The sequence below is a fragment of the Panicum virgatum genome, chromosome 7K (assembly GCF_016808335.1).
Source record: "Panicum virgatum strain AP13 chromosome 7K, P.virgatum_v5, whole genome shotgun sequence".
Taxonomy (NCBI): Eukaryota; Viridiplantae; Streptophyta; class Magnoliopsida; order Poales; family Poaceae; genus Panicum; species Panicum virgatum.
The window spans coordinates 9,929,794-10,001,389 of NC_053142.1; the positions used below are offsets into that span (position 1 = coordinate 9,929,794).

General features: G+C 45.8%; 3 protein-coding genes and 2 long non-coding RNA genes across 5 annotated transcripts; 4 read left to right on the top strand and 1 right to left on the bottom strand.

Annotated features, from left to right (window-relative positions):
- The first annotated feature begins 17,440 nt into the window (after nt 1-17,440).
- On the top strand, nt 17,441-19,499 carry LOC120639755. The gene is made up of 3 exons (XR_005661650.1): nt 17,441-17,897; nt 17,999-18,034; nt 19,155-19,499. It is a non-coding gene; the product is annotated as an uncharacterized LOC120639755 (long non-coding RNA).
- Nucleotides 19,500-20,385: 886 nt separating this feature from the next.
- Nucleotides 20,386-21,088, top strand: LOC120642875. The gene is made up of 3 exons (XR_005662764.1): nt 20,386-20,525; nt 20,610-20,860; nt 20,953-21,088. It is a non-coding gene; the product is annotated as an uncharacterized LOC120642875 (long non-coding RNA).
- Nucleotides 21,089-21,116: 28 nt separating this feature from the next.
- LOC120639907 lies at nt 21,117-22,847 on the top strand. Its single transcript, XM_039915827.1, has 6 exons — nt 21,117-21,134; nt 21,260-21,352; nt 21,429-21,530; nt 21,643-22,068; nt 22,377-22,563; nt 22,761-22,847. The coding sequence occupies exons 1-6, from the start codon at nt 21,117-21,119 to the stop codon at nt 22,766-22,768; spliced, it is 834 nt and encodes a 277-aa protein (XP_039771761.1). The 3' UTR covers nt 22,769-22,847.
- A 7,284-nt stretch (nt 22,848-30,131) lies between these two features.
- LOC120639756 (protein YIF1B-B-like) lies at nt 30,132-32,853 on the top strand. Its single transcript, XM_039915641.1, has 5 exons — nt 30,132-30,340; nt 31,582-31,754; nt 31,836-31,934; nt 32,032-32,183; nt 32,266-32,853. Exons 2-5 carry the CDS (start codon nt 31,584-31,586, stop codon nt 32,645-32,647), a joined length of 804 nt encoding a protein of 267 aa, XP_039771575.1. The 5' UTR covers nt 30,132-30,340; nt 31,582-31,583; the 3' UTR covers nt 32,648-32,853.
- Nucleotides 32,854-33,437: 584 nt separating this feature from the next.
- LOC120639757 (ATG8-interacting protein 1-like) lies at nt 33,438-38,785 on the bottom strand. Its single transcript, XM_039915642.1, has 3 exons — nt 38,576-38,785; nt 36,597-37,301; nt 33,438-33,821 (listed from the first exon to the last, which is right to left on the bottom strand). Exons 2-3 carry the CDS (start codon nt 37,289-37,291, stop codon nt 33,815-33,817), a joined length of 702 nt encoding a protein of 233 aa, XP_039771576.1. The 5' UTR covers nt 37,292-37,301; nt 38,576-38,785; the 3' UTR covers nt 33,438-33,814.
- Between the last annotated feature and the right edge of the window lie 32,811 nt (nt 38,786-71,596).

The following is a 71,596-nucleotide window of genomic DNA, read 5'->3' on the forward strand; positions in this document are numbered from 1 at the left end:
TGATGTTTGTATCACATTTAAGTTATCTCTTATGAGGGGACCCTTCAGGTGGTATCAGAGCCGTAGGTTGGCCGTAGGACGTGACCCTAGGAGCGAAACCCTATTTTAGGCCCTTTCACACTAGGATTATTCCTTCCTTAACCCTTTCTTCACACAAGCACTCACCACTGGTTCTTGCCCTGTTCCAGATGGATGACAATGGATGGATCGGCGGAATCTGTCACGCAGAGCCCAGCCTTCCTAAGTTGTTGATACTCAGCCTGGAACGCATCGGAGTTGTGGACCCACCAGAGTTTCTCTACCGGGAGTATGACTCCAAGGGCACTCTTCGGTGCGACCTGATGATCTTCGTGGCAACGAGCACCCGCTACCTAGATGTGGACCCTTGGTTCATCTCCACCACTGGTTTTTGCTTCCCGGACACCTATCTAAAAGCCGCCCGTAAAGCCCTGCGACGTCTACGTGCGATCTACAGGCATCACCTCCAGCGGACTCCTATGGGATTTTTTCCGCCGACTGAAGGAAGAGGACGCACATGGATTGCTCGGATGAGAGGACTTGGAAGAGAAGAAGAAGACCTAGAAGATACGGTCTCTCACCTATCCATCTATCTCACCGGCCTGGATGAGCTCTACCGCGAACAAGCGGCACAACTAAAGCAACAAGTCCACAGAGCAGAGAAGGCAACCCAAGAGCTGGATGAACAACGGACGAGAGCCGTACACGCCGAATATTCCCCAGCCGCTCTCCAAGTCCAAATGCAAGAAAGAGAGGCAGAACTGGAAGAACAACAGGCAAGAGCCACACGCGCCAAGAATTCCCTAGCCGCTCTCCAAGCCCGAATGCAAGAGTACGAGGCTCGCAGAGGAATAGGTGGATGTATAGAGGAAGAAGAAGAACCCATGGAAACCCATTGGGATGTAGGTACTCAGACAGAAGAAGAACCCGAAGAAACCCACTGGGATAAAGGTACTCAGACCGAAGATGACGCGATGGATCAGTATCTTCCACTGAAGAAACGCCCTCTTAGGATCGAGGAAGAGTCCCCATGATAGGAGTAGCCCCTCAACTAGAACCTCTGCTCTAATAATTGTGTACCCATAAAGTCTGTATTCCACCATGTTGCAATAATAAATATCATCTACCCCCTTTGTGTACCTCAAATATTTGTGCAAGTTCTTCACCCTATCTTTGTTTTCAGATGGCTGAGGAAGGATGGACCCAGGGCGACTGCCAAGCTGCACCTGGCTTCCCCAGCCTGTTGATCAACACCCTGGAAAACCTTGGCGCCGCGGAACGCCCAAGGTACTACAGCAGAGAGTACGAGCATCATGACACTCTCCGCTGTAGGGTAATCCTAGTCATCGCTAGAAGTGACCGCTACCCCGACATCCAGCCATGGCGAGTGACCGCTACAGGGTTTAGGCACCAGGACACCTATCCCTTAGCCGTCAGGAAAGCACTCCGTTACCTGTGCCGGATTTTCAAAAGACACCTTGCCCCCACACCAATGAGGTTCTTTCCGCCGGCCATTAAAACCCCAGTTTGGGAAGCTCGAATGAGAAGCCTGGAACGGCGCCGCCATGAAGAAGGCCTCCTGTACCAAGTGGCTACCTACCTAGCCTCCTTTGATCAGCTCTTTGACGAGCAAGCTAACTTGCTGAGGGAATAGACCCATCGAGCCGAGCAAGCAGAGCTCGTGGTAAGACAGCAACAGATCCGAGCAGTCCAAGCCGAGGCAAGAGCCGCAGCCGCGGTTAGCAGTGAAGCAGTTGCTCAGGAGAGCCTCAGGCAAGCCCGGGACCGGTGTATGCAGGAATGGGCTAGAAGTGGAACCCCAGTCCCGGCAATAGGAGAAGACCATGTTCTGCTTGGAACGCCCGTCATAGGATGGGGACCACTCTTTAGAAACCCACAAGCCCCACCCGAGAACCCTGGAAGGTCTACGGCCGCCGCCACAAGAGAAGCCACTACGTAACCCCGGGAAAACGGAGATCTAGAGGACGGCGAGCAAGGACCGCTCATTCCCCTGGAAGATGTGAGTTCTCTTCCAAGGGAAGAACCCACTCAAGCCAATGAGTTTGCCTAAAGTGCTAGCGACCATCAAGGGATGAAGCCGTGTGGTCCGAAGAAGATTTGTGCCCCCTTTCTTTTGAAGTTGTGTACCCGGACGTGTAGTACGTGTTTGGCCTTGCCCCGTGTTGTACCCTCCCATGCAGTAATAAAGTTGTTTGTGCTTGTTGTTTGATATGTTGTGTGCTTGTTAGTTGTGTGCTTATCGGCAGAAGGTAGATACCGCCTTTTCAAAAATACGATTTAAATAACTTAAACATCACTTAATCCTAAATCTCACAAAAACTCTACCCAATTTACAGATGGCTTCCCGAAGCGTTACGAGGACCTCCCGCATTCGGAACCCTCCAGTCGCTGATGTGGGAGTGCAGCCGAATGGACAGAACCCTCCTCAGGATGAACAAGAAGTGAGCCAGAACCGAGGAGAAAATCAAGAAGTGCCACTGCCACCACCACCACCCCTCGGGGACCTGGCACAAATAATCCACAATCAGACCCTCATCCTAGAAACATTGGCCAATGCCCTTGTCAATAGGCAGCCACGAGGACAAACCATGAATGACAAGCTGACAGCTTTCCTGAGGACCAAGCCGCCCACCTTTGCTGGATCCAGCAACCTTTGGATGTAGATGACTGGCTGCGTGTGATCCAGAGGAAGCTTGAGCCGTTCGAGTGCCAGGATCGAGATAAAGTTCTGTTGGCAGCACATCAACTCACCGGGTCTGCCTTAGCCTGGTGGGAGAATTACTGCGCTGCTGCCAAGGATGCCTCCACCATTACTTGGAATGAATTCGTGAAGGAGTTCCGCCGCTACCATATTCCCTCGGCCACCATGAAGCGCAAGGCGGATGAATTCCGCACACTTCAGCAAGGGAGTATGTCAGTGGAAGAGTATACTCACCAATTTATGGAGCTGGCTCGCTATGCACCAGAAGAAGTGAGCGACAACGAGAAGAAGCAGGATATGTTCAAGAAGGGACTAAACCCAGAACTCAGGACCCTGCTCACCCCTCAGATCTATCCTGATTTCAACACTTTGATGAACAAGGCAATCCTCACAGAGAAGGCCAAAATTGATGAAAGGAAATATAACAAGCGCAAGTTCCTGGAGAGCAAGTCTCGCCAGCAAGATCATTTCCAGAAGCCCAGAAGTTTCAGCTACAACGCACCAAGGTTCCAAGCCCCAATGTAGTACAGAACTCAGTCTCAAGTGACAGGACCACGGGCCCCTAACACCCAGCCCAGAAGCCAGAACACCATGAGGGCCCTGCAGAGTAATGCAAGCCAGGTCACCACCAACAACAGCAATGTGAGGGCCTGCTTCAACTGCCGAGAAACGGGACACTTCATCGCCGACTGCCCCTATGCCAAAAACAAGCCGGCTACGTCAGCCTTTTCCAACACAGTGAACGGACCAAAGCCAGTTCTGACGGGTGCCAACCGAGTACCCATCCGCGGCAACAACAACACCAACAACAATAGTCAGCAGATGAGGCAGCCTCAGAAGTCGTTTGGACGAGCCCGCGTCAACCACATCGACGCACAGGAAGCTCAAGGAGCTCAAGGCGTAGTACTCGGTGAGTACCTAGTCAGCTCAACCCTCGCAACAGTACTGTTTGATTCTAGAGCATCACACTCATTCATATCCTCAAGTTTTGTGGAGAAACATAAAATACCTACAGTACTACTAAAAACACCCCTATTAACCCGGACACCCGGAGGTGACATTAGGTGTCAACTGGGTTGTCTACGGGTAAGGATCAATTTAAGTGGGGTAGAATTTCTAGCGGACCTAGTAGTACTTAAGTCAGAAGGGATAGACGTGATCCTTGGAATGGATTGGTTAAGCCGACACAATGGTCTCATAGGCTGTACTGACAAAGTGGTACACCTAACAAACCCAGAAGGAGTACGAGTGACCTGTCATACCCGGGAAAGTGGATCAAACCCAATGGTATTTAGCATGGAAGCCAAGTCCTTGGAAGAAGTCCTAGTAGTGAATGAGTACCCAGATGTTTTCCCCGAAGAACTTCCCGATATGCCACCAGATAGGGATGTAGAGTTTGTTATTGACCTTGTCCCTGGAACTGTCCCTATAGCCAAGAGACCCTATAGAATGGCAGCCTCTGAATTGGCAGAACTGAAGAAACAACTAGAAGAACTACAACGAATTGGCTTTATCAGTCCAAGTTCGTCGCCTTGGAGAGCCCCGGTTCTATTTGTCAAGAAGAAGGACGGAAGTATGAGGTTGTGTGTAGATTACCGGGCACTAAACGAGGTCACTATCAAGAACAAGTACCCGCTTCCCAGGATCGATGACCTTTGTGATCAGTTAAAAGGAGCCAAGTACTTCTCCAAGATCGATCTGAGGTCAGGATATTTTCAGCTCAAGATTAGGGAGAGCAACATCCCAAAGACAGCTTTCGTCACCCGGTACGGGCAGTTTGAGTTGACTGTGATGTCCTTTGGACTCACTAATGCACCTGCATATTTCATGAACCTCATGAACAAGGTGTTTATGGACGAGTTAGATAAGTTTGTCATAGTCTTCATCGACGACATACTTATTTACTTGAAGAGTATTCAAGAGCACGAGCAGCACCTCAGGGTAGTTTTGGAGAAGCTGAGAATGCATAGGCTATACGCCAAATTCAGCAAGTGTGAGTTCTGGCTGGAGAAAGTAGCCTTCCTTGGTCATATTCTGACCGCGGAAGGAGTAGCAGTGGACCCCGAGAAGGTCGAAGCAGTGTCCAACTGGCAGCAACCAACCAACGTCAGTGAGATCAGAAGTTTTCTTAGATTAGCTGGGTATTATCGGAGATTCATTGAAGGATTTTCCAAGATAGCCCGACCCATGACAGAGCTGCTCAAGAAGGAGAAGAAATTCACCTGGACAGAGTCATGCGAAAGGAGTTTCCAGGAACTGAAGTGAAGATTGACGACCGCTCCAGTACTGACCCTACCAGATATTCATCAGGATTTTGTCATCTATTGTGTTGCATCCTGACAAGGATTGGGTTGTGTACTGATGCAAGAAGGGAAAGTCGTTGCATATGCTTCCCGCCAGGTCAGGTCTCATGAGCAGAACAATCCAACCCATGATCTGGAACTTGCTGTTGTAGTGCATGCCCTTAAAATTTGGAGGCATTATCTGATTGGAAATAAGTGCGAGATCTATACCGACCATAAGAGCCTGAAGTACATCTTCACCCAGCCAGATTTGAATTTAAGGCAAAGAAGATGGTTGGAGTTGGTTAAGGACTATAATTTGGAAATCCATTACCACCACGGAAAAGCAAACGTAGTAGCCGTTGCCCTAAGCCGGAAATCCTATGGACCCAAGGATGACCATATGCGCGAAGAGATGGCACGATTAAATGTGCACATTGTCCCTCGAGGCTCCAGCCATGTGCTGAATGTCCAATCCACACTAGAGGACAGAATCAGAAAGGCACAAAGATCGGACAAGAGGCTGATGGAGATACAGAGGCAGACCGGAGAAAATAAGGCACCAGACTTTAGAGTGGATAATAAGGGGACGTTATGGTATAAAGATAGGATTTGTGTGCCCCAGAAGGGAGACTTCAGGCAGATAATCATGGACGAAGCCCATAACTCGGCCTACTCCATCCACCCAGGATCCACCAAAATGTATATGGACCTAAGACAAAAATATTGGTGGGATGGAATGAATACGGATATTGCACGATTTGTCGCCCGCTGTGATACTTGCCAAAGGGTCAAAGCTGAACACCAGAAGCCGGCAGGACTGTTGCAACCCCTACCTATCCCGGTCTGGAAATGGGATGAAATAGGGATGGACTTTGTAGTAGGTTTGCCCAGAACTCAGAAAGGACATGACTCCATATGGGTAATAGTGGACCGACTCACTAAAGCGGCTCACTTCATACCCGTACGAACCAATTACGGCGGAGAAAAGCTGGCCAAGCTCTATGTAGAGAACATAGTGAAGTTGCATGGTGTGCCCAGCCGAATTGTTTCAGATAGAGGGACCCAATTCACCTCTAGGTTTTGGAAGAGTTTGCATAAAGCCATGGGCACCAAGTTGGATTTTAGGCTCTGCTTATCACCCACAGACTGGATGGCCAGACAGAAAGAGTGAATCAGATCATGGAAGATATGTTGAGAGCATGTGTTCTCACTTATGGCAAAGATTGGGAGCAGAGTTTACCCTATGCCGAGTTCTCATACAACAACGGGTACCAAGCAAGTTTAGGGATGTCACTGTTCGAAGCCCTCTATGGAAGGAAGTGCAAAACACCGCTGATGTGGTCAGAAGTTGGAGAACGTGCCCTAGTCGGGCCTGCACTCATAAAAGAAGCAGAAGAAAGAGTTGCTGAGATTAGAGAAAAGCTAAAAGCAGCCCAGTCCCGACAGAAGAGCTACGCCGACAAGAAAAGACGGGAAATAAGTTTCAACCCAGGAGATTTTGTGTACCTCAAGGTGTCACCCATTCGAAGAACCAGAAGATTTTAGGTACAAGGGAAGTTGGCCCCTCGATACATTGGACCATACCGAGTTCTGAAGAAAGTTGGAGCAGTAGCGTACCGTCTAGAACTACCGGAAGAAATGTCGGATATACACCCAGTGTTCCACGTGTCGCAATTAAGAAGGTGTTTGAGGGTACCCGAGGCAGAACATGTGCCAGTGGAAACAATACATCTACAGCCAGACCTGCGGTACCAGGAAATACCGGTCAAGATTCTAGACACTGTCACTAGGAGGACCAGAAACTCCGAAGTACGGATCTGCAGAGTTCAGTGGAGCAGACACGGAGTGGAAGAAGCTACGTGGGAACGCGAAGACGCTCTGAAGAAGGAATTTCCTCATCTCTTTAGGAACCAGCCGAATCTCGAGGACGAGATTCATTTTAAGTGGGGTAGGTTTTGTGACATCCCGAAAATCCATCAAAAACAAATCACACGCTAAAATAATTATTTGCAAAACTTCTTATCGTTGAGCTCAAAATACTATTAAAACCCGAGCCCTTTTCCCGGAATCCCTCTCTCTGTTCCTAACGTCCGATTCCCGACCCCAATCTTTTTCCTGTGGCCTCATCCACGCGCGCACACAATGTTGCGCGTGGCCGACCGGGTCACAGCGGCCGCCGCGAATCCCGCCGGCGAGCGCTCGTTCCTCTCTCTCCCCCCTCCTTTTCTTTTTTCCTTCTCCATTTTTCCTTTTTCTTTTCTTCTTTTCTTTTCCTCTCTCCTTCCTCCTTTCTCTCCCTCCTCTACCGCGCGGCCCGGCCTGCACGCCTTCCTTTCTCCTCTGCCGCGCGCGCCTGGCCCGGCCCCCCCCCTCGCATCCTGTTCCACCCGGCCACGCTCCCCACCCGAGCACACCTCCCCTCGGCCCGTCCACACGCACGCCCCCTGGACCCCGCTCCTGCGTGCGCGCCCCGCCCCTGGCTGCTGCCCCGTGCACGCACACGCGCGCACCGCCACGGTTCCCCTTCCCCGGCCGAGCGCCGCGCCGCGCCAAGCCGACCCGGGCCGTGCACGCGCTCGCGTGCGCACGCGCCCGCCGCGCCGCGACGCCGGCCGCCCGCGCGCGCAACCGTGCCAAGCCGCCTGTGCGCACGCGCCGTCGCCCTGCTCCCACCTCCACCGCCGTTGACGCCCGCACAGCGCCGCCTGCGCCGGTCGCCGCCTGCCCGATGCATCCCATCCCGCCTCGCCGCACCACCGCCGCCGTTGACGCCCGGCCAGTGCCGCACAGCGCCCGTGCCGTCGCATCACCGCTTCATTGAGGGAGGAGGAAGAAGGGGGCAAATTTGCCCCAAGCCCCCTCCTTTCCCTCTTAATTGGTTAAGAGTCCCCCCCTCTTCAACCATTTTGCAAAAAGAGACCCCCCCTTTTATTATATTTCAAAACAGACCCTCCCACTATATAGCATATTTGTGAATAGACCCCTACCTCTTTCTAGAATGACCCAAATACTTTCTAGATTACAAACCAAGCCCCTGCCTTCTCAAATATATTTACAAACAAGTCCCTGGACCTTATTTAACCCCTGAACCTTTGTGCAACCTATCATTTTATGCACCAAACGAACTCTGATCAACCCGAAACTTTACCACAACTTTCATAACTTAGTTTTGACCATGCCATTAGGAGACCGCTCGAAAATTATTACTCCATACTCCATATCTTATGTGTTTCCGACTCGAGCTCAACGATAAATTTTTAATTTTCTGTGTCTTGATTGTGTGCTTGTTTGCATGCGTCATAGACCACGGTGTGAACGAAGGAGAGCCCGCCAACGAGCAGTACTGCGAGCAGGTGAACAAGGACCCGTTCCGCGACCCCGAGCCCGAAGGGCAGGACCTCCCCGAAGGCTACGAAGATGGCAAGTTCAATCCCGCCCTTTGATGCATGTTTCAGTCCTAGTTTTATAAACATAACCTATTGGCCTGCTTTATAAAATTGCATATGTTTTGCTTGCATGAAAACACGGTTGGATAGCCACCCCTTGATTTGTTATAGCCATTCCTTGACCACCTAGATTAATGTCTGATTTTGCTTGGACGTTAATCGCTATTAGAACGCTTAGGACTATACACATAATGCTATTTGTTTTATAAAAGAAAATGTGTGAGTATGTGGGAAGGGATAAAAGCGGTGTTTTTGAAAAGTGAGTTTTAGACGGGATGGATGGCATTTCTAGCGGGATTTGCCATTTGGTGTGCTCGTGCCTAGTGTGGCAGGAAAAGGAAGGGAGATATCCATCTTGTCACAACTAAGGACCGAGTTGGTGTGTCATCTCACCTAACTCCACTATCGTGCAAACCACTCGACCGTTGAATGGGCAACGGCTTACCATAAACCCCACTAGTTAATGTGATAGCCATCAGGAGGGCTGAGAGCAGCGGGTGACCAAGGAGAAGGGATAGGCTCAGTGTGACTTATACCCCGGTTATACCTCAGAGTTAGGTCGATGACCCCTTGGTGAATCCCGTGATGGCGATTCAGGTCTAGCTAAGGTGGGTAATGGCTATGTCGGGATCTACACCGACACTACGGTGCTTGTGTTGTAGTACCCGCTTGTGGGTAAAGTTGCACACCTCTGCAGAGTTAAAAGCTATTCGAATAGACGTGCCCACGGTATTGGGAGAGTTACGGTGTGGTCACATAACTAGCGTTTCTTCGGGTTGGGCTAGCGTGAGTTGTTTTGGATTGGTGTTCGGCAGTTGTGCCGTGTGCTACGACAGACGGGGAGTCTGGTAGCAGTTTAAAACTTGAACTCCGTGTTACTCAATACAAAAACTGGTTTCTGAAATGTTTTCGGCTAAACGAACCCCTGCATAAAATTTAGCTTTCCGCAAATTAAACCGTAACCTTATCCTTGTTTTACCTGAGCATGTTATTATGATATAACCCCCTCCGTGGGTGTGGTTGGACGTGCTGAGTACGTTTGTACTCACCCCATTCTTACTTTTTACAGAAGAAGACCCAGACTTCGTACCAGACGACGCCGAGTAGGGTTATCGTTCTACACCCAACCTTGCCTGTGGAACCGGCCCTGTTCGAGATGTTTTCGCTGGCGCAGTACTCTAAGCCCGAGCTTGATCCCATGTGGGTCGCGCTCTGGTGTTATGTTGTAGCTTGGTTACTTATTATTATCATCTGTATCGAGTGTCCTCCTCGGAGGTATGTACGGTAATGAACCATCTGATGTAATAAATGTGGCATCAGCCTCCTGGGACTGATGTTTGTATCACATTTAAGTTCTCTCTTATGAGGGGACCCTTCACGGGGCAGAACGGGCATCGGAACCACACCTTGCCACTGGCCGTGGTCCTTTCAGAGAACCATAGGGGCTCCTCGGCATGTCCCTGCGGCGGCGGCGGCGAGGGAGCCCGACGGCTGGGGCCATCGCCACCGGAACCCTGCGGTGGCGGTGGCGGTGGCGGCGGCGGCGGAACCGCCGAGGCCGCCGGGTCGAGGCCAGGTCAATGCCGCTTCGCCGGCGGTGAGGGATACCCGTTGTGCCGGACGGATGATGCTGGCGACACGTCGGAATCGCCGCTTGACTTCAACATGCAATGGACAGAAATCAAGAACACAAAATCCAAATCGATCTCATCAATCAAGATTAACAGCAGGGTTTTTTTTGCCAAAAGCTTATTAACGACGACGAGGAGCGAGGAGGGGAGCTTGCCGACGGGATGCTTGCCTTTTGCTTCCCATTGGGGTCCATGGCGTCGGTCGACGGCGGTGGACCGTGCACAGGAAGCGAGGAGAAGGCGAAGAAGTTGCCGATGAAGATGAAGCGTGGCTTGGGAATTAATTAAAGTGATGGGACGGTTTGGGGGAGAAAGGGGAGTAGGAGGTAGAGGCAGGCGGCCCCGGCAGTTAATTGTTTCCATCCAAAAGAGAAACACCTTCCGTCCCCGACATGCGGGACCCACCGTCCCAGGCCGGGCCCAACTGTCGAAGCAAGGTTCATGGCCAAGTCTTCATCAGTTCTTCATGGATCAACGTATTTTGTGTTTTGATTCATAACAAAAACTTAAAACGTGGTTAGATTTCTCATTTCTTGGCCGATTCAGTTCGTTCTTTTTCTAACTTCGTATATAATCAATATCTATGTCATGGGTTCCACTGTGCACATAAACTCTAGTTTGATTTTGTACCTTACTAGCATTGCAGACACTAAGTCCTAATAACTCTCCAATGTAGGTGTATTTGTCAATGAAATTTGGTGTACAGGCCAATATGTCACACATGTACATATAGAATTATATGATGGACTGTTTAAATGCACTATTTAAACTACATGCTCCACTCTCATTGGATTTGGTCTATAAAGACCATATAGCATAGGTCACATGCACGTAATCATCTTACACGAATGTAGGTTCAATTTTAAACGTGCCGTATGTAGGCTCAATTTTTTAAAATCTCATTTCATGACAAACCATAAGATTGAAAAATCCTAAAGTTTGTAAAATACACAGTGAGGCTACCATGGAGATTTCACTTTGCAATTGAAAACGTTTTCTTTGTTTGAAAACGTAAACTGTTGTGTCCCCGACATGTGGGAACGCCCACCCACTGTAATCCTGGCGTGTGGTTTTGGTATGTGCGACTGCAAAGCGGGGTCCACCTGTCGGCGCCGGAATCTAGGCGTAATCGTGGCGTGCGCGTTAATATGTGCGACTGAAATGTTGGTCCCACCTGTCGGCGCGGGGTTGTTGGCGTAATCCTCCTATGCACGTTCGTTTGTGTGATTGAACACTGGTCCCACCTGTCGGCGCCGGGTTCTACACCTGTTCTTCGTCGATTCTTTATCAGTTCTTAACGGCGCTTATTATATTTTGGATTGAATCCAAAGCAAAAACTTTAAACAAGTATAGATTTCCCATACGTAGGCCAAAATCATGTAATTTTTTTCTAACTTCGTAGAATTACATTATCCACCAGGTGCACTAGATTTTATAGTAGAATATGAGTTTGATTTCTAACATTCTTTGACAAACATGATCTTTGCTCACCATAGTCTCCAATAGAGATAAAAATTGACAAGTACCTTTTGGGAGTATGGACATCTTATACCCCACTACTCATTTTAGTTGTCATTAACCATGTCAAAGAAGCAAGACTTGGATACATGGTCAAGTATCATACCACAACAGCACAGGAGTTATAAGGATGTACTCATCCTTCCTAACACATTCATGGAAAATATGGACTCAACAATTGTTTTAAGTTGTATAAGGTTGGATTTGTTAAGGATCATGATGCAAACAACATAATTAATTTATAACTACACTTGTTCAAAATTAAAGCTGTGGCAAACATTTGAAATTGATAATAATGGCTGCTTTACGTGTTCTCAATATGGAAGCGTAATTTTTTTGTCACCGACAGGCGGGACCCACGACAGTGTGATTACGTGTCCGCCCTATAAAAGCGCAATCTTGTTAAAGCCAGTACCGTGCGACCCCCTAAATCTAATTTTCCGTGGATCCAATATTTTCCCTCCATCTTCCTCCAATAATTTCATTTCAAGTCTAAAATTCCCACCCCTGATCCCGCGCATATTAGCCATCCGATCCCGCACATGGCCCGGGGGCGGTTCTTCTCCTTCTCCCCTGGCTTCTCGCCTTCATCTGCTACCTGATCTTCGTAGGGGTGCACCACCTCACATATCCACTCCTCCCGCGCGCGTGACGAACTGCAATCGCACCATGGAGAGGGTCGCCGCAACGCGCTACGAGGTGTCGAGGCTGGTGCAACTCCCGACGGAGCTGACGATTGAGATCGCCTCCCGCGTCGCTGCTCAGTCAGAGGACGCCATGGCGGATCTCGGCAATCTGCGCGCAACCTGCAAGGCAATGTGCGTGGTGTGCGGCACCGCCAAGGTCGGCCGACGCCTAGCCCTGCGTCGTGTGCTGCGGCGTCGATTCTACCTGGGACCGGAATATCGCGCGACGCTCATCACCGGACTGGCCACCGTCGGCAACCCGGAGGCCTGCTTCCACAGCGGGATGTGCCTCGTCTTCGGGAAGCAGCGCGGCGCAATCATGCCATGCCTCGACCCGCTTAGGCGCGTTACGCCCTCGCCCTCTTGCTCTACAGGCCCAACAGCGGCGATGGCGACGACGACGAGGCCCGGCGGCTCCTGTGCATGGTCGAGGGACCCGAACCGGGCGCGCCGGCGCTTCCTTGGAACAACAAGACTTGTACGAAATGTTGCTGCCGGATCATTTCAGCGCTGTGGGACTTGTCGCCGTCGGCGGTTGGTGTGCCGATGCCTGTGCATCGCCAGGACGAACATTAGTGTGCGGGAGGCGGCTGTGGCGAGCACGCAGGATGGTACGCTTGGTACTCGTGGCGCAGGTTCTGCAGTGAGGAGTGCCGGATCCACAACGAGTGTGATTGGTTCTTCTACACAGTCATGGAAACATTGAATGAAAAAAACTTTGCCAGGTAAAAATCCCCATGACTCTACCAAATGCAAAAGACCAACTTCCCAGTGTCGCAACTTCTCCTATCTTAAGCTACAGCTGAGTAGACCAAATTTTATGTGTACTAGTGTTGTATGAGGCACAAAAAATTGTACTATTTTTGTTGATGATAGAATCATATGAAGTTTAATTTCTTTAGTTTTTTCCATTGTGTTAAACGAGTGCTGTTTGGTGAATACTTAAATTTGAGGTGCTTTTTTTTGTACTCTAATCTGAATTCCCCACTCCCATCTTCGCCTCCGTATATTCCAATCTAGTTAATGTGGCGGGTCCCACAAGTCGATGCCGCTGCTACTGTTCCCGCGCTCAAAAACCGAGGAGATGCGGCGGAACCATCAAGAACACGCCCTTCCCCTTCCCCTTCCCCTACCATCAAATTGGGGTTTTCTCATCTGTTCCTCGCATCCAATCGATCAGCATCCCCTCCTCACAGCCTCCCAGCACGCGCCCTCTGCATCCCTCGTCTTCCTCACATCTGATGGAGAATCTCCCGACTGAGATTGCAGTTGAGATCGCCGCCCGCCTGGTCGAGTCTTCAGACTTCACGGTGGCCGAGGTCGGCTCCCTGAGGGCGACCTGCAAGAATATGCGGCTGGTTTGCGGCATGCCGGATGTCGGGCGGCGCCTTGCAGTGCATCCCCTGCTACCGATTGGGTCGTGGGATTTGCACTACGACAACGGCTTCCGCCAGAACCTCATCATCAATCTGTCCAAGGTCGGCAACCCGGTGGCGTGCTTCTTCGTGGGGATGCGCGTGGTCTTGGTGGAGGCGCGCGGCGATCTCCGGCCTAGCCTCAACATGCTCGAGTGCGCCGCCAAGGCCGGGCATCAAGTCACCATGTACGTCCTTGCCGTGTACAAGTACAGGCCCAATAGCGGCACCGAAGAAGATGCCAGTGTCATGGAGCTGTTCAGGAAGATCGAGGGCGACGACGCAGGGGCAGGAGCACCAGTGACATGGGCGAACACGGCTTGTGCGCAGTTACGCCAGCAGGCCCTACTGGAGTCGGCGAACATGGTGCCCCTAACTCCTCGTAGGGTTCCCTTGCAAAAGCCGGTGTCTCACATTCACAGCGACCATCGGTGCGCCAGCCGGCCCATATTTGGTTCAGACGCCACCCGGAAAGGACGTCAACTCTTTTGCAGTGAGGAGTGTAGGATTAGATCAGAGAGCGCAGCTTACTTCAATTCAGTATGGCCATGATTATTGTAGCTAAGGTAGCAATGCAGGTTGGTTATCTGTGTGTGGTGATATATTTTTCTGAAGATCTTGCAGACTAGATGCACCAGAAAAGGCATTCAGGAATTTAGTTAACATGTTTGCTTTATAAAGTAGCAAATGGCATTGCGGACAACACTTTAGTTGGACTGGTACAATCTTAATTGATATGCAACGTTGTGATTGGTTATATATTTTGCTAAATATCTTGCAGACTAGATGCACCAGAAAGACATTCAGGATTATATTTCAGTTAACATGTTTGCTTTCTTTCTTAAAAACTCATCAGGAATTCAGCTAACATCAGGAATTCAATTGTTCTGACAGTTCAGTTGATTACTTTCTTTATTTCAGTTAACAGGATTTCAGTTAATATCAGGAATTCAGTGAGGAGAGGGATGACGAAGACAAGAGGTTCTTAGATCCTATCAGGTGATGGTCCTTCACTTGAAGCGATTCGGCGTGCTCTCGGGCGGAACTTCAAGAAGTTCAGCAAATAAACTTGAAGCATGTCTCTGAAGTTGTGTCTTTGGTCGATGTGTCTCTGAACTTGTGTCGATGTGGATCATGTTTGTGATCCTTAATTAGTGTGGTGTCCTCGTGACTCGGGAAGCCTATGTGTAAACTCAGTCCTCATATATCGTATGCACTGGTTGCCTATCCTTAGTTGGTTACTTAATTTGTGTGATGCATGTTACTCTGGTACTGAATTTTTGTGATGCATGTTATTCTGGTACTGTCTATCTGGATGATCTTGTGTGATCTAGAAGGTTGTTATTCTGGATGATCTTGTGTGATCTGGGTTCAGTTAATTAGTTAACTAGTTTAATTTATATAGAAACGTTATTAATAAAACTTGATAAAGTTCAATCATTCGTCTTTACAAATATAAATTAAACAGAGTGGGAATCGCACGTCAGCCGGACACACGAAAACGCACTCCTCAAATACGCCAAGCGTTCCGAAAATTTTGTAGCCAGCGATTTGGAAAGTGACACCAGTTTTTCCATCCGAAATTTTTAAGAAAGCACCAAACAACGGTGCTACCATCACTGGGCCCACGTTGTTACAAAACGCCGCGTTATTTGACTACTACTCGTGCGTCTTTCCCTCCCTAATCCCCTCGTAAAACCAATCTAGATCGGTCAATTAGGGTTAGTCGACGACAGGCGCCGCCAAGTTGGTTCTCGCCTTCCACCACGCAGGCGAAGAGGATGTCGACGTCGAGCGAGGTGGCAAGGGGGACCCCTTCCTCGTTGGAAACGCTGCACACACCTGCGTCGGCGTCGGCAATGCTACCTCCAATGTTCACACCAACCTCTGGCACGGCGACTGATGGAGCTCCCATCTCCAGCAGGCCTAGGGCGACGACTTCGCTCTTTGGGTAAGCTTCGTCCCAAAGAGCATCACAGCGTTCGGCCGACGAAGATGCACTCGACAACGGCCAAGATCCAGAATATTTGCTACCTTCATCTCAGGACGAGACCGAGACCAGGTACGTTGTTTCCCCTTTCGATCATACCCTGCTACTGCCACCCTAGATTTCATGCATTTGTGCAGGCACTGCTACCTTAAATTTCATGCATTATTTGTGCACGCGATTTACTGCAAATTACTACAAATAATTGAAATGCCACCGATGAATACGCAGAACAGATGATAGATGGATCATGCATATCGTTTGCAAGGGGAGTGAGGAGGGAGAAGAACGTGTTAAGACCTATAGAGCTTACTTGGGTCAAATCACGATTAGTAACTTAACATCAATGAAATCAAAATTGGGGTATCGGTCCAGGGACTACATGTACTACAAGAAGAGAAGTGGTGAAGCTCCTGCGGAAGCAACACTTAATGAGATCGAGTTTGATTTTGATGTAGATACAATGATAAAGAGTAACGAGGAAGAGATGGAGGTCAGAATAGTTTTTTCAAAGAATCCAATAGCAAACCTGTATGTGGCCATAACACCAGTAAAATCCAATAGAGTTTCCTCATATCATGATGAAGAAGAAGTGCAAGAATCTGAATTAGATGCATACAAAGATTGGCTAGCTTATATGCATACAAGGAACCAAGCCATGGGTAAGTTATGGTAAAACCCTATGGCCGGGTCCGACCCAACGCACCAACCGCGCTACCTGATTCCGATTCCGCCCAGGCCTAGTCCATGACTCCACTCGCCTGTATGGCTCGGCTCATCCAGCCGTCCCCATCCGCACGCGGTGTTGGCCCCAGGCTCGGCTTCCGGGAATCCAAAACAGCAAGCGCGCGCTGCCAACCTTCCTAGCGCGCGATGCTATAGCTGCCGCGAGCTGCACTCACCCACGTGAGTGAGTGACGTGACGGTCCAGGTATTTATTTTCTTTTTTCATTTCTATTTTTTTCCTTCACATTCCATTGACAACTTTTGCATGAAAATCATACTAAAAGATTATACCGAGACTTGTGTTTCGAAATTGTATGATAAATTTGAGCGTAAAAAGTTATACGAGAAATCTTCCAGATAACATCTTTATACAATTTATGCTAAAATGTTGTCCTCTGTAAGTTATATTTATAAAAGTATACATTAATTATATATGTATCATGAAAGTTGTGCTAAAAATTATATTTCAAGTTATTACGAAAGAGTTGTATGTAAAAGTTATGTACACCATAAAAAGTTATGATGAGAATTTTTCCTTTTCAGTTGTTCTCTTTTTTTATGTTCTATTATGTGTTGAAGTTCTCTTGACAACTTTTTTTTATAAAAATTGTTGACTATTTGTACTCAAAAGTTGTATGATGAATTTCATGCGTAAAAAGTTGTATGATGAACTTGTGTAAAAGAATTTGTACGAGAAATCTCCCTGATAAAGATAACATTCTACAAGTTATGCTAAAAGTTAAGTACAAGTTGTACTAAAAAATTATTCCTCAAGTTGCTAGAAAAAAGTCATACGTAAAAGTTATGTATATTATAAAAAGTTATGATGATTATTCTCCACTGAAGACGCGCAAAAGTTATACTAAAAATTTATATTTACAAATTATAAATTTCTAAAAGTAGAAAAATGCAGAAAAAAAAACTTTCCAAAAAAAGAAAGATTGCTGCTGTCAGAGATCGCGCGCCAGGAAGCCTCCTGGGGCGCGCGCGCGGACTAGCATGGCCCCTCGGCTTCAGCTGATTGCGCTCGAGCGAGGATGCTGCCCCAAATTGCGCATGAGCAGAAAACACTCCCCACCACCTGCTTCCTTCTCGGCCAGGCGCACCGCCGACGAATCGGCGATGATCTGGGTCTGGCCGCCCGCTCCGCCACAACGCAGGACAGCTACCCCTCTCAGCTCATTTGCGACCATGGAATTCCACGTGCTGCGGCTGCTTCCGTCGGTGGGAGAGGTGGCGGCCCTTCGGCGGCCCCTTCCATCTCCGCCACCGCAGCACCCTCCCACAGCGACGTTCTCGTCTAGACTGGCCAGCTGCCGATGGCATCAAATCCCGGCGGCAATCCATGGAGAGACCCTAGGTCTGCGCACGGGATGGGGCTTGACCAGCCTTCCACGGCAATCTGACCTCTTGCTCGCGGGCGTGACACCAGAGAGAGTTACTGCATACGAGCTTCCCTGCAGGTATGGTTCCGATTCCATAATTTCCATCCGATAAGTTGCTGATTGGATGAATTTTCTTTACTACCGTTCCTATTATTGACTTTTCCATGCGGCAACTGCAGATGTGCGTGATGTGCAGATATCGGAACTATTCCATGGTAAATCAATCTCATCATTATAGTAGTACTGCTTGACACCAATTTGTGGTAACTCTGGATTCTAGTTTTTGTCTATTAAAAGGGGCACAGATTCTAGTCAATCTCACCATATAATTTACTACCTTTTTTTTTGGAATTACGTCTATTTCACCAGGTTACAAGGGGCACAGATTCTAGTACCCATTTACAGAAATTATCAAAATGACATACAAGGGGCATTGGTTCTAGTAAAACATTTAGAAAAACTTTCTTTAGCAGATTCTAGAAAATCACAATTTGGTACATCTATTATGTTAAATGTAGACTCATGCGTTCTTGTAACATGCAATTGTTTTTGTGGATATGGTAACCTGCTCTCAGTTTCCTAATTTCAGCCTTTTTCTTTCAAAAGAGCCAGCACACTACTATTGTAAATGCTACTGTTGAAACTTGATGATACCATTGTGGTAATTGTCTCAAATTACAGTAGCAAATATTACAAATCTATCGGAAATCACATACAAGGGTCACATATTGTAGTAACCATTTGGAAAAGATTACCATAATCACATACATGGGACATATATAGATTCTAGATATGTTGTGCAGAAATCGATTTTCCCAAAAGAGATCATATTATCTTAATTTTATTGTTATTTTATACAATTTTGGTAGTGTGATTAACCATTGAATAGACCAATATATTCTCATTGTGAATCAGTCACTACCCAATAATTCCTTTCTGATTTTATCCTTGTATTATAGCTGGGGAAATTCGCTTCTGCAATGTTGATGATTGTGATCTGCAAATATCTTTTTCCCCTACCTGTAGCATGTCATTCAAATGTTTTATTGTAAATCTGAAACCATATTTTACCAGAGCGGATATTGGATATGTCGTGTTGTCTTGCTAGTATTACTATAACTAATCAACGCCATAGTTAGCAATTATCATATAGTAACTTTGCTCATATAAAAATACAAATGTCTGTGCACTTGTGAATGAAAACTTCATTCTGCCCGTTGGCAAATGTGCATTATTGCTTCATGCATTGGCAACCAAGTATATGAGAGAAATGCAAATATGATAGATTCGAGGTTTTTACTAATTGATGTGTCCAATTTTTATACTTCTAGGCAGAATGGCTGAAAACAAGCACTCCACCTGGTCCAGCAGAAGAATAGAACCTGTATTGCCTGAGCCAGGTTCTAGTTCGTGCTATACCACTCCCTCAATAAGCTAGGGAGTAGGAAAACTGAAATGTGTTCTCAAGAGCAAGAGCTTCAGCCCAGAAGAACAGTTATGATGCCTTTGTCGCCAACTTAAGCTGGTTGCATTTTGGAGTAATTTTATTTGTCAAACATGCACTATGAGATGTAAAAATACATACAATTGTTATCCGCGTTGCCAATCACTTTGGACCATGTAAAAGAAAACCATTCCTATGTTGCATCCTTGTTATACATGTCTATAATTTCTGATAAATTATTATAGGGATTGTCATAAATTGTAAGTGATTTGGGAATCATTTTGTAGTAATTAACTTGATCGTGCCACTTCGGTAGTGTGTAATGCCATGTATGTAAGTTCTCGTGAAAGGTTAACCACAGATAAGGGCATAATGTCTAGTAAAGACACAATTTAAAAACGACAGCAAGGCATAGATTCTAGTAAAGACAGATAAGGGCGTTGATTCTAGTAAATCACTTACAAAAATCTTCTTTTAAAGAAAATATAACGAGATACAAGAAGTATAAAATCTAGTAACTTGACCTAGGCCATTGTGGTAAATGAATTGTTATTGCTTTACAAATTTTTTATATTCTCAAATAAAACTAGAGAGCCAACCTAGTTTTCTATTCTCGTAATCTACATCTGCACATATGTGTAAACAAAAGTGCATCTCGGCATATGGTAGCCTGCATATACTCTGCACATGCATGTATCTGGACGGATCGTCGCAATAATAATGCCCCCCGCTCCTCCTTGCCGCTGATTACGTGTGAATTAATTACCGTTGGCTCCACCATTCGTCCGCTCGGCTCGCTCGGTGGGCTTTCCTACGGGCCTGGCAGGGAGGTGTGGCCAATTGGGATGCGCCATGTAGCCTGGCTACAGAATAACCTATTCTATGGCCGGCTACAGAATATACTCTCCCTATATATATATATATATATATATATATATATATATATATATATATATATATATATATACACACACACACACATGGATTTTGCAATTCACTCATGACACAATCAAGACATACCAAGAATGGTTAGGGGTTGAAGGAAAACTTGATGACATCAGTAATATCCCTCTCCTAATTGTCAAACAAATTACCATTCTTTGTCAGACTTTAAATTATGCTAGCTCATCATGTGACAAAATTGTCTGCAGATGCATATTTGAATCCTACCATTCATATACATTCCAGTCAAGACAGCAACCCAACACCTCCAGTGCAGCCACCATCTCATGCTCGGCGTTGGACACAGGGGCAAGGAAATGGTAACTTGTGTTTATTAGGAATTAATTGTGTATGCATATTATGTCGTTTAGTGTCTATTATTACATTTTATTCCCGTGGAATAGGCTCAGAAAATGGGCAGAAAAGGGGACGTGGTCCCCTAAAAGGCTTGAAGGCAATCTCCAAGAGAATCAAGGCGGGCAATTAGAAGATGAAAGTTGACTTCTCCAGACTTGGAGGACCGGTAGGTGATAACTACCGCTCATTCATTGATGAAATAGTAATGTTTACAAGGAAAAGGGCGCCACTCATTGGAGTGAAAACGTGGAAACATGTCCATGAAGATGTAAAAGAGTCAATAGCATCTGATATATTGGTAATCAAAATCTTTGCTTATGTATACATTTCAATTTTAAACTAACGTAACAACTCACATAGTATTTGCATGTTCTTGTAATTATATAACAGGCTAGGTGGGACATTGAGGATAATGATCATTCAAGGAGAATCATATGGGACATTGCTAAGGAGCGTTACAAAGGATGGCATTCAACTTTCAGTGCTACGGCCAATGCATACAACAGCTACCACCAGAGAATGCTACATAAGCCTAAAGAATTAGATATTGTTGAATGACACTATCTGTTGAAGTATTTTAGGACTGCAAAATTCCAGGTTTGTTCCACATTGTTACTATTACTGAACAATACTAATTTTATACAAATGGCTATGTCTGAGTCATTAAGATTATTGTTGAAATCTTGACATTCTAAAGGCAAAGAGCATACAAAATTCTGGGATTCGAGCCCAAGAAAGGACCAGACATTTGTCAGGCTCTAATCCTTATGCTCAGTGCAGCTATGAGAAGGTAATAACTGGAGAAGCACATGTACAAGCTTTCTTGCAGGATGAATTACTAATTTATTATGTTCTTGGCATATCAGAGAGACCCAGAAACTGGTGAAGAGCCCAATGATATGGAACTTTGGTTTATAACTCACACAAATGATAGGCACCGGAAAGACCAAGAATCTAGGGATGTCTACGTGAGTTCTCACTGAATTTGTACATACATTACTATATATAGTCCATGCAAATATAGAATGCAAGCAAATTCTTGTTCAACTAACTCCTCCATCTGTGCCTTGTAAATGTTAGGACAAAGCAAGCAGCCTTATTACTGAGGCGGAATCAAATGCAGAGGAAAACTTCATTACCCAAAAGGAAAAGAACGAGATTTTCCAGAAGGCATACAAGGCAGTCACAGAGTGCAAATCAACCAAGTTGCATGGTAATGGGTACCTGGCAAAAAACCCAACTAGAAGGCAGCTGCTGAATGCGGATCGTCAGGAACAAATTCATAGGAAGGAGCAACAGCATCAGGAACACGTCGAGCTCATGGAATCATTTGGGCAGCTACAACAACAAATGTCAACATGGGAAGCTGACAGGGAAGCCGAAAGGAGAGAACATGCACGACAAATTGAAGAAATTAACATGGCTAGGGAGGCTGATAAAGAAGAGCTTAGGCGAGAGTTCCTATCAATGATGCAAGCAGCAAATGGACAGGCACCATCTCAGCAGGTACTAGTCAAGCTAGTTATTGAATGACTTTCTTTCCATAGGTTCTATATCTAAATGTCTGTATCCTTTCATAGATTGTCCAGCCAACAGTTGTCCAGCCAACAGTTGTCCAGCCAAACAACAATGTCGCTGCATCTGCAGAGGTGGCGGCGGTTGCATCAAACATGAGTACCGAAGAAGTACAGACAAACTCACCGAATGTGCTCTCTTATAGTCAGGTTGTTCGTGAATTGACAACTTTTTACTTCTATCATCAGATACAGAACAAAATCGAACCTAATTTTTTCCTTCCAAATTTTTTGTTCCAGGAGAAGCCTCAAAGCCACCCAGAGCAATCTGAAGTCGGTGGTAAACCAAAGGCAGCTAGCATTCGCACTACAAGAAGTAGTAAAGCTAGTGAAACACATTCCGTCCTGCCCGCGGCATACGTTTCATCACAACAGCTACAGGAAAAAGCTGCAAATAGGAGACGACAAAACGCCAAGAAGACAGGAGGTGAAATTTTTATACTCTACCTGCTGTGAATGTTTCTGTTTCAACTGTCAAAGTGTTTATAGTTGTGTTAATTATTTTCTGTCATTCTGATAATTTTATGATTCGCAATGAAACTTTGGTTTGATACATGTTGTTGTTGCACCCTTTTCATTATTATAGATTATTTGATGCTTACAAATGCTATTAATTCTTTTCAGGAAACTAAGCCATTTCGAATGTAGCAAATAGGTGATGGGACCTTCTTGAAGTCACTCTTTGCTAATCAAGTGATGGGATCGTCTTGAAGTCATCCCAATAATGTGTTGAAACAATGTCCTGTTGAAAACTTACTAGTATTATCAGCGAATGGTTGAATGGTTGAATGTTGCTATGTGTTGCTACATGATGTTGTTGAACGGAATTTATTAGTGAATGGTTGAATGTTGTTTCATGAATTATAAATGCATAATTATTATTGATCCTGTATTTTAATGTTTTAAATTACTGCTGCTACAAATAAATGAGCATGGCAGAATAGACATATGGTGACCTACAAAACTATGGCAGCAACACCTTTTGTTGCAAAAGAGAATTTATCCTATCACAACTCATATTTTTCGGTGAAACAAAGGCTCGTGGCAATAGTAAGTTCCACTTGTAGCAACCCTGTATTATGGTGGTAATAGAGACATCAACTTTTGGCGACCAAAACATTTTCGAAGCAACAACATAGGAAACATCTTACAACCAATCAAACTAGGTGGCATTAGTTTGCTCCACCTATTGCCTCCAACCTATATAATTTGGTGGTAATAGAATGTTCCACCTATAACAACCATCCCTGCTGCATAGCAATAGAGGCCACCACCTATAGCACTGTAATCAACTTCGTGGTAATAGAGGGAACCACATATAGCAACCAAACAACTTTAGTGGCAATAGATAACACCACATATAGCACCGAAATCAACTTCGTGGTGATAGAGGGAACCACATATAGCACCTAAAACACTTTCATGGCAATAGAGGTGCTTCCCCCTATAGCAACCACAACTAGAGTGTAGCAATACAATACTTTGTAATGCAAGATTTTACAAATTGCAACGCGTTGGGTACGATGCAATTGCACCTATGGCAACAGCAGATGCGTTGCAATATGATAATTTGCAACCAACACGAGCGAGCCCGTAGATGCTAGTTGCAACATCTCATTGTGTTGTAATAGAAAAACTAATGCAACATAAAAAAGACATGCGTCGCTCCAGGCTAATGCAGCGAGACATATAGCTGCGTTTTCTTATAACACAAATTGGTTGCAATTGTGGCTATTGCAACCAAATATGGCATATTGCAACACATTTCGTGCGTTGTATTAGGGGGAAAATCTAGTAGTGAGACTATGAATTTTATGCTCTTTCAGTTCGTGTACAAGTTGTACCATGACTGTCAGCGTAATGGGAACGGGGGTACCCATAACCCCGGTTCAAAGTAACGATCATGCGGAGGATGGCCCACCGGCCCACGATGACGGCCGGCGCGGGATCAATGACTCAGGCCCGGGCCATCCGTCCGCACGGGCGGACGCCCACAAGAGCGGGCCAGGGCTCCACCGCCGGCGGCGGCTCGGGGAGATCCTTTTCCTTCCCCATGAAGACACCCGCTCGGTAAAAGATTTTTACCTGGCGGGAATCCCAGAAGATTACGGCGCCGCACTGCCGAGCCCGGTGCGAAGCCCGAGAAGGAGCGTGGCTTCCCCGTAAAAGCATCATGATTACGGGGGAGCCGTGTGCTCAGATGGTGGGGAGAGCTGGCTGGGGAGGCTTATCCCTGAGCCGCGTCCCATCGGACGGTAAATGGGCGGTGGCTGGGCCTGCCACCATTTACTGAACTTCATATCAAGGTGTCACACCAAAAAATTTTTGAATTTCAGGATGTGATTAAAAAAATAAAAATAAAACAATAATTTTCTCATAATTTTTAATATTTTGTCAACATTAATTTTTTTATTTACAGGGAATTTAGTGTAAAAGAAAATTTATTGGTTGTCTTAAAAATTAATTGAGGTTGTTTTGTTTGTTTTGCCTCCTTGTAGCTTTTGCACTGTTTTATTTGCTTGTTGTTCAAGCAGAATTTGAATTCTTTGAATTTGAATTCAAATTGAATTGGTTTGACTTGTTTCCAAAAATGCAAAACCTTTCTCTCTTCCTCTCTCTTTTTCCAGCCCAGCCGGCCCAATCCCCTTCTTCCCTCCCTGCTTTTCTTTTTTTCGCGCGGCCCAGAACCTCAGTGCCGGCCCAGCCCCACCTCTCTTCCCCCTGGCCCGTTTTCTTTTTCCGGCCCAGCTTCCCCTCTTCCTTTTTCCTCTCCCTTTTCTCTTCCTTTCTTTCCGCGAAGCCTAGCTCCTACCGGCCCATTTTCCCTCTCTCTGGCCCATCCGGCGCCCCTCTCCCTCTCACCGACAGGGCGGCCCCACCTGTCGGGGTAATCCCCTTCCTCCCGTGCGCCTCCCGGACTCGAGCTCAGAGTCCGGCGCACGCCCGCCTCACCCCGTGCCGTGGCGCGCACGCCAAGACACCCCTGGACGCCCTATATAGCTCCGCGGCCCCCTCAGACCCCCTCTGACCCGCGCCGTCGCATGCTATAGCGAAAATGGCCTCTCATGCCATATTTCAATATAATGTTTTGGCGATTGATGACACACACAACACTTGGATTAATATGATTGTTAAGATGACCATTCTCAGGCTTTTAGGTTCAAGTGATGACAAAGAGAAGATAGACGTACTAAGCCCGAAGGGCCGCCCCTACGGTGGTTCCGCTACTTGGACAAAGAATTGAAGAGACCCTCAAAGAAACCAAGTCAAAGAAATCAAGACAGAGATACTTTAGTATCACCGGTTGAACCGATGCTGAGAAAATCACATACGTCGGTGCATTGACTTGGAGCACACCGAGATACTTTAGTATCACCGGTTGAACCGACGCTGAGAAAATCACATACGTCGGTGCATTGACTTGGAGCACACCAGGAATTCTGGTTTCACCGGTTGAACCGACGTTAGGGAATTTGAATACGTCGGTGCAATAGACACAGTAGCTGAGGCAAGGTCTATACATCGGATGAACCGACGATTGGGTCTTGGTGAACGTCGGTGCAGTTGTCCAGAGAGTTTGTTTTTCAGAGTTCACAGGACAACTACACTCACCAGTTAAACCGACGCAGCATCGGTTGATTGCCCGTACACGTAACGGCTAGTTTTTGAGGCGGGCAGTTTAGTATCACCGGTTGAACCGACGATGGCTTTTGGAGGTGCGTCGGATTAACCGGCGTTAAGTGTTTTTCTGGCAGCTTTTTTTCCAACGGCTATATTTGCTTGAGCTGCCTATATATACCCCCAAGGCCGGATCATTTGAGGTTGCTGGAGACTATGAAAGCATAAAAGAGTTAAAGATCATCTCCAACCATCTTAGAGCTTCATTGTACATAATATAGGCTTAAGCACACTTGTGAGAGTGCTTAGTGCTTGATTAGGCTTAGTTCTTGAGAGAACTAGCTTGAGTGAAAGTCTTGCTGCGGCAACATCTTGTGTACTCGTCATGTGACTCTCCGACTTGGTGTGGAGAGGCAATGACACTTTGTGCGGGGAAGGAGACCCCTCTTGGTGAGAAGCTCCAATAGTGAAGACGGTGCCGTTGGTGACGCTTCGAGAGAGATGGTGGCGGTGGTCTTGTCTTGGTGACTTGGGGTCACTTAGTCTTTGCTTGCCGGGAGCCTTGGTGGCGAACGCAAGACGGTGATCAAGCGAAGAGACTCGGCATCACACTTGTTCGTGTTGGACAAGTGGCCGTGGACGTAGGGAGGGACTTGGTGTCCTAACCGAACCACGTTAAATCGTGTGTCTTGGTGTCTTCACGGGAGTTTGCATATTCTCTCCCTTACCTCTTTACCTACCGTATTACGTTTCCGCATTTAATCTTTCTTGCGTACCTTTACTTTTCTAGTTAGTTTGATTAGGATTGGCTATAGGTTGCAAGTCTTTTAGGGGTAAGTAGAGAGTAGCATAGATAAACCTTAGTCATAACTAGCATGTGTAGGACGTGTTAGGTTTATCTTATGCAAATAGATTGAGCCCTAGGATAGAAAGCGATTAGCGACCCTATTCACCCCCTCCCCCTCTAGGGTCGGACACCCCGGTGATCCTTACACATGCGCCCCAAACCCTGGCTCGGGCACCGCCATTGGAGCTCCACCGAGCTCGGGCTCGACGCGGACCCGCCGCTCCGCCGCCTCCCTTCGACGCTCGCGCGGACCGGAGCTCCGCCGTCGGGTGAGAAATGCCTCGCCCCCTTCCTTTTTCCCTCTCGTGTTCCCCATCCGCGTGGAATCGCTCACCGAAGTGCCCCGCCTGCCGCTCGCCGTCGCACGCGCCTTTACGGCCCCAACCCGGCTACGCAGCACCCCTAGATGAGTTCGCGGCCTCGCGAGCGTGCTCCCTGTCCAAACCCCGAGCCGAGTCGTGCCCGAAATCGCAAATCCGGCCGACGCCTTCGGTGCGTTGCCGCTCACCGCCGGTTCTGTGCCGCCGCCGTTCAGCCCTTCAACCCTAGCCGTCGGATCCAAGATCAACGGTTAAGATAAGATCCAATATTTTTAAACCAGAGTCGCTAGATCTTGATCCAACGGCCCAAAACCGATCTAGTCCAAGTCAACTGGTTTTAACCGGTCAACCTAGGCATTTTTTCAAAAGAGCCCCTCTCTTTTCTAGAAATCAACCCGCAGTCCACAACAGTTCAAAAATATTTATAAAACAGCCCTTAGTTTATTTGTTTTAGCCCCTATACTTTTCTAAAATAGAACCCGCCGTCCAGAGCTCAAGTTTTTGCAAGCTAGCCCCTGAATCTAGGGTTTAATTTTGTTTTAGTCCTAAGTTTCTTTACCCAGAGCCCCTGTTATTTCAAAACTTTTACAAGTAAACCCCTGAAATCTTGTTTTAGCCATAACTTATTCGTTTTAACTCTGTTTTCATCGATTCTTGCGCTCACGTGATCCTTGTAATGTGTGCGATAGCTTTATCACCCTGTTATCCTGAGTAAGCACACTCTGCTGTGTCTTGCAAGTCTTTCTTGCTAGCCCATGAAGTCTATAGTTAATCGCGTACATGTCCCTATAACCTTGTTTCTGTCGTAGTTTTCACGTTTTAGATCCGTTTTAGATCCGTTTCGACCCGTTCTTGTTGTGTTAGTTTTCTCTTAAGCATAAGCTAACGTGTTGTAGCGCTGTTGTGCCCTAGTTTTGTTTAAAGTTAAGTATAGATTTAATATGATTAATAGTCTCTCATCTAGCTAGTTTTTCCAATTAAAATCTATTTAAGTCTTTACTCCGGTTTTTATAAAGTAATGTTAACTTGATTAATGTCAACTCAAATGTGTTTATAATTTAATTTGTTAGTACAACAATAATCATATAAAGTGTATGTTTAGATGTTTTCACAAGTTTCTTTCTAATTAATTATTTAATTAGTGTAATTTCTACATAGATAATTATAAATAAAATTTGATTAAGTTCAACTTGGCTAGTATAAATGCGTATAATGTGAGTTAATTATAATTGGGATATTTCTTTTAAATATCCTTTACATTTGTTTTTCCAAATAAAATAAATGAAGTTTATAGTTCTTTCTTTTATAATTCAAATCTTCCGATAGTTGTTTCTTTTCAACCCTAGCACCGTTTTTCGCGTTTCTTGCGCTCTCGCAACCGTAGCAGCAAACCCCATTGTTTAGTATGCTCTTTTAAAGCTTTTCTTTTGTTTTGGTGTATTGTTCTTAGTTGTACTTGTTGTTTGCTTTATATGGTTGCCCAATGATTGCTTCGAGTAGAAGATCGCTGTTCGAAGATTGAAGAATCAAGAATTCCAAGTGAGCAAAAGCTGAAGAGCAGTAAAGAGTACCTTTTAGTTGGTAAAAAGTAAGTGACCCTAACCATCTTTCTGTCTATGCTTATTTACAAGATCATATGTTTAATTGGAACATGGAGAGGAGTAACAGTGCAACCATAATACTATATGGCTCTGGTCTTGGCTAAGTAATTAGATGAACTATATGTTGTGTTGGGGTCGTTTCAGATGGTGGATGTGGGTTTGCGTATGGTGGAGCGGGTGAAGGTAGCATCGTCTTCTGAGGGACCGCAAAATGTGAGGGGCCAACACATACATATAGGGATTCTTTGAAAAGGCCTCGTAGCGTCCCTATGCAATCACACCTAAGGAAGTGTGATAACGTGCCTAGCTAGCACATGTGTGGTTGGGTTTAAAGTTCTTTGAACTTTTACTCGAATTGTGGTGGAAGTGTACAACTTCTGCAGAGTGTAAAACTGATATATCAGCCGTGCTCATGGTTAAGGGCGGCTTGGACCCTCACATGATTAATTTAACTTAAAGATAAAATTAAATCATTTTCTGGTTATTTCTTGTGGTCTTTCTGAGTATCAACCATAGGTGAACTCATCCTTACTTACTGCTACTTAGAAGGATAATGTGTTTAAAGTGTTCCGAAGATGATGCTGAGCTCTAGGCGTACGCAACCCCCAGTCGATTGCCTGTGAAGTTTAAAGCCTTCGTTTCTAGGATAACCTGTATAACTCTGATAGTTTTTTAATTATTTTATCTATCTTTTTCGTGATACTGTGATACTGTTACTGATTATTCACTTATGATGTCTCTATATGTATGAAACTTGATTCTGGCATACATATAGTTATTCATTCGATTTTTTCTTAAAACCGGGTGTGACACAAGGCAACCCCAGGTTGGCCTGAGCCGCCTTCCCGGGGTTGACCCGGGGTCACCCCGGGACAAAGGGGCCCACGAGGGCGCCCGAGGCCACCCCGGATTACCCCGAGACGCCTCGGGGCGCACCCTGGGGGGCTTCCCACCCCGGGATGCTACAGGACGCGCCCCGGGGTGCCTCCGAGCACATCCCGGGCACGTCGTGGCGGGCCCGACAACCTGTTTACTCAACTGACAGGAGACAGGATAAGCTGGAGGCCGGCACCCACCATACGAAGGGGAGCGTTCACACAGTTAGAGGCATGCAAGGAGAAGATTTGTAGTCTATAAATAGAAAGGTCCCAAAACTTGTAAGGGGATGGTATCCCAGAACACCGATAAGCTAACCAATCACAAGAACACAGGACGTAGGGTATTACACCCCAGGGCGGCCTGAACCTGTCTAAAAATCACTGTCTCACTCTTCCCCCGAGGAAGCCCTTGCTGCGTGTTACATCCCTGGCCGAATCTCTAAACGGGGGTTCCCACGAATCCCTGATAGCGGTACTCACCCACCGTCAGTGACCGTACAAGATATTAGTTGTCCAGGTTCTATTGGGATTTGTATTAATTTGTTCGGGTTCCGATTAGAATTTCGGACCGTAGAATCATTATATGCTTTAGAAATAGAAAATAAGTAGAGATAAGAAAATAAAATGATTTTTAATCGGTAAAGAAATGAACTCGGAAGACACTACGAGTAGGAAGCAGCGGTCAACAAATCTAGAAATTCCACTCGACATCGCCACGTCAGGGCGGCCACGAAGGCAAAGCACGGGCATAGCGGCCTTCCTCTGTCGCGTCCTTCCGCCCGAAGGAAGCGAACGAAAGCCCCCCAAAACAGCCTTCAACCGCGTCCGCGTCCGCCTTCTTCTCCTTCACCGCACACACAGGCAGGCTCCCGACGCGCCTCCGCCGGCCGCGCGCGGTTGCCCTGCCCTCTCTCCGCCGCTCCTCCACCGGTTTCGCCAAGTAAGTCGCCCTGCCTTTCTCGCCTCGCACGAATTCCGGGTCGATTTCGCGCTTAATCGAGCCCCAATCCGTCGTCCGCTCCACACATCCGATCCGTTCGAGTTCGCCATCCGCCCGACCCCTGTTCGGAGAAGGGAGCAAGTGGAGCGGTAGTTCGCTTCTTTGCGTCTGTGTGGTGTCCTGCGAATCCAATCTGTTCGCCGGTTCGATTTGTTGTGCTTTCCTCATTTTCCTGCGCGAAAGATTAAAAAAAACATATTGGGGGTAGTCTTGTGCTGACCAACTAGCTAGGCTTTCGGTTTGGTAATGGAGACGGCTCTTGGTGTATTGGAAAGCGAGGATCTTGAAAGTGAGGTTGGTGCTGTTCTTGAATTTAGAAGAACCTGACTGAGGCGATACTGATCTTACCAAGATTCCCCGATTGGTTGCATGTATTTTATTACTCGATGGTCCGTAGAGAAGTAGAGATCAGATAAGTTATGGATGCTAGGAAGGAATGGCAAAGTGCCTAGTTAGGATCATCCGTGGAAGCAACCCAGGAAATTTAAGATTTTTATGTCTCTGTTTATGTAACTCTGTGTGTTCTAACAATAGATGTAAACCATGGAATTTTATGTTTCACTGTGCATACTGCTTCTCATTTTCCTCCTCCTTGATGATCTATAGAAAATAAAGAAAAACAATGGTTTGGTATTTCTTTGCTTCTAGAAAAATCATCATCATTACCGTATTACAGTCAAACTGGTAAGCTGAATGTGCCTACCTGCTTGGTTACATCTCAATGACTGTAGTTGCTTACGCGCTACAGACGATTGTCTTGATTTGCATCGTCGCCTTTTTTCCACAGTGGACGATGGGCAAGTAAATCAGTTTACATATTTTGGACTGTTCTGTAATTGGACGTTGACTTCAATTGAATAGCTCATACTTCTGAGAGATGATCTATGCAATTTCTCATTATCTTTCTAGACTGCTGTAGTATGACTCCAGAATCATGTTGCACTCTTCTTTCATGTGCTGGGAATTTTTTGTTTATGAAGAAATGCCTAAGATCAAGCAAAAGTGTGTAAAAAAAAATTCTGCCTTAGCAGCATCATAAATAGCTCTGGTATACTTGCCTGTGTTTTATGTCACATCACGCTAGTGCTGTGCTATCTTCATTGATTTGTTGGCCACAAATATGTCAAGTTGATTGTGGATATCCTCATTGTTAACATTTTTTTTACCTCTGTTTTCTGCAGCCATGTATAATAACTATGGGAACCCTCCTGGGATGCAGATGCCACAGCAAAATTCTCAGCCTGGCCAGTTTAACAATCCATTATATGGTGCAAGCTCAGGTCTAATTAGATCTGGGCTAGGAGTATATGGGGAGAAGTTCTTGGATTCTAGTTCAGAATTCATGCAAAGCAATGTAAGGAGTCTCCAGTCAACCTTATCCTTGATATTTTCGTTCCTTGCATTCTCTCTAAATTATTGGTCCTGTTTTGTGCAGATCAATAGATACTTCTCCAACCCGCAGTATTACTTCCATGTGAATGATCAATATGTCAGGAACAAGTTGAAAGTTATATTGTTTCCATTCTTTCACAGGGTAAATCATCTTTCCTAATAACAGTGCATGTCAAACTGGTTTGTTGATGGTCTACTGACTACTGAAATAAAGTTCTGTTTCCCAATTATTCGTGCAGGGGCACTGGACTCGTATAAGTGAACCTGTTGGTGGGCGTTTGTCCTACAAACCTCCAATCTATGATATAAATGCACCAGATCTGTACATCCCTTTCATGGCATTTGGAAGCTTCATCATTCTTGCTGGTTTTACATTAGGTTTCATGGGAAAGTGAGTTGTTGACAGTCAATCTTCAGTTGCCAAATGATTATGACCGAATGTTCCTAATTTGATGTAACCGGTATTTGTGCAGGTTCACTCCAGAAGCTATAAATCTACAGTTTTCCAGGGCACTCATTGGATGGGCCTTCCAGCTCGTGATACTGAAAGGTTTGCTCTACTCAATGGGTGGTGGTGAGGTGCCACTTCTCGACTTGGTAGCATATGGTGGCTACTTATTTGCCGGGCTATCCCTTGCTGTTGTTGCAAGGCTCATATGGGCATACTCATATTACATCATGATGCCATGGATGAGCCTGTGCATGGGAGTGTTCCTGGTGAGGACAATGAAGAGGGTGCTTTTTACAGAGATGAGAAGCAGTGAGAGGCACTCATCGCGACAGCATTACTTCCTTCTCTTCATGGCAATAGCACAGTTTCCCCTGTTCTTCTGGCTTGGCAGCATAGGTGCATGATACAGTTGCCTGTTTGTTTTAGTTTTGTGGTTCACATTACAAGTGATATTTTGGTATTTGAATGTGTTGTAAAAATAGTTGGAGAATGATCTCAACAACTGAAGCAGTTTGAGCATCAACAGTATGTTATTGACCGACTGTATAGATCAAGAGTGCTGCTTGTGAAGTTATATGTGATGCTTCCCAGACTTAGTTTCTGCTATCAACCAGTTTTTATCGGTAGGCCTCTTTAGTTTTGTGCCTTTTAAACTACTTACTATAATTCTCTGTCTTAAATTGAAAACTTTTGAGATATTTCTAACGTTAACATTAAGAACACCTTAAGAATATTTGGGGCGTTTACTGCTGACTCCATCCCAAATTATTAGTCAATTTGATTTTCTAGATATATAGATTTTACTTTGCACCTAGATACAACACCTTTAGATATGTAACAAAAACTATACACCTAAAAAAGCTAAAACAACTAATAATTTGAGATGGGGAGAGAGTAGATTATAAATTTATAGTTAATAGAAAACTTGGATTCTTTAAACTAGATGAAATTGTGTACGTTTGTTCGGCCCACATTAAACTTAGAATGCTGCCTGAGCTGTCCCAGCAAGTTAATCCTTGAGGCTGTTGCTATTGTCAGATTAGCAGATACACTTTACGTGGAATAGATTGACAACAAAAATATCAAAATACCAACCATAATGCTTTCGAAAAAATGGCACATTGCCAAACAATATTTTAGTACTTAGTTACAAATTAGAAGCCAAACAAACTTTTCAGATTTTCCATTTTCATATGCAAAAGCACAGATGCATTTCAGCCTCCATCGGTGAACAACCAAATTCTAATAGACTTCGAAGTATTCAACAGCCATTGGGGATCCGTCAAAACATATATCACAGAAGTAGCAGGAATTTAAAATCATGTGCCAGGTGCCCACGTTGCAAGTAAAATGGTAAGATAATGTGAATGGTAGATGAGAACTTGTCATCTTAGAAGCCCGGCATTCCTTGTAGGCTGCAAATAAAATTCTAGTCAAACATTACATTATTATATCAGCCGCACTCCTTTTCGTCGTCATCACAATCATATTGCATCCACCATCTTGGTTACTGACTTGCGGTGGCTTGCAAAGACCCATCAAGCTTCGTAGCAGCTAAGACCGCTTGTTGATCATCCTCTGAAAGAGAAAACAATTCAGTTATAGGCAAAGGTAGATACAGGGTAAAACTGTAAGAGCAATGTCAGAAACAGATAGCTGGTTTCATAATTATTTTTATTGTTTGTTTATTTTAGCTGAGCAATGCATATCATAACGTCAATCTTTGATATCAAAGAGAACAGAAAAGGCGATGCAACAATGCTATTCAAAGATGGAACCTGTGCAGCACATAAAATGCAAAAATATGTTTCCTTCTCAATGGAAGCGCTAGGACAGAACATGGCAAATTTCTGGTGCGAACAGCTAGTGCAGGGAAACCAGTCCACAAATCTCTTAAATTTCATTGCACCCTTGGTACGCTGTTCTATAAGAACCCTCTCAGTCTCAGCATGTTTCAGGTACATTTCCTCAAGAGTTAATACTTAATAGTTCAGTGCAAGGGGCCTTAACATATCTGCCAGTGGGACAAGCAGTTAAACATATAGCACAAAGTACCAAGTTTCCAAAAAGCTGAAGCTATAGTCAACAACATCAGAGCTTTTTGGGATGGGCTAGAGATGAAACCCAAAATGAGTGACTAATAGATAAATATTAATAGCAAGGTAAAACTGCAAAAGAACTGAAGGTATAGCAGCAGAAAAGTTCTTCAAGAATCTAATGTTGTGGACACATAGCACTGCCAGAAAAAAATCAATACCCTCCAGTTTGCACATAATAGTTATTACCACAAGATAGAACAATTTCCAATTTGGATATCATTGGCTAAGAAGCTTGGATATTGATCTAGATCCTTGATGTTAATAAACAATTTAACAAACTAACAGGAATACATTCATAGTTGAAAAAGAGAGATGCATATCACAGGGCACCATGGACCTGTTGCTATTATTGCCTTTAAGCAGCAGCAGCTGCTGGTAAATTAGTACTTACTGATTACTGATGCATGAACAGGATCATATTGGTTGATGACACATAATATTTGCCACATACTATAACATAACAGTGCAACCAAATTATTTGGAAATGATTAAACCCAAATTAATCACTTCCCAATTGGTTTCAACTAACCAATGTTTCAAATTCGAAATTCCAAACCATTCAGTACTATATCCATAGAAATCTTTGTCATTATCACATTATTAGGCATTTTAAGAGGAATTAAAAATTATTTATGACATACAAAGCATGAAGTCAATATGCTAGGTCATTGCGACGGAGTACAGACCCAAGTTAAAAATTAGTTAAATTGTGAGCTGCAAGAAAAATTCGAAACAATGGTTCCAATTTCTGGAACAACAGAAGAGGGAAAAATCGGAGCCTGAATCAACTAAATTCTTTTCACAAAGTAGTGCATTAAGAACCTCAAATGCGACAGCAACCATGTCAATTCACTGAAATATCGCAATTGAGAACCCTAATGGGAAATACAAAGAATCTAAGCACAGTTTTCAGAGTGACTATTTACATAACAAAACATGCATAGTTCACATAATACAAAAACGGACTGGAACAGCACCACCCTGATAATAGGCAAAAGAAAACTTGGCCCTTTGGTTCTCCCTCCAACATTCAAAAAAGAGATAAAAATTCTTTGTGCAGAACATAGAGATACAATAGAATATAAAAATGGTTTCATCCATATTATTTATTCCCTCCGTCCCTAAAAGAATGTCGCTCTAGAAAAACTTAAAAATTAGCAAAAGTGTTAACTGACCTTGCTTGTTAGCCATATTTGGCACTTAAGTGACTGCCGCATGCACATGCGGATACTAAATGGGGTAGTACTGACAAGAATTGTGGGAAAAATTTTGAATCACAAAATGACTTCCGTAGAGATGGAGTACCAAATATAAAAAGATGATATCGATTATATATAGTTTTCAAACAACGCAATAATTTTTCCTTCTCTATCCAAATAAGCATGTAAGAATTGAGTCCAATATCAGGAAAAAATATCCTAAGTTCCTAGTACAAATCCAGACCTAATACAGAATTACAGATTGAGCAAAATACTTGAAGAAAGCCACAGCATGTAGGAAATTTGATTGGTAGAATGTTTTTCAGTCAACCCTACCCCCACCAACACTCCCACCCACTCACTCCACCACTAACCCCTGTTTAGGATGCATACTGTCCTTTTGTTCATGTTATAGGGTTTTGAGAAGAGGCTACCTATATCTTCCACAAATAGCCCTAACTCGTATAAAGTATAGCGCATGAAATGAAATAACTTTGGTAAGAATAGACTAATTTTAATATGAGCATGTGGTCATCTTGTGTTTTCACTTAATAGTGTGTATTAAGTCTACAACATCAGATGAAACAGAATTGAGGGGATATTTCAATCCGAACTCAAGACAAGAATCTGGAACTAGCCGAGTATTATTCCTTAGTCACCAATCCATATTTAAATCCATGTGATGAATGAATCTGATCCAAATCTGCTTTATACAATGGGTGCAGTTTGGTACTACTGCTGTCCAATCCTTTTGAATTCCAAATTACACCCACAAAACAGGGACGGCTAGAGAAATGCAGAACACAGCATCCAACAATCAGTTTCAAAAGATTGCCACCTTACTAGTTAGTCGATAGAAACTTATGACGATGACAAATTTTATCTCCTAGCACTGAAAAATGAATTTGGCTATTGCTACAGAGAATATATGACGCTTGTGTGCCCACATTAAACCACACTGAAGTGCAAAAGTCCAAAATGGCGAATAAGTAATCTGCATACTTCAAACCAACGAAAAGATGTATATATTTGTAGGAAACAAGAAGTTCACACACCTCACTGCTGAGCTAGAGCGCCACTTAAGGTGGTCAAAGTGCAATTTATCTTTGTGCCAACGTCCCAAAATCACAATCCCAACCAGGGCAGCTGCAACCACCACAGACCAGATAGCATTTGTTTCCTTCGCTTGGTGATACAGGCATGTCATGTGCTTCTTCAACCAGCATTTACATGAAGCACCAGCATCATGGCTCTTCCTTTCTGCAGGCTTTGAAGGCTGGCCCAATTTTTCATCAGAACCATCACCAGCCTCATTGTCATCATCATGAGCAACAAAGCCATGCCCATCATCTTCAGCGTGAGATGAACCATACCCAGGAACATCATCTCTCATCTCTGCATCAACAGAGAGGTTTCTCCCTTCATCATAGAACTGAACTCTCTCAGACCCAGCATCGTTCTTGATACTATAATCTTCCACACTGGTACTAGCTTCCTGCACATCTTTCTCAGGCTGTATCTCATCAAAACTGGTCTGTATTGGCAGGTTCTCGTGCTCACTGGGCGGAAACACAAAGTGATCAGACATGAGCAATGTGTTGGATGAACTGCGCTCTTCATTGACAGGCTTTGGTTCCGTTCCAGCAGGCCCGGGCGCTGCTTCATAGGCAGATGCTGTGAGAGTCACCACTTCCCAGTCTGCCCCACGCGGGGTGCTTCCCTCTCGCACCTCTTTTTCGTTATCAGCCATATCCACAAATCTGATGTGTCATTTATTGAGAGGAAAAAGAATCAGCAATTTGATTTGCAGAAAGATGATGTGATTGATTACATAAAAACCAGATAGCCAACACTACATTACAAAGCAAGTCGCGGTCATCAAGCCTTGCGAATAGGAGACAGGAACTGGATGGAGTTCATACATTGACTCATCGAGAAGCAAACATTACAGAGCTAGCGAATTTCACACTCCTGAACCAACTAAGGTGATTTGACTAGGACTAAAGCACAGCTATGCCTATCGGAGAAATCTGCACTAGGGACTCCCCATCAACAATCCAATTTTAGCCTGAGAGGGTCTCAAAAGAAGAAAAAACGATCTAATCTAAGCAACACGAATGCTAGAGCCACTGGCAATCCAATCTATCATCGCATCCACCCACATCTTAGTACCTCACTCACGAAACAGACGAACTTGACCAAGAGGAACCATGAACGGCGACAGCTTACCGCTGACCTCGGCCCTGTTTGGAACCGCGTTTTCCGCGTTCGCGATGAAACTTTCGCGAGATAAGCGGAATAATCCCACCGAACACCCTGCGACGGATGCGCGACTGGGAGAAGCCCGCGGTATGGAGTCCGAAGAAATCAACTGTCCGCCCGCGATTTCAAAAAGCGGCCGCGGAGCCGCGTTCGCGTAAACGCGACGGGCGATTGTACGTCGCGCCTCCAAACAGGGCCCTCGTCCCTTAAGAGCAACTCCAGTAGAGTGACTAAATTTGAGTTACTAAAACTCATTTTAGTCACTCACTTTTTAAGTTTAGTCACTCAAAATGTAGTCTCTACTCCAGCAGCACCGACTAAATAGACTAAAAAATGGTGGGCCTTACTTTTGGTAGTCTAAGTAGAGGGTGACCAAATTGAAGGGGTGGGAGAGGAAATTTAGTCACCACCTCATTTTAGTCACCCAAATAGAAGCCCTGCTGGAGATGAAAATGTGAGCAAAATGACTAAAATATGGGTTTAGTCACCCAAATAGAGGCCTGCTGGAGTTGCTCTAAAGCCTCCAAACCAAACCAGGGGATTAAAGCCACCAAACCAGATGCCCCCCAGCCCCCACGGATCTCGCGCGCTCGACGCTCTCTCAAGTACAGGAACAGTATGGACGGACTAGTCGCCCCAGCAGCGGGAACGAATCCGCAACTAGGACTTCACAGCAGCTAAGGTTTTGGAGTCCAGGGGTCTCTCACGGACGCCGCGGGCTACAGCACAGCGAGCGAGATCAGTTGAAGCAAGGCAGGTCGGCAGGGCTTACCAGCAGAGACGGCTCTCCGGTAGGGGAGGAGGCGGAGAGCGAGACGGTGCTGGGCGCCGTGTGCTCGGGTTGGGGGGAGGGAGTTGGGGCCGGGAGGAGGAAGAGGTGTGGGAGGGGATCAGATCAAACCGCCATGGGTGGGAGAGGCGGACAAGGCAGGAAAGGAGAGAAGTGGTGGGAAGGGTGAGGAGGGTGGGGTACACGACGCTGACAGGCGGGGCCCGCAGTCCATGGGTTAGGCTCACGCGTGCGTGCTTGCTTCGTCCTGCCAAACCAGCCAGCAGCACGTAGGCGGCCTGGAAACGTCTTCCCAGTACACAAAGCGTAAAGCCTATGGGGCTGTTTGGTTGGGTGGACAACCCCCAACCAAGCTCCAATAGACCAACCAGCTGTTGTTTGGATGGCTGTTTACGCCCTATTTGTTTCAAGAGACTTATGCAAAAGTCTCAGAGATTTATGGGTCTAAAAAACAAATATGTGGGACTTTTTTAGGGCTAAAAGTCTCTTAGAGTCTAAAATAAAAAAAAAGACTCGAGGAGCTTATTGGGACTTTTTTGCTAGAATTCCATCCTAGCCCCTGTGGTCCCCTCCACCCTCACCCCCTCCCTCCCCCGGCGGTTTGCATGCATGCATGGAGATGGTGCCCCTGCGGTCCCCCCTCACCCTCATTTACTGCAGATTAGGGGCACTTTTGTACTTTGTGAACTTCATTTAATGATCTTTAGTCCCTCTAGTCTCTCAAACCAAACAGGATGAGACTTATAATTTTAGTCCAAGGACTAAAATAAGTCCAGAGACTTATAGTAACCAAACAGGGTCTTAGGCCTCTTAGCCTGGCCACCGTTGTGCAAAAGGAGGCCTCTGGCCTAGCTCCAGGGAAACGCCCGAATTGGGCATACTATCAGGGCCATGCTCTAGCTAGCGCGTGGGCGGGGGCCGAGTTGGCTCGGCGGGTACAGGCGGGGCTCTGCGTGGCCCTTGTATATAACACGGGATGACCCTCTAGGTTTACGCTTTTCCCGTTCATTGGAGCCTTCCTGCTACCCTCATGGAGTCGTGGTTCGCGGGGCTGTTCAGGGATGAAAACGGCCGGGAACTACACGGAAGTGTACACAGGTTGTAGGTTATTTCTAGGATTACACTGTTTCATACTTAAATTATTTATTGCAGATTATTTTTTTTTGGTCATTTCTTCTAATGGCTTCGATGAAGTATGATCTTCCATCTCTGGACCACGACACAAGGTTCACTCTATAGCAAGTCAAGATGAGAGCTATATTGATTCAGGCTAAAGTAAATGATGCTCTTGATAAATTCGGTAACAAAGATTCAAAGTCTTGGACCGATGAGGAGAAGAGGAAAGATCGTAAGGCCTTGTATCAAATTCAACTTCATCTCTCAAATAATATTTTGCAAGATTGTTTGCAAGAGAAAACTGTAGCTACTTTATGGCTCAAGTTAGTCAATTTGCATGTATAAGGATTTGACAAGGAAGATGCATATAATACGCACAAGCTATAAGAGGGTGGTTCTGTGCTTAATCATCTTTCGGTATTCAAGGAGATCATTTCTGATCCACAGTCTATGGAGGTAGATTATGATGATGAGGATTTGGCTCTTATTCTTTTGTGCTCTCTGCCTATTTCTTTTGCAAACTTCAGAGATACAATATTATACAGTCATGATACTCTAACGCTTGATGAGGTTTGTGAGGCTTTGCAAGCTAAGAAAAAGATGAAACGAATGGTGTCTTTTGAATGTTCTACTTCCAACGGAGAAGCTTTGTCTGTTCGTGACAGGACACAAAAGAAGTCAAATAAGTCTGCTTTATGGCTCAAAGTCAAGAGAAAAGGATGATAAATTCTGCAAGTATTGCTAGAAAAACACTCATTTCATATATGAGTGTATTAAATTGAAAAACAGAGAAAAGAGAGTTGGCACATACAGACCGAAAGGTAAACCCAATGAAGGAGGTAATGCTTTTGTTGCTACCGATGGTAGTTCTGATGGTAATGAGGTTCTTGTCGCTTTTGCTGGATGTGCAAATAGTGGTGATGAATGGATTCTTGATTCCACTACATCTTTTCATATATGCATTAATAGAGATTGGTTCATCAGATATGATTCTGTTAATGGTGGTTCTGTTAAAATGGGTGATGACAGTCCGTGTCAGATTATCGTTATTGGTTCTGTTTAGATTGAGATGCATGGTAGTATTATCAGACCTTTGACATATGTGAGGCATATTCCAGATATGAGAAAGAATCTTATTTCTATTTAGATTGAGATGCATGATGGTATTATCAGACCTTTGACATATATGAGGCATATTCCAGATGAGAAAGAATCTTATTTCTTTGAGTACTCTTGATGGCAAAGGCTACAAGTACTCCAGTGGAGATGGGGTTTTGAAGGTGTCGAAAGGCTCTCTTATTGTCACAAAAGGTGATTTGAAATCTGCCAATCTATATCGTCTTTGTGGTACTACAATTACAGGTGATGCTGTTGTAATTTCTAATTCATTATCCAGTTTTGATGCTACTAATCTTTGGCATATGTGTCTTGGGTATATGAGTGAACTTGGTTTGGCAATGTTGAGCAAGAGAGGACTTCTCGATGGGCATAGCATCAGAAATTGGATTTCTATGAGCATTGTGTGTTTGACAAACACAAGAGGGTGAAGTTTAATACCTCTACTCATACAAGTAAAGGTATTCTTGATTATGTGCATTCTGATTTATGGGGACCATCTTGCAAGCCTTCTCTTGGTGGTGCTCATTATATGTTGACCATAATTGATGATTATTCTAGAAAGGCATGGCTTTATTTCTTGAAAGGTAAATCAGAAGCATTTTTAGCATTTAAAGAGTGGAAGGTTATGATTGAGAATCAAACTGAATAGAAGGTTAAAAAACTTCGTACTGATAATGGGATGGAATTATGTTCTAAAGAATTTAATGCATATTATAACTATGAAGGCATTGTTATACACTACACTGTTCCTTATACACCCCAATAGAATGGTGTAACTGAGCGTATGAACAGGACTATCATATCTAAGGTTTGTTGTATGTTGTCTAATGCTGGTTTGCATAGACGTTTTTGGGCTGAAACATAGACGTTTTTGGGCTGAAGCTGCTTCCACTGCTTGCTATCTTATTAATCATTCACCCAGTATTGCTATTGATAAGAAAACTCCAATTGAGGTATGGTCTGGTTCTCCAGCTGATTATTCGCAATTGAGAGTTTTTTGTTATACTGCTTATGTTCATGTTGATAATGGTAAATTAGAGCCTGCAGCTGTTAAGTGTATTTTTTTGTTAAAAATCTGGTGTTAAAAGCTATAAATTGTAGAATCCACAAATCCAAAAGGTTGTGATTAGTAGAAATATTATCTTTAATGAGTCTGTTATGTTACCTGACAACCTATCTACTGATGCTCCTGTTGAGAAATCAAGTGTGCAGGTTGAGCATTTTCTTAATGTTCATAACACACCAAATAATAATAATGCTGCTGTTCATGATGCACCTATTATTGATGATCCACCAGATGTTGTTGATTAGTCTATTGCTGAGCATTCTTCTCCAGTTGTGCAACCTCCACAACATTATATTGCAGCTAATAGGGCCAGAAGGGCTCCTAAACCAGTTAAAAGATTGACCGAAAAATGCAATGTTGCTTATGCTTTGAATGTTGCAGAAGATATTGAAGGTGTTGCAGAACCTTTCAATTATTCTAAGGCTATCACTTCTGCTGATTGCAACAGTTGGTTAACCGCTATGCAAGATGAGATGGAGTCAATTGAAAAGAATGGTACTTGGGATTTAGTCAAATTGCCTAAGGATAAAAAGTTTGTCCATTGCAAATGGATTTTCAAAAGAAAGAAAGCTATGTCTCCAAGTGAGCCAGCAAGGTATAAAGCAATGTTGGTTTCTAAAGGCTATAGTCAGATTTCAGGTATTGATTTTAATGATGTCTTTTCTATAGTTGTGAAGCATAGTTATATTCGCATATTACTTAGTATTGTTGCTATGCTTGATTATGAACTTGATAAATTAGATGTTAAAACTGCTTTCTTACATAGAGAGTTTGAAGGGGACATTTATATGAGCCAACCTGAAGGTTTTGTTGTTCCTGGAAAAGAAAATCTTGTTTATAGATTAAAGAAATCTCTTTACGGCTCAAAACAATCTCCTAGGCAATGGTGTTTGGACTCATTTATGCTCTCTTATGGTTTTAAGTGGTTTGATTATGATAGCTGTGTCTATTTGAAGACAGTCAATGGTTCAGCTATTTATTTACTTCTTTATGTTTATGATATGTTGATTGCTGCAAAAGATAAATCAGAAATAGCTAAATTAAAGGCACAATAGAATAAAGAATTTGAGATGAAGGACTTGGGTGCAGCTAAGAAAATTCTTGATGTGGAAATTATCAGACACAGAAATTCTGGTATGTTATACCTCGGCTAGTGAGGTTATATTGAAAAGGTTCTTCGTCGTTTTAATATGTATGATGCAAAACCAGTGAGTCCTCCATTAGCTGCACATTTTAGATTATCCTCAGCTTTATGTCCAGTGTCAGATGATGATATTGAGTACATATACAGAGTTTCATATTCGAGTGCAGTTGGTTCTCTTATGTATACCATGTTCTGTTCTCATCGTGATTTATCTCATGCATTGAGTGTTGTCAGTAGATACATGGCTAATCCTGACAAATAACATTGGAATGCAGTTTAGTGGATCTTCAGATATTTATGAGGTACTTCTAGTGCTTATCTGCGGTTTGGGAAATCTAGAGACGGACTTGTTGGTTATGTCGATTTTGATTATGCTGATGATTTGAATAAGAGGAGGTCTCTCACTGGTTATGTTTTCACTATTGGTGGTTGTGTTGTTAGTTGAAAAGTAAGTTTGCAGGCTATTGTTGCTTTGTCCACTATTGAAGCTGAATATATGGCTATTTCGGAAGCTTGTAAAGAAGCTATTTTGTTGAGAGGTTTATACTCTGAACTTTGCAGGGTTTCTTCTTGCATTACTATACATTATGATAGTTAAAGTTCTATTTGTCTTACCAAAGATCAGATATTTCATGAAAGAACAAAGCACATTGATATGAGATATCATTTCATTCGAGGGGTTGTTGCTAAAGGTGATGTTAAAGTATGCAAGATAAGTACTCATGATAATCCTGTTGATATGATGACTAAGCCTGTTCTTGTAGCTAAGTTTGAGTTATGCTCAAACTCGGTTGGTGTTTAAGTTTAAGTCCTAGTACCTTTTTGCGTCAGCGATTATTTATTACTGAAGTGAGTTCATTGATGATACTTTATTTGCTACAAGATGGAATTCGCCTTAAGGTGGAGTTTGTTAGATGTAATCCGAATTATAACATTTGTCTTGTGGGGACACCTGGAAGACCCATGGTTCGGGTTATGTGATTAGCATATTTGTTTCCGTGTTTGACTGTAGTCAATTTAGTCCACCCTATATATACATCTTGTAAGCCGCACGGGAAGAGTGGACCACTCATTGTATTCCCTGCATCTTTTCATTATAGTGAAGATCGCCGATTGGCACCCGTGGTTTTTTCCTGCAAAGGTTTTCCATGTAAAAATTGTATCTCGTGTTTGATCTTGTTTTCGCATTATTTGCTAACATTCACAAAAACTACCCACCTATCACCCGCTACATAACTTATAGGTTCCTTTATTTCCTTCCTACCGATTCCCCTCCCCCGTCCACCGCGGGTGCATCTCGGCTCGGGCCTGGCCGCCAATCTCCGGCACGTGGTGACGAGTTCAGTTCGCACGGCCCACCGTCGCCCAAGTGCAAGGAAGCAACACTGGTGCTGGAGTGGAATCCCCATTGCGTCGTCTGTTGACGGCCATTATTTCACGTTCTGACCGTCAACTTCTCGGAATAAATTGAGCTTTACACTATGTTCCATTCATATTTTATTTAATTCTAACTAGTTTCACAAATTTTGGATGGGTTTTGATTTCAGGTGAACAAGTATTAAAAATGGGCGAAATTGGGTGAAAACCCAGGTCGACCGGCCTATCCTAGGCCGGCCGGCCTGGCACCCCTACACAAGTTGTCACGTCTTCGATCCAGGGGCAATGTGACACGAGTATAATGCCTCTGAGTCATGGATTGATTGTCGGTTTGATCGAATGGACTGAAAGGCATTGGCATGGATCAAAGGACCCACAAGTCAGCTTAAACTCAAGTGCAAATCAGTGATCCACCTCCCTAGACAAATCTTGAGCGTGCAGTGAAATGTCGGAGCAATGGAGGGCCAAGATGTGCCAGAGAGAGGTCGACCGACCTAGCACGTGCGCGCGTTGAAATCAAGCAACTCACACCGACACCAGGAGGAGATCAGGAGCGTCCAGGAGAAGGCTGTAGCAGCACCGTCTAAATTAAACCGGCTTAAATGCACTAACCATTATCTTAATACTTAATCAAGTTGCAGTGCACTTAAAACGATGTAATTTGACAGGCTGTCGGGTAAATCCCGATTAAACTACTATACTCCAGGATCACAATTGCACTAGTAGACCCGTACGAAGACGAGCACAGGTGATCAAGCATACAGAAAACCTCAAATTAATTTACAACACAAATTTTACATAAAAGGTTTGTAAACAAATGACAGAGTTTAAATACACAGCGGAAGTTTAAAAATCGAGTTCGAAATACAATACGGTAACCACGAGGACGATACAAGGTGAGCTCCACATCCTGCCCACCGATGTGATGCCAACCTGCCTGATCTTCACGGGGAAGACGGGACCCACTCGACAGTCCACCCAAGAGGAAGTGGTTGTCCAATCCAGGACGCACAGACCTCCTCGAAGTCAGCGGAGAGACAACCAGCTCAAAGGGGTTACAACAACAACCCTGAGTATACTAATACTCAGCAAGTCTTACCCGACTATGGTATATGCTTAGCCGACTCCTAGACATGCAAAGCTATTTGGCTCTGGAGTTGTTTTGCTGAAAAGCTACTAATAGTGGATCCTTACTTTCAGTATTTTAGCTCAAGTTTATTATACAAATACCGACTAGATTTGCCTGAACACCTAGAGCACGCATGGTTGATCACATTATCTTTTCAGAGTACCACAACCATACCTCATATTCTCAACTTTCCATTTCCAATTCCATCATTTACTATGATGTGACAGAGAGATCAAGGTTCTCATATCCGCGAGTCACGGCGAATCGATTCGATTTAACCTTGCAAGGTAGACCTAACCAACACGACACATGTAAACCCCATCGGGCCACACGCATCAACTGTTTCCATCGTTACCACGACATCTGAATCGCGCCTGCTAAAACCCAGGTGTTGGGCCCCTCACGGTGAACTCCCAGAGAACCCGAAGGTGGCATCCATCCAACACCCGCCAACTCCCACACCCAGCGTAGCAGGTAGGGATTCAAAGTATCATTGTAAAGCGGTACACAGCTTACCGGTTTCGACTACCTCCTACTTCCGGCATGTGGTTAGTACTGTTCAATACTCGATCAGTAGTGCCAACAACGGTACGGTCCTCATTCAATACAGGCGGAGACTCACTTTCCATACCTTCCATATCCATAACCAAATTCACCTCCGCCCGGTCTCCATTTTTCCTTTCTTTCCCAAAGATTCATTCTTTAGCAACCCTTTCATAAGTAACAAGGACCTATATCTCGCGAGTGACAGGAATCACTCAACTTCTACCGAATTCTGATTAAGCATTGCAGTACTAACGACATGTACACTAGTAGAGACTCATAGGTACCTAGGGATAGACATGCATACTAGGGTTTCATTCAACTCCTAGAAAACTTAATGCACAATACATTAAATAATAACATTTAATACTGAAAGTAGGGGTTATGATCTGGGGCTTGCCTTGCAAGTCAGCAGGGTTAGTGACTTCTTCGGGGGCTTGATCAACGACTTCTCCTGGCTACAGTTCTCCTGCGGAAGGCTCCTGGACCGGCTCGGCAATCAGCTCGTAGGCGACTTCGGTTTCAGCATCTATACGAATAAAATATGCCATGCATGAGACTCATAAAATGATGCAATGAAATGCAACACCCGCAACTAGAAGCATAGGCATGACCGATAAACAGCACTCTCCAAACTACGGTCCAAGGAATGGTGTAGTGCTGAGATGGGGTTTCGGTTGCTAATTCCTTTTAGCCTGAAGTGTCTCCCTCACAGAAGACTGGAGTTGCCCTTGAGCAAAACAAGCTCAATTCCAACTAGAAAAATGTAGTTCCAGGCTTTAATTGCTCTTAAACAAGAACCAGCAAAACTATCTAGCAAAAGTAATGAAACTCTCCATTTCATGGTTCTATCAGATAGAGCATGAAATTACGAAGCTAATGCAACTTGTTTTGCCTTTTTACTAATTTTCTCGGATTTTCTACGAATTTTGGAAGATTTCAGCCAAAATAAACAATAAAGAAAATATAAAAAGGGGGGCTGACAGCCGGGCCCCACATGTCAGTGGGTGCCGGCCCAGCTCCCAGTTCCCCCTCCCCTCCCCTGTTTTTGCCCGTGCTGGGGCCATGGCCGTGGCCACGACGGCGGCGGCCGACCGGCGGCTCGCCGGCGGCGCGGCCTAGCCCACCCACATCCGAGGCAGCCCGACGGGACCGGCACAGGGCGGAGCAGGGGCGGCCACGGGGAGGCGCAGAGGGGGCGCTCCCGCGGCAGCGCAAGCAGGGCGCGCGGCGGCCCGCGGCGTTCCGGCCCGGCCACGGCCGGCCGGCGGCGGAGGCGGGGTGAGCCCGCGACCAGGGGCTCAGGCGGCCCTTGGGCGTGCAGCCGCGCAGCTGGAGCCCGTGCGGAGGCAGCCTATGGCGGGCGCAGCGGCGGCGCTCGGGCGGCCGCGGCAGCACGGCACGTTCCCGGCGTCAGTGGCGCTTGAACTCAAGGAGAAAAAGGCCGGGGAGGTGGAGTAGAGCACGATGAAGCTCACCACTACCTTGAATCGGGTCGAGAAGGGGCGGAAATGGGCCGGACAGGGGAGCTCCATGGCGAGATAAGGGCGGCGGCGATGTGCTGCGGCAGGAGCTTCAATTCCCGGTGAGGGAAAGCTCACCGGCAGTGGAGAATGGGTCTTGGAGCAAGAGGACTTCGAGCTCTACCTATCGGTGGGTCAAATCGGGGTTGGGGATGGCCGGACGGGGAAGCTCCGCAGCGAGCTCGGCGGGACGGCGACCATGGCGTGCGGCGGTACCTCTTGGCAAGCTAGCAGGGCTGGGAAGCTCGGGTTCGGGATGAGGGCGATAGGGAAGAAGCGAAAACGAAATTGGCCTCGACTGGAGCTTAAGCGGTGACGAGACTCACCGGCGCAGTGACGCGTGGAGTCGCCGGCGATCGGTCGCGGCGAGCACAGTGGAGATACAGGGAGGAACAGGGTTTGATTTTGACCATTTTTGACTCGTGTTTGACCACCCAAAGCTCAAAATTTGATATAGGAACTTGAAATTTGGCCAAAATAAAAGTTGTAGAGGAAAAGAAGGTCTACAACTTTCGTTTTGGGTGAAAATTGATTTGAGGCTCGGATCAAGGAAAAAAACATAGACGAACACGGCTAAAACAATGTTTAACACGCGAACTCGGTTAACGCTAATGACGCGCTTAAGCCATAATTAGCGATTAAACACGTGATTAGCGAGCACGATTAACACAGGGGTGTTACAGCCCTTCCCCCTTAAAAGAATCTCGTCCCGAGATTCACGCACGATAGAATGCATAAGGTGAATTACCTGAATGAGCGTTTAAGAAATCTGGATACTTGGATCTCCGGAATTCTTCTTTCTCCCAAGTAGCCTCATCTTCCGAGTGGTTGCTCCATTGAACTTTGTAGAATCGGTTGGTTGTGCGACGAGTAACTCGATCCTTGCGATCAATAATCTTGATAGGATGCTCAGGATAAGTGAGATCAGACTCTAATTGAATTGAGTCGCTATCAACAGTTTTAGTCGGAACTCTAAGGCACTTTCTGAGTTGTGATACATGAAAGATGTTATGAATTGCAGAGAGATTTGCTGGCAGATCCAATCGGTAAGTCACAGGACCGCATTTTTCCACAATTGGATATGGACCAATGTAGCGGGGAGCTAACTTTCCTTTTATTCCAAACCTTTGCACGCCTTTCCAAGGTGATACTTTTAAATAGACATGGTCACCGACTTCAAAGGCGAGTGGACTACTCCTTTTATCCGCGTAGCTCTTCTATCGAGACTGTGCGATCTTCAAGTTCTCTTGGATAAGACGAACTTGTTCTTCGGCTTCTTGAACTATGTCGGGTCCAAAGATAGTTCTTTCACCTGCTTCAGACCAATTCAGAGGTGTTCGACATCGACGACCATATAGTGCTTCAAATGGTGCCATTTTGATGCTTTCTTGATAACTATTGTTATAAGAAAATTCATCTAATGGCAAGCATTCATCCCATTTCTGCGGGTAAGCTAAGACACAAGAACGGAGCATATCTTCTACAATCTAATTTACTCTCTCTATTTGGCCATCTGTTTGAGGATGATAGGCTGAACTGCGAATAAGATGGGTCCCCAAACAAGCATGTAGTTGCTCCCAAAAGCAAGCAACGAACTGGGTCCCTCGATCTGATATGATGGTCTTTGGCACACCATGTAAACACAATATGCGATCCATGTACAACTCAACATACTTCTTTGCTCGATAGATAGTTTTAACTGGAAGAAAATGTGCTGATTTGGTAAGGCGGTCTACAATGACCCAGATCGAATCATAACCCTTTTGAGTTCGAGGTAAACCGACTATGAAATCCATGCTGATATCTTCCCATTTCCATTCAGGTATACTTAAAGGCTGTAGAGTTTCAGCCGGCCTGAGATGACTAGCTTTGACTCTCCGGCATATGTCGCATTCTGACACATATTTGGTTATTTCCCTTTTCATCCGGATCCACCAAAATTGTTGTTTCAGGTCTTGATACATTTTGTTGCTACCAGGATGGATGGATAGTCGTGAGGTATGAGCTTCATCAAGAATCTGCATTCTGAGCTCAAAATCTTTAGGCACCACTAATCGGCTCTTAAACCATGGTACATTCTCACTAACTTGGTGGAAACAATTTACTTTCGGATCTCCTTCTGAGATTCTTCTCTGAATTTCCTTTACTCCTTTATCTTTCTTTTGTGCTTCGATGATCAGATCACGAAGAGTAGGAGTGAGTTCTAGATGGGCTAATGTGCCATGTGGTACAATGCTCAAGTTCAACTTTTCCATTTCAAAGCAGAGAGACTCACTTAATGGTATAGCCGAAAGACAATGATAGTGAGCCTTGCGACTTAGTGCTTCCGCAACTACATTTGCCTTGCCAGGATGATAATGTACTTCGAGCTCATAATCTTTAATCAACTCGAGCCATCGTCTTTGACGCATGTTCAGATCTACTTGAGTGAAAAGATATTTGAGGCTCTTGTGATCTGTATAGATATTGCAGAGTGTACCGATAAGATAATGTCGCCAGATCTTCAGAGCATGGACTACAGCTGCTAATTCAAGATCATGTGTAGGATAAATTTCTTCATGACGCTTGAGTGATCTAGAAGCATAAGCAATCACCCAATTTTCCTGCATCAGGACACAGCCAAGTCCTGTGCCTGAGGCATCATAGTAGACATCAAATGGCTTTGCAGTATCAGGTTGGGCCAAGATTGGAGCCGAAGTGAGAAGTGTTTTCAATTTCTGGAAGGCTTCCTCACATTGATTACTCCAATTGAACTTGACACCCTTTTTCAGAAGCTCAGTCATAGGTTTAGCTATTCTGGAGAATTCCGGAATGAACCGACGATAATAACCAGCTAAACCCAGGAAACTGCAGATTTGAGGAACTGAAGTCGGAGCTTCCCAATCCAGTACATCTTGCACTTTGCTGGGATCAACAGAAATACCTTCAGCGGATATGACATGACCTGACATGACCTAGAAATGGAACTTCTTTCAGCCAAAAGTCACACTTGCTGAATTTGGCATATAGCTGATGTTCTCTGAGACGCTGAAGTACAATATGAAGGTGTTGAGCATGTTCTTCCTCATTCTTGGAATAGATTAAAATATCATCAATGAATACCACGACGAACTTGTCTAACTCCGGCATGAATACCGAATTCATGAGGTACATGAAGTAAGCTGGAGCATTGGTTAATCCAAAAGACATAACCAAATACTCATAAAGACCATATCGAGTGGAGAAGGCTGTTTTTGGTATATCAGATGGTTTGATTTTGATTTGATGATAGCCAGATCGAAGATCTATCTTTGAGAATACCTTAGCACCAGCTAATTGATCAAAAAGAAGATCAATACGAGGAAGAGGATACTTATTTTTGATTGTGACCGCATATTAGGGTCGATAATCCACACATAACCTTAACCCATGATCCTTCTTCTTTACAAACAAAGCCGGACAACCCCAAGGTGAGGTACTTGGTTGGATAAAACCTTTATCCTGCAGCTCTTGCAACTGGATTTTCAATTCAGCCAACTCACTTGGAGTCATTCTATAGGGCCTTCGAGATATTGGTGCGGTACCAGGTTGTAATTCAATAACGAACTCAACATCTCGATCTGGAGGCATACCTGGCAATTCCTCCGGAAACACATCGGAGTATTCACAAACCACAGGAATTCCTTCTAAATGTTTCCCTTCCACATGATAGACTGTACTTTCTGGGATCTTGTAACGAGAAAGATGAACATCCATTGAACCATATGTAGAAGAGTTTAACCGAATGATGCGAGAAGTGGTATTAATGATAGCACCGTGCTTTTTCATCCAACTCATTCCAAGTATGACATCTATCCCTTGACTTGGAAGGACAATGGGAGTGATCGGGAAATTTTTCCCACCCAAGTTAAGAGTCACATTCCGAACTACCCTGCCGGTAGTTAACCGTGTGCCCGGTGTCTGAATAATGTAGGGTCTTTCTAAGTATGTTACTCGTAATTGATGTCGAGCAACACATGCTTCACTGATAAAGGTATGGGATGCTCCAGAATCAAATAACACAGTAGCAGGGCAGTGATCAATGGAAAACATACCAGCCATCACTTGAGTACCCTCAGGAACATCCTCCAGTGTTGTGTAGTTCACACGTCCGGTTTTAGCAGGTACGATCTTTTTCTTCTGATCTTGCTGACTGGAACCTTGACCCAATGCGGGAGTCTTGTAGTTATTCTGCCTAGGTAGCATAGGGCAGTCACGTGCGAAGTGCTCCAGATTACCATAGTTGTAACAGGGGTAGCTGTTGGGGCGTGTAACTTGTGGCACTAAAGGCCTCTGCCCCTGCTGCGGTGGTAGAAGATGTGGTGCCCACTGCTGCTGTTGCTGTGGTGGCCTAACGACCCAATGACCTTGCTGCGGAGGGCGGTTTGGAGCCTACTGAATCCCTGTCAGAACCAGCTTGTACCTCTAGGGTGCATTGCTAGAGGACCCCACAGGTGCCTTTCTTTTCTTGTCAGCCTTGTGTGCTAGCGTGGCATCTTCCTGAATGATGGCCTTATTAACTAGCTCAGTAAAATTGTCACCTGTAGTGAGAGCTAGCTTATCCTGAAACTTTGTATTGAGTCCCCTCCTGAAGCAATCTTGCTTCTTTTCATTAGTATCCACATGATAACCACCATATTGAGCTAACTGATTGAAAGTTTGGGCGTATTGAAGAACAGTTTGACTTCCCTGCTTCAGCGCTAGGAATTCTGCCATCTTTCTTCTCATCAAGCTAGTAGGGATATGGTGGGCTTTAAAAGCTGCCACGAACTCATTCCAGGTGAGACGCATACCAGCGGGAAGTAGAGCCTGGTGATTAACCCACCATATCTTCGCTGGGCCTCTCAGTTGTTGCACTGCAAAGGCGGCCTTGTCTACTTCTGTGCAGTTGAGGATACTGAACTTGTCCTCAATGGTACGAATCCAGGCATCGGCTTCAAGGGGATCATCTGCCTTGTGGAACAGAGGTGGTTGGGTGGCTAGAAAACCGATGTAGTCAGTTTCTGCTGGTGGTGTTTGTCGGCCTCTGTCAACATTGCTTTGCACCAATCGCCTCAACAATTCGGTTTGCTCATTGCGATCGGTGACAAGGGCCGCAATAGCCTGAGCCAAGGAGGGAGGTGGTGGTGGCTGTGCTCCTTGACCCCTATTTCCACGGTTAGCAGCGTTGTTATTGCCCATATGCAAAAGCACCATCTCTTGGTTAGCCATTCCGCTATCGGGACTAATCCATGCAAATAAAGAATGTGCATAATTAATATGAACACACAGCATGAATCGTTTCCTTCGCGATATGGTTCACCAAGAGAACAAAATGGCTTGCTTCAATTGGAAACCGTATCTATTCGGATTTGAACAGTAGGTTGGTAACTCGGCTAGCCACAAAGTTGTAGTCCTAAGGTTGCACAACTATTAACTACGAAGCGACCAACCAACTCGAATATTCAAGATGCATGCACGTTCTATCGTTCTCACCCAAACAATTACCAAAATATGGTATACGAGGACGACTAGTGGCACAAATACGTACTCTCCCTATATATATACTAGTCATTCCTACGATCAAGGATTTCATAACGCGCTTGACGTGGTTAGTTTACCTGCAGCAGAACACAAAAGACAGATATAAAACCACTTCTGAACCCTTCGTGCCAGCACTCACGAACGGCCCCCATGTGTCCTACGCCACATGGGTAACGCATATGCAGTTTCCCACATATTCACACATACATTACCATCCACTATAGAGATGGCACCCAAACGTTCAACGCTGAATGGGCAGCGCTGCATACATTACCGAAGCAACATATTCACTTCCCGTACAAATCGTCTTACGGGACACCCAAGGGTACACGTGTCCCAAGGTACATGGTTATGACCAACTACATAACGAGTCTTCACCTCGTAACATTGCCTTACGAGATGGCCGTGATCACAATCACACGGTAAGAAATCTGCACTCCATATCAGGCGGCAGATAGCGACAGGCTCGTTTGAATTGAGCCTTATCACCTCCTCGTATGCTCAACATACGGGACCCGCGCACGTATGAAACACGTGAGCTATTCTAAGGACTATCAGAATACTTACCTTGCTTACCTCAGCGAAGGTGCGTCGTTACAGAATAGTAGTTGTGCATAAATGTAAGGTTTAACGAGAAGTAAATGCTGGAAGTGCTGGAATAAAATAGATACTTAGATGCCACCGAACTTATAACACATAATTAGGGCATACGAACTATCTATCCTATTCCTTAGCGCATCTAGCGTCAACTTTTCGAAAAACCCGAAAGTTTTTACAAAACAAGAGTTGCTTAACTTAATTAAGCACGCAAGTAATCACCCCCAGTGCAATTTAGCTCTGATGCCAGCTGTAGCAGCACCGTCTAAATTAAACCGGCTTAAATGCACTAACTATCATCTTAATACTTAATCAAGTTACAGTGCACTCAAAACGGTGTAATCTGACAGGCTGTCGGATAAATCCCGATTAAACTTCTGTACTCCAGGATCACAATTGCACTAGTAGACCTGTACGAAGATGAGCACAGGTGATACAAGCATACAGAAAACCTCAAATTAATTTACAACACAAATTTTAGATAAAAGGTTTGTAAACAAACAACAGAGTTTAAATACACAGCAGAAGTTTAAAAATCGTGTTCGAAATACAATATGGTAACCACGATGACGATACAAGGTGAGCTCCACATCCTGCCCACCGATGTGATGCCAACCTGCTCGATCTTCATGGGGAAGACGGGACCCACTCGACAGTCCACCCAGGAGTAAGTGGTTGTCCAATCCAGGACGCACAGACCTCCTCGAAGTCAGCGGAGACACAACCTGCTCAAAGGGGTTACAACAACAACCCTGAGTATACTAATACTCAGTAAGTCTTACCCGACTATGGTATATACTTAGCCAACTCCTAGACATGCAAAGCTATTTGGCTCTGGAGTTGTTTTGCTGAAAAGCTACTAATAGTGGATCCTTACTTTCAGTATTTTAGCTCAAGTTTATTATACAAATACAGACTAGATTTGCCTGAACACCTAGAGCACGCATGGTTGATCACATTATCTTATCAGAGTACCACAGCCATACCTCATATTCTCAACTTTCCATTTCCAATTCCATCATTTACTATGATGTGACAGAGAGATCAAGGTTCTCATATCCGCGAGTCACGGCGAATCGATTCGATTTAACCTTGCAAGGTAGACCTAACCAACACGACACATGAAAACCCCGTCGGGCCACACGCATCAACTGTTTCCATCGTTACCACAACATCTGAATCGCACCTGCTAAAACCCAGGTGTTGGGCCCCTCACGGCGAACTCCCAGAGAACCCGAAGGTGGCATCCATCCAACACCCGCCAACTCCCACACCCAGCGTAGCAGGTAGGGATTCAATGTATCGTTGTAAAGCAGTACACAGCTTACCAGTTTCGACTACCTCCTACTTCCGGCATGTGGTTAGTACTGTTCAATCCTCGATCAATAGTGCCAACAACGGTACGGTCCTCAATCGACACAGGCGGAGACTCACTTTCCATACCTTCCATATCCATAACCAAATTCTTCTCCGCCCAGTCTCCATTTTTCCTTTCTTTCCCAAAGATTCATTCTTTAGCAACCCTTACATAAGTAACAAGGACCTATATCTCGCGAGTGACAGGAATCACTCGACTTCTACCGAATCCTGATTAAGCGTTGCAGTACTAACGACCTGTACACTAGTAGAGACTCATAGGTACCTAGGGAGAGACATGCATACTAGGGTTTCATTCAACTCCTAGAAATCTTAATGCACAATACTTTAAATAATAACATTGAATACTGAAAGTATGGGTTATGCTCCGGGGCTTGCCTTGCAGGTCAGCAGGGTTAGTGACTTCTTCGGGAGCTTGATCAATGACTTCTCCTGGCTACGGTTCTCCTGCGGAAGGCTTCTGGACCGGCTCGGCAATCAGCTCGTAGGTGACTTCGGTTTCAACATCTATACGAATAAAATATGCCATGCATGAGACTCATGAAATGATGCAATGAAATGCAACACCCGCAACTGGAAGCATAGGCATGACCGTTAAACAGCACTCTCCAAACTACGGTCCAAGGAATGGTGTAGTGCTGAGATGGGGTTTCGGTTGCTAATTCCTTTTAGCCTGAAGTGTCTCCCTCACAAAAGACTAGAGTTGCCCTTGAGCAAAACAAGCTCAATTCGAACTAGAAAAATGTAGTTCCAGGCTTTAATTGCTCTTAAACAAGAACCAGCAAAACCATCTAGCAAAAGTAATGAAACTCTGCATTTCATGGTTCTATTAGATAGAGCATGAAATTACTAAGCTAATGCAACTAGTTTTGCCTTTTTAGCAAATTTCTAGGATTTTCTACGAATTTTGGAAGATTTCAGCCAAAATAAACAATAAAGAAAACATAAAAGGGGGGGCTGACAGCCGGGCCCCACATGTCAGTGGGCGCCGGCCCAGCTCCCAGCTGCCCCTCCCCTCCCCTGTTTTCGCCCGTGCCAGGGCCCTGTCCGTGGCCACGGCTGCGGCGGCCGACCGGCGGCTCGCCGGCGGCGCGGCTTGGCCCACCCACAGCCGGAGCAGCCCGGCGGGGCCGGCACAGGGTGGAGCAGGTACGGCCGCGGGGAGGCGCAGAGGGGGCGCGCTTGCGGCGGCCCGTGGCGTTACGGCCCAGCCACGGCCTGCCGGCGGCGGAGGCGGGGTGTGCTCGCGACCAGGGGCTCAGGCGGCCCTGGGGCGCGCGGCCGCACAGCTGGAGCCCGCGCGGAGGCAGCCCGCGACGGGCGCAGCGGCGGCGCTCGGGTGGCCGCGGCAGCATGGCACGTTCCCGGTGTCGGTGGCGCTTGGGTTATCGCCATAAATTAACAGGATTAATTTATGGGCCGAAATGAAGATGGGCTTAAAGCAGAAGACTGAAGAAGACTTGTAAATCGGCTCCTGCGTGAGCATCTGGGCCACATGGGCCATGTATCTTTAGATTTAGTTCAAGGTTAGAGATAGAGTCCTATCGGGATAAGATTAGTTTAGATTGTTTCCCAAGTTTCCGGACTATAAATATGTATCCTTTGTTATTCATGAAAGAGAGCGTCATCACGACTCGCAAACAACAACTCTCGGCGTATCGCCACCCCTAATCCTAGGGTTTCATCCAAGTAAGCGCCATGCTGCCCTGATCGCCTCTTGCGATCAGGGCGGTATTGTTCTTGCTTTTATCTTGGTATTACTCGTACTGAAGTGTTTTTTATGGCGAGTAATGCTAGTTATCTTGATGTTCGTAGCATGGCTTTTTGAAGATCTGTTGTGCTTCATTGCTTATCATCTACGAATATCATGTTGTCTCTGTGTAGTCACGTTTCAATCTTATGCTAGTTCTTGTCGCATAGAATTAGTTACACAGAGACAACACCCTGCTTCTTTTAAGTTTAACAAATCTGATCTATTATGGTTTGCTCTTATTCTTAAGGGTTGGCGTAATATCTACTAGGTTAGGCCTTGCAAATGGATTGGATGATCCGGTGGTGTAATAGATGCTCTATCTTAGCCTTGATAGGGATTGTTCCGGGAATCGGCTCTTGCTAGTTCTTAGGCCTCTATTTTGGTTTATGGTTTAGTTGTCTGTTATGTTCGCTAGGCCTGGTCACGTGTAGGATGTTCCGATCTAGCAGTGAAGCTGTTACCATCGTAGATTAGATTAGTTAGATTTAATTGAAGTAGTTTCATAGTTATTTACTTTATTTATCATATCTGGATACAATCAGATCCCATCTGACACCGGGACTCGATCAGCCCTTTAAAGCCGATGCAAGAGTCGTCCCGGGGAGCCGACCACAGCTCGGACTTATGTTTACACGTGTCTTTGTATGCAGGAAACTGTTCGGAGCACGTCTGCACCTTCCTGATCGGGTATAGGTCAGGTGGCACGCCCGGCTTTCACACATCCTCCGGGCGTGTGACGGAATTGCGGGCCGTCGACGAGGGAGCAGTGCCTGCCAGCGCCCCAGCAACCTCCCGGCTCTTTGTGTTGCCTGTCGCTGCTCGCCGGTGGGTTTCAACTGACAACACATTCTGGCACGCCTGGTGGGACACTCGTCAACAGCAACGCCCACCGTAGAGATGATTGGAGCTCAAGAGCAAGAACCCGTTCCCAAGCCCGTCACGTATGAAGAGCTCTCTTCTAAACACAAGAAGAAGTATGATGAGATCAAAGCTCTGCTGGAAGCCGATCTCATCGGCTCTTTTGAGAGGACCCACAACCATGGCATCAGGTGGAAGGGGTTCTCTCCTGAAGGCGCTCTCGACAATGTGGACTTGTCTATATCATCAGAGGAGCGCACCAGGGCCCTGCGTCAGGAGATGAACTACATGGTGGCCCATGCACTTCATCGGCACTCTCAGAGCCTGATGAACGAGCTTGAGCGCATGGCGCATCGCGTCATCCAGGAGATAATCAAGAACCAGTACTCTCCATCGGGGGCGACCCTGGGGAGTCACACAGAGGAAGCTACGTTGCATTCTAGACCGGTGCTGCCGTTCTCGTTTGTGGCCCCAAGACCACAAAACTCGCCGATCTACGTCGTCCATAAGATCGGCGGCGATCCTGGAGAAGGCCAATTCCTCACCGAGCCACCCAAGGAGATCCCGCACGGCTACACGTGCGCTTACATCCCTGACAGCGTCAGTCCAACACGCTCGGTGCAGATGGTAAACCCAGGAGCTTCTGGAGCAGACGCGGAGAAAACAAGCGTGGCTGGCAAAGTACGCTACTGGGCCGAGTGCTGAGCCATCGGCCCCAGGAGTTCTTAGTGTGGAGCAGGTCAGTGCAATACTGAGGGACCAGTTTGGCATCCTGCCCAAGAGGAAAGCGATCGGCTATTCCAAGCCGTATCCAAGCGACTATGACTTGATCCCACTGCCACCCAAGTATCGGCTTCCTGAGTTCACCAAGTTCAACGGGTCAGAGGGAGCCAGCTCCATCGAGCATGTGAGCCGATACTTAACGCAGCTTGGGATGATCTCAGTGTTGGATCCGTTGAAGGTCCGGTTCTTCGGCCAATCCCTTACAGGCCCAGCTTTTGGATGGTATGCATCACTGGCTCCGGATTCGATTCGGACTTGGAGGCAGCTTGAAGATCAATTCCATACCCAGTACCATTCGGAGGCTGCTGAAGCTGGAATTGCCGACCTCACCCAGGTCAGGCAAAAGCGAGGGGAGACTATGTCAGAGTATATACAGCCCTTCAGAGAAGTCAAGAACCGATGCTACTCGTCGCGCATCACAGAGAAGGAGGCACTCGATTTGGCTGTCCTCGGGCTTGCTAAGCTGATCAAGGATGCGGCTTTTCAGTTGGAGTTCACATCTCTGGCGCACCTAGTGCAGAAGCTTACGGCATACGAGCATTATCATCCTGAGCTGTACCAGGACAAGTTCAAGCGCCATGTAAACATGGCCCAGGTGGATGAATCTGATGACTCTGGTGAACTGAAAGAAGTGGCCATGGCAGAATGGACTCGGGGGGCAAACCCTGTCCCGTGCAAGTGGATCAAACAGCAGGGGCTTGTGAAGGGCTTTGACTTCGACGTGACCAAGATAGAGCAAATATTTGATCTGCTCCTCAAAGAAAAACAGCTGAAGCTCCCAAAAAATCACAAGCTACCAACGCCATAAGAGTTGCAGGGAAGACTGTACTACAAATGGCTCCACTTGTTTACTCATTCCACGGGTGAATGCAAGGAGTTACGTCGTCAGATACAATCGGCTATCGAGCAAGGCCGATTAATTTTGGCTCAACATACGATGAAGGTCGACACAAAGCCTTTCCCACAAGCCAATGTGGTAGAGTTGTCGGACTTCACTCCTACGGGTCAGAATTTTTCATTCCAGATCAACATGGTGGGACCCACGCACCGCCATGGCAAGCAGAGGAGAGAGGCCGCTTCTGGTAAACGGCCGCATGATGAACGTGAGCTGGAACAGCGACATGTAACTGAAGAGCAAGTGCGTCACATCCGCAACCAGCTTCAAGCTTCTAATCGGCTTCTGGAAAAGTACCAGTACCAGTACAAGTTGCGCCGCCGATACGAATCGGAGGAGGACGAGTATGAACACCGCACAGGGAGGACACTGGGGAGACGCCAGGCTATACGCGACCACTAGCACTGCCCGTTCTTTAGATATTGCTGGAATTCCGGCATGAGCCGATTGCCTACTATAGATGATTGCTTGGAGTGCAGGCCTCGAGGACGCCAGCAGGACGAGACATCGGTGTTCCGGCGCTTGGGGCCCGGAACGCGTCAGGATGACCACGTGAGGCGCCCATCCAGGGGTGATTCCGAGCCAGAGGAAGAAGACAGGTACCATCGCCCACGGTGGTGTCCTGATGGGCTCAATCGCTCGCAGAAGCGCAGGGTGCAGCGCATGCGCAATCTGGAAGAGGCAGAAGCAAAGTATCTTGACGTGCTGAGGAAAGCGCGTCCGGATCTCGCGGAGCAAGTCAGACGACCGCGAAGGGAGAAAAGGCGCCCTCCGAGAAAAGAGTGGCTCCCCAAGTAGACAAAAGCCGATGAGAAGCCATCGGCTGATGTGAACATGGTGTTCGTGCTCTCGTCGGAGTTTCGAGCACCCCAACCAGAGGAATTGGCCATCGCGTAGTTGGATCTCGGCCCACGGCCAATCATTTTCGAGAAGCCCAAGGAGAAGAGCTACAAGCACCTGAAGGGGTTATATCTCAAGGGCTTCATCAATGGTAAGCCTGTGAACAGGATGTTGGTCGACACTGGTGCCGCAGTCAACCTGATGCCATACTCTGTGCTGCGCCGATTGGGTCGTTCTTCTGCCGATCTGATCAAGACCAATGTGATGCTTAATGACTTTAATGGACAGCCATCAGAGGCGATCGGGGTTCTTAATGTGGAACTGACAGTGGGCCACAAGACTGTACCAACATCGTTCTTCATCGTTAACAGCAAGAGTACATACACAGTGCTGCTTGGAAGGGACTGGATTCATGCCAACTGTTGTATCCCTTCTACAATGCATCAGTACCTCGTCCAATGGGATGGCGATGAAGTAGAAGTGGTCCCTGTAGACGATTCCAGCGAGGTCTCGGTCGCAGATATGAACGCCTGGGATGTGGAAGGACAAGAGCCGATCTCAGGGATCACCCTGGAAGACTGTGATCGGATCGAGGCGACAAAAAACGGACTGAGGCTGGTCTTATATACTGGCCTCACAGAATAGATGCATCCTGGCAAGCCACGGGGTGTAATAGAAATAGAGAGGCCGGTCCCAGCGATCGGCCCCAAAAAATAGAAAAATTCTGTTTGTGGTCGGAATTGTTACATCATGTACACATGATGGCCTGCTCTGGCAGTTGGCCACTCATTGACTATTTGGCTCTGAAAGATAATAGAAGTATAGAAGCGGCCAGCCCGTGCAGTTGGCCAAATAATTTTTCTTGTCATCTCCCTATGTTTGCCGCTGATCTTGTGGATAGTGAAGACTCGCTTGCGTTCGCAGCTGATTTTTCAGACGACGGCAAACTCGGATACGGGTTCACATCAGCTGATGATTTGGAAGAGGTTGACATCGGTCCTGGGGATAAGCCACGGCCGACATTTATCAGCAAGAAGTTGGATCCGGCTTTGCGAGAGGAGATGATTGCACTACTAAAAGAATACCGGGATTGCTTTGCATGGGACTACACCGAGATGCCCGGACTGGATAGAAGCATAGTCGAGCATCGGCTCCCGCTCAAGAAAGGGTTTCGGCCGTTTCAGCAATGAGCACGTCAGATGAAGGACGAAGTCCTAGAAGAAGTTAAGAAAGAGGTGGAGAAGATGCTGGATGCTGGGTTCATCAGGCCATGCCGATATGCAGAATGGAACTCTAGCATGGTACCGGTACAAAAGAAGGATGGCCGATGGCGTGTTTGCGTCGATTTTAGAGATCTCAACAGAGCAACACCAAAGGACGAATACCCGATGCCTGTTGCAGAAACATTGATCAACGCAGCTGCTGGCCACAAAATGATGAGTTTTATGGATGGCAATGCTGGTTACAACCAGATCTTCATGGCCCCAGAGGACGTGAACAAGACTGCGTTCAGAGTACCAGGTGCAGTTGGCTTGTTCGAGTACTTGGTTATGACCTTCGGGCTGAAAAATGCCGGTGCAACGTACCAACGTGCTATGAATTACATTTTTCATGATCTCATCGGCAAGCTGGTAGAGATTTATATTGATGATGTTGTGGTCAAGTCCAAATCAGCTGCGGGGCATTTAGAAGATCTGCGTCAAGTTTTGGAGCGGACTCGGAGGTTTGGGCTCAAAATGAACCGAAAGAAGTGCGCTTTCGGTGTGTCGGCCGGTCAGTTTCTGGGATTCCTGGTGCATGAACAGGGAATCGAGATCGGCCTAAAGAGTCAAGAAGCTGTAAAGACGATGAAGCCACCTACTACAAAGAAGGAGTTGCAGAAACTCATCGGTAAAATTAATTTTGTCAGGCGATTTATTTCTAATCTGTCCGGTCGCATTGAGCCGTTTATGGGGTTAGTAAAGATCAAATCCGATGATGAGTTTCGCTGGGGGGCAGAACAGCAACAAGCTTTCGATGAAATCAAGGAATATTTGTCAAAGCCTCCAGTATTGGTTCCTCCTCAGCAAGATAGGCCGTTCTATGTGTACCTATCCGTGGGTGACACTTCAATTGCTTCGGTGCTAGTCCAGAAGCATGACGGCCAAGAGAGGGTGGTTTTCTACCTCAGCAGACGCATGTTAGACGCCGAGACCAGGTATCCTGAAATCGAGAAGCTTTGTCTTTGCTTATACTTTACATGTACGAAGCTTCGCCATATTTTGCTCTCGGTGGAAACAATTGTCATATGCAAATCGGATGTCATAAAGCATATGCTGTCGGCCCCTGTCCTTAAAGGCCGACTTGGAAAATGGATGTTTGCATTGTCAGAATTCGATATCCGGTACCAGCCTGCAAAAGCAGTCAAAGGACAAGCACTGGAGGATCTTGTTGCGGACAGGATCAGCACTGATATTGCTGCATTATTTATTCGTGCTTGGGCTATGTTCTTTGATGGATCGGCTTGTGATGATGGGTGCGGTGTGGGAATTCTGTTGGTGTCGCCTCGTGGGGCGACTTACTCCTTCTCCATCAAAATGACTGCCCCGTGCACCAATAATTTGGTGGAATATGAAGCCGTTCGCAAAGGGATGGAATTGCTTCTCGAAGCCGGTGCAGAAGCCGTGGAAATTTTTGGAGATTCGAAGCTGGTGATTTCTCAGCTCACGGAGGAATATAGGTGTGAGAGCGAGGCTCTTTTCCCGATATGGATGCAGTGCCGTGAGTTGATGTCACGTTTCAGGTACATCAATTTCCACTGGATACGCAGGACTCTGAACAATGAAGCCAATGATTTGGCACAGATGGCTTCTGGCTACAAGGAGACAGCCGATGGAGTCGAGGTGGAGGTTCAGTTTCTAGAACCCGGAGACTGGAGAGCCGATATCTTCAATTACTTGAAGGATTCGGCTCGGGGGGCACCCAGAAGGATAAGACTCAAGGCCATGAAGTATGTTCTGATAGGGGATGACATGTTCTACAGGACCTTGGAAGGACTACTACTTAAATGTCTGGGACCTTCAGAGTCAAATCGACTCTTACATGAGGTTCATGAAGGAGCCTGCGGTACTCACCAATCAGCTCATAAGATGAAGTGGCTGATTAGGCGATTGGGTTATTACTGGCCCAGTATGCTGGAAGATTGTTTCAAATATTATAAAGGATGTCAGGCATGTCAGAAGTTTGGCAAAATTCAGATAGTGCCGGCGTCAGTGATGAATCCGATCATCAAACCGTGGCCATTCAGAGGTTGGGGCATGGACATGATCGGATAAATCAACCCGTCGTCCAGCAAGGGTCACCAATGGGTTTTAGCTGCCACAGATTATTTCACAAAGTGGGTAGAGGCAGTGCCCATGAGGTCGGTAGCATCGAGAGATGTGATCAGCTTTGTCAAAGAGCACATCATTCACAGATTTGGGATCCCTCAGACCATTACGACCGATGGAGGATCGATCTTTATATCAGAGGAATTCAGAAAGTTTGCCGATGACATGGGGATTAAGCTGATCAGATCATCTCCATATTATGCCCAGGCTAATGGATAGGCTGAAGCATCCAACCAGAGCCTCATCAAGCTCATAAAAAGAAAGATCGATGAATATCCTAGGCGCTGGCATGAGGTGTTGTCAGAAGCTTTGTGGGCATATCGTATTTCGTGTCATGGGTCCACCAAGACGTCGCTGTACCATCTAGTCTACGACCAGGATGCTGTGCTACCGTGGGAGATCACGGCCGGATCAAGGCGTGTTGAGTTTCAGAATGGTCTATTTGCTGAACAGTATGCAGCCTTGATGAATGACAACGTGGAGGACCTAATGGAACTAAGACTTTGGTCGTTGGAAAAGATCAAAGAAAATAAGGCTAAAGTCGCCCGTGCATACAACAAGAAGGTCAAGCCTAAGGATTTCCAGGTGGGAGACTTGGTTTGGGAGGCAGTATTGCCGTTGGGAACTAAAGATAAAAAGTTCGGTAAATGGTCTCCAACTTGGCATGGGCCATACAAGGTTGATCAGGTTTTGCCTGGGAATGCGTACATGCTCGAGGAATTGGACGGCGTCAAGTTTCCTGTTGCTGTCAATGGACAACATCTGAAGAAGTATTTCCCGAACATGTGGAAAGGCGAGTAACGAAAAGCCGATGAGATCCATCTGGCTGCAGTGTAATAGGCCAATACGTTGAGTTGGCCGGTAAAAAAAAACGAAAAGCCGATGAGATCCATCTGGCTGCAGTGTAATAGGCCAACACGTTGAGTTGGCCGGTAAAAAAAAATAATGATGATAGGCCAACACGTTGAGTTGGCCGGTAAAAAAAAGGGGATGATGATGACAGGCCAACACGTTGAGTTGGCCGGTAAAAAAAAATTGATGATAGGCCAACACATTGAGTTGGCCGGTAAAGAAAAAATGCATATGAGAAGTAAGATAGCCGATGTGTAACCATCGACTTAAGATGTTTTTAAACAAGTACAAGTTTCAGGTTAACAGGCAGTACTGATTGTCTCTTGAGCCTATCTACTGGTTTAGGAATTCTTCTATGGCGTGGATGGCTTCAGTATGGACGGCATCTGCTCGTGCTACAATCGCTTCGTCATCCTTGTCATTGCTTGAAACTATCTGCCGACTCAAGGTGCTGATCTCTGCAAACTCTGCTTGTATCTGCTCAAATATTTTCTGGGTTTCTTGTTTGGAGTTTGCAATGGAAGTTTCCTCGGCCTGGATGAGTTCCTTGGTAGTGCGGACCTTTTCTTCGAGTTCCGACAGTTCTTTATTCAGGAGGTCGAGTCGATTCATGTTGGCAGACACATCAGCTTTGATATCTAGAGTTGCTTTCTTCTGGTTAAGGGCCTTGCACTTTTGGGTAATGTCAGCTTTCAGAGAAGCTTGGGAGCGACGTGCTTCCATTCTTTGTTGTGCTTTACTCACTTCTATCCAAAAGAATGAAAGGTTGCTGGCTGACCAGAGCTTGATTTGCAATGGCTCCGGGAGTTGGGATTCCATTTGCTCGAAGATGTTCTTTGTCTTGCTAGAGTCATTAACTAGAGCAGTGATCGGAGCAGATAGAAGATCCTTGATAAGTTGAAGCTGATGTGCCAAGTTAGCCGATTGTTGCAGAGAAGATGTTTCTGCTCCAGGGGTAGTCAGGCCCATTGATGCAGGGTCAAAGGAAAGCAAACCTGAAATATCAAAACTCTATGGGCATATCTGGAGTTAGTGCAAGATGCATTTATGGAGTTATCGGCTGGTTCAGAATTGGTTTTGTAATGTTACCTGTTCTGAAGAAGTGTTGTGCAGTTCAGGAGCAATCGTCCTATCAGAGCTGGTGTTGACATCAAGAGCATCTACTGCATCGGCTTGTTCCTTGCTTGCATCCGATAGTGCATCAGGAGTTGCAGCCATCTCATGTTGATCCGGGCTTTCTACATTGGGGATGTCTTCAGCTGCATCCTGAACATAGAACTACAGTCAACCGGAGTATACGTATACGAAATAAAAAAGGGGTTTTTAGAAAGATGAGTTACCTGGTTGGTGTTGGACTCTGATGGACTTGGGGATGCTGGTGCTGGTTTCTTGACCACTCGCCTTGTGATCATCTTCCTTTTCTTGGTCAAGACTCGGGGGGCAACGCTTGCAGAAGTTTGTCTTCGCTTGGAAGCCGACTGAAGTAAGTCTGGCTGAACAGTCATTATCACTTTCTTCATTGGTGGTGATCCTTTGCAAAAGAGTACATCAGGAGCAGTTGGAAGAAAGTGGAATGGCTCCCCAGTGCTGGTCATAGGTTCTGGACCATCTTGTCGCTGCAAATAGGGTGGGTTAGAATTAGACAGATGCAAAGGATGGAGGACTTAGAAGGATGAATGCATAAATTTAGTACCTCTTCCTCGGGAATTGCATATTCAAGGTCGATTTGCTGTAGTCGAGGACCTAGAGCTTTTCTGAAGACATGAGTTTTCCACATGTTCCACCAGGTATCAAAGCCGATTGATGAAGAAGTGAAGGACAGATCGGCTAATATTGGAATGTGGAGATTGTCAAACATGTTGTAGCATCTCGAGCTGGTGAGACCATCAGGCAGATCGGCTCTGCTCTCCACCAAGTGGTGAATATGGAAGTGGGGAGGGGCCTGTCCTAGGCCAAATTGCCGAGCTGCTATAACTGGTTGGTAAGATTCATAACCTGGCTTGATAATTCTGTTAGAAGTGCTGATGCCAATAGGAAGGAAACCGGGTCGAATCATCAAAGAATATAGATGCCGAGTGCTGTCGTCATCGGCAAAGTTATCTAATCTGAAGGCAGTTGGGTTCTCAAAGGATTCAGATTCAGTAAACGGGAAGTAGAGAGGATTGTCTAGTCCTTTGTAGAAGACTCTAAACCAGTTTGCTGCATCTGTTGAATTCAGTTTACTGCCAGGGAGACTGAACAAAGCTTGGCCGTAACTAGTACATCTGATTGGTTTGCCACTTTCATCGGGGAAAGAGTTCTTGGTCAGGCCTTGGAAGTTGGGAATATGATGTTGGAAGTACAGTTGTGCCCACAACTGAATGAACCACCAAGGGCCTCCAGTTCTCAGTTTCTTTTTATTAAGCAAGTTAGATGTCATCAAATGGAGATATCTGTAAATTTCTCCAAGGAAGAGTTTGCCTAGGCCGGTGTGATTACCATGGGCCAGCTGGTAGGCCAAGGGGAGATAGTTCTTAGTTGGAGCTAAGGAAGGGCCACAGAAGATGAAGTGCTCTAGCCAAAGATTTAAGAAGGCTGTGTGTTCCTTCTCAGTCACTGGACCTTTTGTTTTCATGTGCTGACTCATGTAAGTACCCCAGTTTGTGCAGTTGACTTTGGAAGAAAGTTTAAAGGGGACTTCTGCCATTTTGTGAGCAGCAGGATTAGGAGAGCTAATGTCTAGTCCAGTGATCATGGTGATGTATAGCAGAGTAGGGGTCATGGGTCCATGACCAAAAAGGAAACAATTCAGAGCATCAGCCCAAAAATAGCCGATGGTTTTCAGAAGATTTTCATCTTTGTCAAGGGGTGACAGTGATAGGCTAAGTGCATCGGCTATGTTCAAATCTTGCCACAAGGGCATGTAGGCTTTTGCTACTCTATTGTACCATGTAATCCAGCTCTCAGGTGGATTAGGCCAGGCTCTTAAGCAGTCGGCCCAGAGGTTCATGTCGATGTTTTGACTCACAAAAGGGATCCTATTTGCTTCACAAGAGATCAAATCTATGGGGTTTTCATGGGTTTGTGGACCAAGACAGAAAGATTTTGGATCGGAGGGATGCGGCAAAAGGATGTTTGACACCTGAAGTTCAGAGATTCAGAAGCATACGTATGGTGTCATGATTCAGAATTTTAGTTTCAGAAGCTTAATAAGCTGAAGAAAACTAAAGGATTAGGCCGAATATTACCTTCAGGCCGTGGATTGCCGCATCGTTGATTGCAGAGCTTGTCGTTTGAGCTGCAGAATCTGCCATGGTTAGATCTGTTGACTTAGGGTTTGATTGCTGGAGATTCTGATTCGAATTCCGGCTGCTTGGGGAGTTATTGCTCAGATTTGTAGAGCTTGGTTTTCGAATTGTGCTCGGATTCAAGAGTTCGTTTCAAGTTGGAAGTGTTACTCTATTCCTGTGCGGGTTGCTTCTGGTTTGAATTTTGTCGGCTCTTGGATATTTATGGAAGCCTGATGCGTTGCCATCGGCTTTTGGGAAAGCAAATATCAAACATACATAATTTAGGGGAGTTGATTTCATTAATGAGAAGTTCATTACAAGGAAAGCCGATTTTTACAAAGGAATCGATCCTTCGGCTTTATGATTCTACCCCTACAATGCTACCTACATCTACCAGTCGTAGGTGTCTGAACTCCTACGGCGCTTCGGTCTTCGCGACGGTGCGTCTCCACCATCGTCGTCGTCATCGCCATCGTCGCCGCTGCTGCTGCCATCATCCTCGGCGCTGCTGCTGCTTCGCCCGCCGCTGCTGCTGCTTCCCTCTTCGCCTCCCTCCATGGGGGCTTTGTGGAATTGGTGGGGGTTTCCTCCTGCCGCCGTGTCGTCGCTGGAAGAAGAGCCGATCTCTTCGGAAGTGTCGGCTCCTTCCCAGGAGAAGGCGTCGTCTTCACTGCTCTCCAGTTCCTCTTGGAAGAGGAACTGGAGGTCTTCCTCTCCTTCAGTCATGGGTTCGTCCTCCTCAGAGGCGACCCCGAAGTCGAACTCCTCTACATCCCAGTGCAGAGGAGCCAGCGCCTCGTAGGCTGCTGTTGGTTCTCATTCAGGGGTCGGCTCTCGGCTCTCTAAAGTAGGATCAATGGAGGAGGCGGAAAGAGAAGAAGAGGGAGAAGAGGAATCTCCAAAGGAGTTGGAGCCGGAGGAGGAAGAGATCGCCATTGCTGGTGCTGGAGGATTGGGGTTTTCTGCGCTACTGGCTCTGAGAGGAAGAAGGAGTTTGCTGTGGAGAAGAGCCGATTCGGGCGAGATTAAATAGTGAAAAGATGGAAGACGGATCGGCAGTTTTCACGTTCTACGAGGAGCCAGTTGCAGAGACGTTGCGTATTCCTTGGTGGTTACAGTGTGTTTAATGAGCATTAACTGGAAGATGAAGTGACGGATTGGTTTTGGAACTATCATTGCCAAAACCAGGGGGCATTGTTATCGCCATAAATTAACAAGATTAATTTATGGGCCGAAATGAAGATGGGCTTAAAGCAGAAGACTGAAGAAGACTTGTAAATCGGCTCCTGCGTGAGCATCTGGGCCACATGGGCCATGTATCTTTAGATTTAGTTCGAGGTTAGAGATAGAGTCCGATCGGGACAAGATTAGTTTAGATTGTTTCCTAAGTCTCCGGACTATAAATATGTATCCTTTGTTATTCATGAAAGAGAGCGTCATCACGACTCGCAAATAACAACTCTCGGCGTATCGCCACCCCTAATCCTAGGGTTTCATCCAAGTAAGCGCCATGCTGCCCTGATCGCCTCTTGCGATCAGGGCGGTATTGTTCTTGCTTTTATCTTGGTATTACTCGTACTGAAGCGTTTTTGATGGCGAGTAATGCTAGTTATCTTGATGTTCGTAGCATGGCTTTTAGAAGATCTGTTGTGCTTCAGTGCTTATCATCTACGAATATCATGTTGTCTCTATGCAGTCACATTTCAATCTTATGCTAGTTCTTGTCGCATAGAATTAGTTACACAGAGACAACACCCTGATTATTTTAAGTTTAACAAATCTGATCTGTTATGGTTTGCTCTTATTCTTAAGGGTTGGCGTAATATCTGCTAGGTTAGGCCTTGCAAACGGATTGGATGATCCGGTGGTGTAATAGATGCTCTATCTTAGCCTTGATAGGGATTGTTCCGGGAATCGGCTCTTGCTAGTTCTTAGGCCTCTGTTTTGGGTTATGGTTTAGTTGTCTGTTATGTTCGCTAGGCCTGGTCACGTGTAGGATGTTCCGATCTAGCAGTGAAGCTGTTACCATAGTAGATTAGATTAGTTAGATTTAATTGAAGCAGTTTCATAGTTATTTACTTTATTTATCATATCTGGATACAATCAGATCTCATCTGACACCGGGACTCGATCGGCCCTTTAAAGCCGATGCAAGAGTCATCCCGGGAAGCCGACCACGGCTCGGACTTATGTTTACACGTGTCTTTGTATGCAGGAAACTGTTCGGAGCACGTCTGCACCTTCCTGATCGAGTAGAGGTCAGGTGGCACGCCCGGCTTTCACACATCCTCCGGGCGCGTGACGGAATTGCGGGCCGTCGACGAGGGAGCAGTGCCTGCCAGCGCCCCAGCAACCTTCCGGCTCTTCGTGTTGCCCGTCGCTGCTCGCCGGTGGGTTTCGACTGACAACAGCTTGAACTCAAGGAGAAAAAGGCCGGGGAGGTGGAGTAGAGCACGATGAAGCTCACCACTACCTTGAATTGGGTCGAGAAGGGGCGGAAATGGGCCGGACAGGGGAGCTCCATGGCGAGATAAGGGCGGCGGCGATGTGCCGTGGTGGGAGCTTTGATTCCCGGCGAGGGAAAGCTCACCGGCGGTGGAGAATGGGTCTTGGAGCAAGAGGACTTCGAGCTCTACCTATCGGTGGGTCAAATCGGGGTCGGGGATGGCCGGACGGGGAAGCTCCGTAGTGAGCTCGGCGGGACGGCGACCATGGCGTGCAGCGGCGCCTCTGGGCAAGCTAGCAGGGCTGGGAAGCTCGGGTTCAGGATGAGGGCGATAGGGAAGAAGCGAAAACGAAATTGGCCTCGACTGGAGCTTAAGCGGTGACGAGACTCACCGGTGCAGTGACGCGTGGAGTCGCTGGCGATCGGTCGCGGCGAGCACAGTGGAGATATAGTGAGGAATAGGGTTGGATTTTGACCATTTTTAACTCGTGTTTGACCACCAAAAACTCAAAATTTGATATAGGAACTTGAAATTTGCCCAAAATAAAAGTTGTAGAGGAAAAGAAGGTCTACAACTTTCGTTTTGGGCGAAAATTGATTTGCGGCTCGGATCAATGATAAAAACATAGACAAACATGGCTAAAATAATGTTTAACACGCGAACTCGGTTAACGCTAATGACGCGCTTAAGCCATAATTAGCGATTAAACACGTGATTAGCGAGCACGATTAACACAGGGGTGTTATAAAGGCAGTGTCCATATGGCCACACCCCCAGGCCGGCCGACCTAGGGGAGGCCGGCCGGCCCCACTTTGCAGTCACTCAGGCTCCGGTTTCGCGTGGAAGACAATCACACCGACCTTACCTGCTTACAACTGACGCCAACTGCTTTACCGGCCGAGAATCGACCCTGGAAGGCTATAAATAGAACACTCATGCCTCACTTGTAACACACACCATTGGAGCTCAATCTCACTTGCTTTCTAGAGTAGGTTAGTAGTTTGGGAGTTAGAGTCGAGTTGAGCTTGCTCGGGATTCCGGAGTTGTCGGAAGTCTGGTATAGCTCTTGTATCCTTCTTTCAACTTTATAAATATAAGTTATCTTCTCTACTTTTCTGAGTCAGCTTTACTTTATGCATTATTTTATCTTCTCGAGTCTGAGTGTTCAGCTCGAGCGCGGAAGTTTTACTTTTAGCTTAGACTAAGTTGTCTTTCTAGTGTTCGGGATCTTACATTACGGGTTTTCTCGCCGGGACTAGAGTAACTCAAGTTAGTTCTCTAGGTTGAGGGGGATTTCTCTCAAAGGCCTCGAGAGAAATCCTAACACTGATTACGGATGTTGTGTTCGAGTTCGGTGTTAGCTAGAAAGTGTGTTCCACCCCACGGAACCATTGTGGTAGGCGACA

What these genes read in the sequence shown, in the direction of transcription:
- LOC120639907 (XM_039915827.1), top strand. An exon ending in AAGAATCTAGGGATGTCTAC is followed by an intron (nt 21,531 to 21,642) that starts GTGAGTTCTCAC and finishes TGTAAATGTTAG; the next exon opens with GACAAAGCAAGCAGCCTTAT. An exon ending in GACAGGCACCATCTCAGCAG is followed by an intron (nt 22,069 to 22,376) that starts GTACTAGTCAAG and finishes TTTTTGTTCCAG; the next exon opens with GAGAAGCCTCAAAGCCACCC.
- LOC120639757 (XM_039915642.1), bottom strand. Translation starts at nt 37,291, where the DNA reads ATGGCTGATAACGAAAAAGAGGTGCGAGAGGGAAGCACCCCGCGTGGG.
- LOC120639756 (XM_039915641.1), top strand. Translation starts at nt 31,584, where the DNA reads ATGTATAATAACTATGGGAACCCTCCTGGGATGCAGATGCCACAGCAA. An exon ending in CAGAATTCATGCAAAGCAAT is followed by an intron (nt 31,755 to 31,835) that starts GTAAGGAGTCTC and finishes TGTTTTGTGCAG; the next exon opens with ATCAATAGATACTTCTCCAA. An exon ending in TGTTTCCATTCTTTCACAGG is followed by an intron (nt 31,935 to 32,031) that starts GTAAATCATCTT and finishes TTATTCGTGCAG; the next exon opens with GGGCACTGGACTCGTATAAG.